This window comes from Lissotriton vulgaris, chromosome 1_1 (genome assembly GCF_964263255.1).
Source record: "Lissotriton vulgaris chromosome 1_1, aLisVul1.2, whole genome shotgun sequence".
Taxonomy (NCBI): Eukaryota; Metazoa; Chordata; class Amphibia; order Caudata; family Salamandridae; genus Lissotriton; species Lissotriton vulgaris.
Window position 1 is genome coordinate 382,461,930 of NC_141685.1, and position 72,089 is coordinate 382,534,018.

At 45.9% G+C, this 72,089-nt stretch overlaps 1 pseudogene; it reads right to left on the reverse strand.

Moving 5' to 3' along the window:
* Window positions 1-19,135: 19,135 nt before the first annotated feature.
* Window positions 19,136-41,051, reverse strand: LOC147747220 (uncharacterized; annotated as a pseudogene).
* Window positions 41,052-72,089: the final 31,038 nt, after the last annotated feature.

Here is a 72,089-nt window from a genome sequence, read left to right on the forward strand (position 1 = left end):
CTTGCTGTAGTATAATCTGGGACTGGGTACGCTTCTGTCCATCTGGTTAGTGCACACACTACTAAAACATACTTATAACCTTTACATCTGTCCATTTGGATATAATCCATCTGGAGGACTTCAAAAGGATGGTCAGGAGGATGAAATCCACCTTGCTCTACGGGAATGCCTTTACCTGGGTTGAACTGACAACAGATCATGCAAGTACGCACTTTCTGTTTTGCTGCTGCTCGTAAATGTTTATTGAACCAAAGGTTTTGAATACTGTCTAACATGACTTTTTCTCCTAAATGTGCAGGACTATGTGCTGTGTTAATGATAACTTGAACCATAGAGTCGGGGAGAAACCATGTGGCTTTTCCCTTCGTCATCCATCCCTGTTCTGTCTGGATCCCTCCTAGTTCAGTCCATTTCTTGATTTCGTCTGGTGTAGCATGTGTCTGTATGTCAATTACATCTAGGGCGGGATCCTTAACTGTCATTCAATGAGTTGGCGTCGGGACTATTGTCTTTGTCAAGTCAGGTGTGTGAGTCTGTGCTGTAAGCTTGGCTGTTCGGTCTGCCAGGTCGTTGCCCTGGGAAATGTTGTCAGTGACTTTAATATGTGCTTTACACTTCATAATGGCTATTGCTGTAGGCAAATGTATTGCTTCTAACAGAGCTAAAATACAGGCTTGGGTCAGAGCAATGAGCTCTGCTGCTTGGGCTGACAGGGTGTCAATATGATGTGTTTCTATGACATCAGTTTCTGTTGTTACTGCATATGCAGCCACTAACTCTCCTGTACTTGTTCTCATACATGAACCATCCACATAAAGTGTCAGGTCTGGATCTGGTAATGCGGTGTCTGTCAAGTCTTGTCTGGGTTTCGTCGTGATGGTAATGACTTCGACACAATCATGTGCCAAAGGGTCTGTCATATTTAATGGCAAAAGTGTAGCTGGATTTAATGTGTTACAGCGTCTGATTTCTATGTGTGGCTGAAACAATGTCAATTCATAACCTGTCAGTCGTGCTATAGTCAAGTGCTGAGTCTGTGTACGGTTTAAAAGAACTTCCACGGAATGTGGAACTTGTACTGTCAATTGGTGTCCTAACACTGGTGCTTGACATAAAGCTTTCCTTAATTCGTCAAAAGCCTGTGTATGTTCCTGAGTCCAAGGGAGGACAGTCGATGACGCTGCCTCCTGTGTTGTCAACTGTAAAAGTGGCTTGGCTAGAAATGCATACTGAGGGATCCATTGTCTGCAATAAGAAGTGACTCACTAAGACATTGTGTTCTGGGCTGTGACATATTTACAATTAACTGGATACGGTCGGGTGTTAGCTGTCTCCCCCATTTGGACAGCAAGTGTACAAGGTACACTCCACTTGCTGTGCACTTTGAAAGGGACAGTCTGTAAAACCTTTAAAAAATTCAAAGCTACGTCCACTTAAACTGAATCAGAAGAGATACTGGCTACCTGGATGAATTGGAACACTGAAAAAAACATTTTTCAGGTCAGTTACTGTAAAGAATGATGCTTCAGAATCAATAGCAGTCAGTAATGAAGAAATGGCTGGGACCACTGGGTATTGTGGTACCACACATCTGTTCAACCACTAGTCTGTAAACTGGTGGTGCATTAGGGTCTGATCGTTTAAGGATAGAAAGGACAGGTGGGTTACATATATTTGAGTCAGTCTTCACCACCCCCCCATGTGCAATGAGTTCGTCAACAATCTTTAATAAGGCCACTATGGCATCAGGTGGTACCTTGTATTGTCATATACGTGGGAGTACTACTCCTGCTTTGAAAGTGACACGGCGTGGTGTTATGTTCATGTGACCTACGTCAGTTGGACCTTGTGCCCATAGGTGCTTTATACCTAGCAAGTTTTCTGGACATGATTTGGTAAGGACCAAGTCTGTGGCACGTGACAGTGGACCAACTCCAAGGGAAACTGGCTTTGACACTTACTCTAACCTCTCTAGGCTGTTTCATTAAAAAGATTGGTAGTCTGACTGCATATACTGCCTCACTACTCCGAGAAGCAGCCCCCACCTCTAGAAAGATGTTCGCGCTCAGAGCTTGAATCTGATCCAAGCATTATCAAGTAGAAGCCGAGCTTCATTGCGATCTAAAATTGAATGACTGCCAAATGTTGATCTCATGGCAGGAGCAATACTCCTGCCAATTATCCTGTTTACACTACTGAGGGAAAAACTATTCATTTGCAAGCATGCCTTATCTGAAGTCAATGAAGCTTTTAGTACTGACTGTGAGGAAGAGCAACTTGACCCCTCCCTTACATAAACATAGAGAAAAAATGCTGCCTGGCTCAGCTGGAGAACAGCCAATAATTGTCCGCGGAAAAGAATCGGAGGATGGCTCCAAGAGGCAGTAGCCCTCCCTTTATATAAACATAATTTACTGGGAACCAGGCCATCTCGATCTCGGACGGACTGTCTCAAGGTTAAAAAAACACATTCCTTGTACGTCATAACATATCTCTTCCCAGGCCAGAGCTTTTCTAACTTTAACTGAAGCAAACCTTTAAAACGTTAATTAATAAAGACATATATTTTTCTGTAACTGAGTGACATGCTAGCATTTTAAAAATAATTCTGTACTGCTACTAGCTGCAAGGGAAACAAAACATTCATGGCATGGAAACACACCATACTTTACTCTTTTTTTTTTTTTTTTTTTTGAAAATAACATGTCGAACTCCTTAATTCTGCATTGCGTAACCAATATTTTCATAAGTAAGTGTGCAAACTTATCTATTCTACCTATTAAGAGGGCCAGGATTCATACTTTTTCAAAAGGCCATGTTTTCTAATTTTAGTGGGGACTGTTCTCTGCACACATCAATTGAAGCAGCCTGTCAAAGTACATAGGTCAGTCTTAAAACTAAATGCAAATTAAACTAATGTAGGGGACACATTGGGAAAAATTATTCTGTAGAAACATTCCTATTTAAAAAACACACTGTTCATTTACACTAATAAAAACGCATTCGATGAAGGGTCTGATTTATATTTTCTTGTCAACCCTAAAAAACATCTAAGCACCCTCTGTGCAAAACCCTTATCTCAATTCGACTGGTCTATTTACAACTTTACCGTCTTCTGAGCTAAACACATTAAATCAAGTATTCCAAGACAAAACCCTTCACAAAAACACTCCTTTACCCTCCATGCAACATTTTACCATTCAATCTGCAAACTGAATACGCCCATTGGATAACATGGCAAATCGCACCCCCGCACAAAACATGCTTTTTCCACCACTTCCACAGCTCGGATCCTTTTCAAACTTTGCATCACAGTAGTCCAAGCTATTCCCTAAATCCTCACCAAAAAGCAACCAAATCCCTCAACTGGAACGGGTACGAATTTCCGCTCAAAAACACGCCCCCCCCCCCAAACACCAAAAAACGCTAAAATTCCTCAACACCTTGTCAAAACAAATACTGCCTTCTCAATCCAAGAAATTAACCCTTATTCAAAACATTTTCTCCAAGCACTTGAAAGAGATCCAGCTCTCTCCTGACTGCCGTAATGATAACATGCTCTGTACAAGCCATATCCACATGGCGCTATTCACAAGCCATATTTACAAGAAAGTCAACAAGTCCAAAAATGACATGCTCTTCACAAGGCATATTTACAAGGCGAAATGCACAAGGAACACAACAAGTCTAAATGAGAATATGCTCCTCACAAGCCATATTTACAAGGAGCTATTTACAAGAAACTACACAAATCTTCCTAGTCTTAGTGAAATCACGAGCATTGAGCCCTTTCCTGGTTCTGGATCGTATATACAGTGGGGAATTGCTTCTTTCTACATACTCTAAAGGGTACAGGTGGTGGCGCTCGTGACCTACGGGGTGTTTCTGAGGGGGTCACTTTAGCTAGTTCTTCTGAGAGGACCAGTAACAACGGCATTTTTCTCTATCAGCCTGTTCTGCCTTGACCTTGTCTAGTTCTCTCTGTTTGATGAATTTCTTTCTCTGTTCTCCTATGTGACTCTTTGCGCCATAACTCAATGGCCTCTTTCTGTGAGGGTCTTGATTTCTTTTTCCATAGAGCTTCTTCTACTCTCATGATGCACTCGGCATCCCATGTTCCTGAAACAGGCCATCTATATTTCTCTTCTAACTCCTTGGTGTAGTCCACCCACAAGTCTAAGTACAGTATGGCATCTAAGCCATGTTTGTGGTACATAAAGTGCCCTGGAGTGTCCCTAGGTGGAACAGGCACTGCTTCTTCTAGAATCCCTTTTCTAGTTCCTATCTGTCTTAATTTACTGAACAGTGGCATCGTAATATTTTTGACTAGACTTTTACTTGAATTTTGAACACAATTATTACATAAACGAACACAGTAACATATATCAAACAGTCACTCATACCACGACATTAATCACAAAAATCCTATACATATATTGACTATACTTGATTTCTATAACGAAAATACTCACTAAAATACTTCTTGATATACTGCTAAACAGTACAGATACACCGCTAAACAGTGCAGATACACTGCTAAAACAGTGCAGACTGGAATTCTTGATGCACTGCTAAACAGTACAGATACACTGCTAAACAGTGCAGACTGGATCTGTGTACCCAAACCCATCTTTACCGGATGCATAGTAACACACCCGTCTAGATACTCCCCCAGCAACGGTACTCACCGGGAAGCACAGAAAACGGAAGGCCTCAGAAACTGGACTGGACTGGACTGAACCCTGGACTGGACTCGACTCGCGACGTAGATACTTCGGAACTTCGGAACTGGTGGGCCTCAAGACACCTCGGACCTTGCACTCTCGGCTGGACTCGGGTTGGGATCCTCCGCACTCCTCACCGCCTCGTCTGGGTGTCGATCGCAGTCTCAGTCACCTCCGTTGGCCTGAGGGAGATACAGGAAATCCTGCGGATGCGCATGAGTGTCCGTCCGGCTGTGGCAGGGAACTAGGCCTGCAACGCACCGCCGGCGAGTAAGGTGGGGGAGGGTCCCATCTGGGGTGCCAATTTATGTGGTAAATAAAATTACCTAGTACTTAATTTCTATGCGGTAAAATTCAATAAAATAGCTCAATCAAAATAAGAGACACAGAGTCCGTGGCATCTGAGTTTTAAGGGGTTTTATTCCATAAAATGGAATTGTATGGTCCGGACCAGGATATCATGTTCCTTTCACCACTGGGGTTCAGGAAGGGACAGAGCAATGCTTTATTAACAAGGTACAATATTTATAGTTCATTCATGCAGAAGGCGTAACAGCTGAGAGAAGCGAGATAGGAAACATGTGCGTAGGAATACGTAATCAGAAGGCGTGCACAAGGGTGTACACTAGAAACGTCACATAGAAGTGTCACAAGTGGGTGGATACATAATGAAATCTTGCAGTGTCAGCAGGAATCTGTAGCAAGGATGCGTGCGCAGCAGCATGACGTGTGACTGACGTAAACTGGAGGGTGCAGGGGACTTGACATTTAGCCTTAGAGGGGAGAGACAGAAGTCTGGTGGGTCAGATCAACTTGTTCCTAAATCATATCTGGTATCTTGTGTTTGGAGTACATGTTGCTGGAAACTAAAGGCTATCGGGACAGAGGTTACTTGTCACTAAGGCTAGGAGATGCATATATTTCTTTAAGTAACTGGAGTTTTCTATGGAAATTGGTACAGTAATACACTTGCATGGAGACGGAAAGACTGGACTGTATCTATTGCAGGCAGGATATGTTTATCCTACTCGTTAGCTAGGAATGTGGATTCACGGAGCAGAACTGATAACATAAAGGCAAAATACCATCTTGGCAGGCAGGCCGGACTGAGCCAGGCCCCGCGCCGCACAGGGAGTAGGATAAAGGTTACGGTGCAGGCAGGCAACCGTGGTCAGAGGCAGAAAACAGAAATGAGCTTGATGGCAGAAATCAGGGCCTAGCTCTGCAGGCTAGGAAAACATGAGAGTGTACCACATAAAGACGGTGGCACGGCATACTTAGGAACTGAATAATCAATCTATTCATGGTGGATCTGAAAGAAGACATGTTAACGGTGGACGCAAATGTATTTGCGTCTTCATAGCTGGCACAGGAGGGAAGTTACATGCACTTTAACTCGTACATGGAGACGTTGGGGTCTACGATAGGGAACATAACTTGACCATAAAATTTATATTTCCTCAACTTTCACGAGCGCAATACCCGTGCTGTTTCTGTGACCAGGAGCTTATTTCTCTTCATCTGCTGAGCTGATCTTTCTCTGACCTTTTATACACACAAGAAGCATGTGCACTCGCATGTAAGCCCTGCCCCAAATCCGCGGATCCGCAAATCCGCAAAATCCGCGGATTTTGCGGATCCACGATCCGCAAATCCGCAAAATCCGCGGATCGTGGATCCGCAAAATCCGCCCATGCTTATTCAAGTGCCTCTTGTGTGTATAAATGGTCAGAGATGGATCAGAGCAGCAGATAAAGAGAAAGATGTTCCTGGTCACAGGAACAACACGAGGATTGCGCTTGTAAAAGTCAAGGATACAAAGGCCTATATCCAGCATCACAGCTGATTTTCGATGGTAGATTTGGGAAGAAGGAACACCTGCCCAGCCTCGACGACGCTCACAATTGTTTTTGGGCTGATAAATGAGTCACTGAATTTGAGCTTCAACTAGTTCCAGCGACCATGTGTGTGTTACTATGCAATCGCCCCGAAGGGCGCAGGGGTCCCTTGAGTGAGCTGTCCATCATAGTGGGTAAATGGCGGGAAGACAGTGCACAGCCACCGCGAGTGTGTGAGCGGGGCGAAACGTGCGGGGCTTCCATGCGAGATCACATGCCTCTTGTGTGTATAAAAGGTCAGAGACAGAGACCGATCAGAGCAGCAGATCAAGAGAAAGAAGCTCCTGGTCACAGGAACAGCACGAGGATTGCGCTCGTGAAAGTCAAGGATACAATGGCCTCTTTCCAGCTGATTTTCGACGGTGGATTTGGGAAGAAGGGCGGCACACCTGCCCAGCCTCGACGAAGCTCATGATTGTTTTTGGGCTGATGAATGAGTCACTGAATTTGAGCTTCAACTAGTTCCAGCGGCCATGTGTGTGTTACTATGCACACCGATGTGCGCAGGGGTCCCTTGAGTGAGCTGTCCATCCATCATCCTGGGCTGTAACTATTTTTGGCCCAGGATGGCGCCGGCAAGCTGCCAGCGCCATCCTAAAATAGTTACTAAATTAGCTTCATCAGGAAACACTAATAGATAAAATAAAGCAGGTGCTCGAAAGCAGGAAGGTCAAGCCCATCCAGTCCGTATGTACAGCAAATTCAGAAGGTGGTGCAGTCACTTGCCACACCCGCCGTCCAGGGGTGTCAGTAGTAGCCAGATTCACAAGAGAAAATGGAAGGTGTACTTGTTGCGAAGTCAATACACAAACGTCAAGATTTGTTCCAGAGTTATTACTTTTTATTCAATAAATCTTTTAAAACTGGCACACAGCCAACGCGTTTTGTTCCCAATTCTTGCCAGAGGGAAACTTCGTCAGGGCTGTGTGCCAGTTTTAAAAGATTTATTGAATAAAAAAAAGTAACTCTGGAACAAATCTTGACATTGGTGTATTGATTTCGCAACAAGTGCACCTTCCATTTCCTCATTTGTACCCGAAATATTGTGAAGTTTTTTTCTAAAGGTTTAGGATCTTTGCGATGACGTTGTGATCTCCGCAGCCAGGTATCGTAAACGGAAAACAAAAGCAGACATTCAATGACCACCAACAAATCCAAAAATAAAATGTAAAATAATCCATTCTGAACATTCCCCTACGCATATTACTACATTCATACTTCTTTCAAAGCATGTTTAAAGTCATATTTTTGTACTAAGATTCTTTAAAAACCATATTTCAAACCAATTTTTGATTTGTGGCGTTGTTCAGGACATTGCAATGACGTTGTTAACCGCGTCGATCCCACCTTTACCATAGAGTAGAAACACATATATGCACACACATTACATTATTCTACACACCAGGGGCCCAAACCCAATCTCGCTCGGAAGGCACTCTCAGAGCCGTCCGCAGCCTTTCCTTCTGACTGACTTGTTCAGAGAGTCCGTCCGATGAATTGCAATGCGCAAATGTATCCAATTTCCGAATGACTCGTACGCTACGATTCCAGGACCATTTTCCTTACGAACAGGCTCCGTAAACGCTGAATGTAGTCTTCCGGAGGCATTTCCAAAGCAGTTTCCGGCCGGCCAAGTACGATGTGTACTTCCTACGCACCGAACCGGTCGCCACCTTCAGCACGTCATGTATTTCAGCTATGATTTGTGCTACAACATGATCAATGCGTACAAGACGAAGCAGTCATGTATCCGATCACGCATTTCATCCCTATATTGTGCACCTAAGGTCGATTCACCAACGACAACCGACGCGTTTGTCACAGATGGTAAGACAGACACCTACCACACACAAAAACATCACTACGCCGTGAAAGGCAACAACCCCATAGGGGGTGGATGCCTAACACTACAAGCATTCTCTACCTATAGGGGGGTGGATGTCTATCACTCCCACCATTGTCCACCCCATAGGGGGTGGATGCCTAACACCACCAGCATTTTCTACCTATAGGGGTGTGGATGCCTAACACTACCAGCATTCTCTACCTGTAGAGAGATGGATGCCTAACACTACCAGCATTCCCTATGTATAGGGGGGGGTGGATGCTTAAAACTACCGGAATTCTCTACCTATAGGGGGTGGATACCTAACACTACCAGCATTCTCTAACTATAGGGGGTGGATGTCTATCACGCCCACCATTCTCCACCTCATGGGGGGTTGATGTCTATCACTCCCACCATTGTCCACCCCATAGGGTGTGGATGCCTAACACTACTAGCATTATCTTCCTTTAAAGGGTGGATATCTATCACTCCCACCAGCATACTCTACCTGTAGGGGGTGGATGCCTAATACTACCTACATTGTCCACCCCATAGGGGGGGTGTATGTCTAGCACTCTCACCATCCTTCACCCCATAGGGAGTGGATGCCTAACACTACCAGCATTCTCTACCTATAGGGGGGTGGATGTCTTTCACTACCAGCATTGTCCACCCCACAGGGAGGTGGATGGCCAACACTCCTACTATTTTCCACCCCATAGGGGGGGGGATGCCTAACACTACCAGCATTCTCTACCTGTAGGGGCGGATGGTTTACACTACCAGTATTCTCTACCTACAGGACGGTAGATGCCTAACTCTACCAGCATTCTCTTCCTGTAGGGGGTGGATGCCTAACACTACCAGAATTCCCTACCTATAGGGGGGTGGAAGTCTATCACTCCCACCATTGTCCACCCCATAGGGGGTGGATGCCTAACACCACCAGCATTTTCTACCTATAGGGGGGTGGATGCCTAACACTACCAGCATTCTCTACCTGTAGATAGATGGATGCCTAACACTACCAGCATTCCCTACATATAGGGGGGTGGATGCCTAAAACTATCAGCATTCTCTACCTATAGGGGGTGGATGCCTAACACTACCAGCATTCTCTAACTATAGGGGTGGATGTCTATCACACCCACCATTCTCCACCCCATGGGGGTTGATGTCTATCACTCCCACCATTGTTCACCCCACAGGGTGTGGATGCCTAACACTACTAGCATAATCTACCTTTAAAGGGTGGATGTCTATCACTCCCACCACTGTCCACCCCATAGCGGGTGGATGCCTAACACTACCAGCATACTCTACCTGTAGGGGATGGATGCCTAACACTACCAGCATTCTCTACCTATAGGGGGGTGGATGCCTAATACTACCTGCATTGTCCACCCCATAGGGGGGTGTATGTCTAGCACTCTCACCATCCTCCACCCCATAGGGAGTGGATGCCTAACAGTACCAGCATTCTCTACCTATAGAGGGGTGGATGTCTTTCACTACTAGCATTGTCCACCCCATAGGGAGGTGGATGGCCAACACTCCTACTATTTTCCACCCCACAGGGGGTGGATGCCTAACATTACCAGCATTCTCTACCTGTAGGGGCGGATGCTTAACACTACCAGTATTCTCTACCTACAGGGCGGTAGATGCCTAACACTACCAGCATTCTCTTCCTGTAGGGGGTGGATGCCTAACACTACCAGAATTCCCTACCTGTAGGGGGGTGGATGTCTATCACTCTTACCATTGTCCACCCCATAGGGGGTGGATGCCTAACACCACCAGCATTTTCTACCTATAGGGGGTGGATGCCTAACACTACCAGCATTCTCTACCTGTAGAGAGATGGATGCCTAACACTACCAGCATTCCCTACATATAGGGGGTTGGATGCCTAAAACTACCAGCATTCTCTACCTATAGGGGGTGGATGCCTAACACTACCAGCATTCTCTAACTATAGGGGTGGATGTCTATCACGCCCACCATTCTCCACCCCATGGGGGTTGATGTCTATCACTCCCACCATGGTCCACCCCACAGGGTGTGAATGCCTAACACTACTAGCATAATCTACCTTTAAAGGGTGGGTGTCTATCACTCCCACCACTGTCCACCCAGTAGCGGGTGGATGCCTAACACTACCAGCATACTCTACCTGTAGGGGATGGATGCGTTACACTACCAGCATTCTCTACCTATAGGGGGGTGGATGCCTAATACTACCAGCATTGTCCACCCCATAGGGTGGTGTATGTCTAGCACTTTCACCATCCTCCACCCCATAGGGAGTGGATGCCTAACACTACAAGCAATTCTCTACCTATAGGGGGGTGGATGTCTATCACTACCAGCATTGTCCACCCCATAGGGAGGTGGATGGTCAACACTCCCACTATTTTCCACCCCATAGGGGGGGGGATGCCTAACACTACCAGCATTCTCTACCTATAGGGCTGGATGCCTAACACTACCAGCATTCTCTTCCTGTAGGGGGTGGATGCCTAACACTACCAGAATTCCCTACCTATAGGGGGTGGATGCTTAACATTACCTGCATTCTCTACCTATAGGGGCGGATGTCTATCACTCCCACCATTCTCCACCCCATTGGGGGTGTTGGGATTTAGAGCGGGCTGCGCCCAGTCCTCTCTCTGTGCACATGCTGACGATTACACCCCTCCCTCTTGACCCATGTGATCGCTTTCAAGGAGCAGAAACTGGGCAGTCAGTGCTTGGTTTAGTTACCGGTCACGTTGTCTTTTCTGGTGACCGAGCTACGTGGGATTATCTGCTGAGTTCGTGTTTTGGGCTGAGAGACTATTTGTTTGCAGAGCGAGGCTTCGCTCTAAAAAGGATATACCTTTCGGAATCTGGATTGAGATTACGGACATTGGAGCGCTAAGTACCTGATTCTGCATTGGAGTTTGTACGCAGCTGCGTGCGGACATTTGCAGAACGCCAGCGCATTCATTTCCGGGTATTGGATCGCACTCGATGTCCTTGTGTGTAATTAAGGTTCATTTACGAACCAGCTGGTAGTTGGCGTTTTCTTTTCTTTTTGTGGCCACTGAATTTTCGGGTTGTGTTGGGAAGCGGGACGTTTTTACTCATATCCAAGACGGAAGGGGTTTTTTATGTCGGAAGACTTTTTCCCCTAATGTGTATAAAGAGACAAGGAAACTCCTATAGAGTGGTGTTAACTCTAGAAGATTTCAATAGAGATCAAGAGGCACGAAGTCTCCGGTACAGCGATACTGAAGCCCTGTGCGGGTAAGAGGAAAGGGGTTGTTGTGTCTCCCAAAACACTGTATGTGCATAGAGAGAGTAAAGCGGGGTGTGGTTTCTCATCTATGTTCTTTCTGTTTATCTCTCCTCTACAGGGTGTGAGTTTCTTTCTGTACCCCTTGAGAGCCTTAAGAGCTGGAGACGCACTGGGTCCTCTGAAGTCTTCCCCTTCCCCGGGTTTTGTTCTTTTTATCCTTCCCTCTCTCCTGGCTCAGGCGGTAGTGTGCAGTGGTATATATATTGCGGACTGCGGTTTGGGTGGGGATAGAGGGCTGGGAATATCGTCGCTCCTGCAGCGTGGTTCCTAGTGGGAGACAATCTGACAGGGGGTAGATGCCTAACGCTACCAGCATTCTCTTCCTGTAGGGGGTGGATACCTAACGCTACCAGAATTCCCTACCAATAGGGGGTGGATGCCTAACATTACCAGCATTCTCTACCTATAGGGGCTGATGTTTACCATTCCGACCATACACCACCCCATAGGGGGTGTATGCCTAACACTACCAGCATTCTCTACCTATAGGAGGGGGGATTCCTAACACTACCAGCATTCTCTACCTATAGGGGGGTGGATTTTCTTTATTTATTTATTTGTAGAGTTTGATCTAGCGCAAACTTGATCCCCAGGGATATCAGAGCGCTTTACAATTTGAGGGAAAGGAAGGTGATAGTTCAGTACATGAGTCAAATACGAATATAAAACAAACAATGAATCAAATAGGGCTCACATAACTGCCCGGTTACACATCCTGGGGTCAGCAAAGAATGGGCTAGTAACTGATAAATAGCGACATAGGAGGAGAGGAAATGAGTCAACAAGATGGGAAGAAGAGAAAAGACAACAAAAAAAGAAAATATACAAGATTAACATCCAACTTTGGAGTATGTCTAATGCATTAGCGCAGACAATCACACATCCTATTAAGGTAAAAACGTATTCATGAGGAATCTTTTTGCTTCCAATTTGAAAGCAACCTTGGAGGAAATTCTACAAATTTCCGGTGGAAGAGAGTTCCAGCTATTCGGTGCAGAGCTGGACAAAGCTTGTTGGCATGTTCTCTTTTTGTGAAAGATCTGAGGTTTCAGGAGGAGAGAGTTAGCACTCCTAGACGGTTTACCCCCTCCCGATAGTTCTAGCTTTTTCTCTAGATAATTGGGGGTTTCGAAGTGGAGGGCTTTGTGAGATAGGCAGGCAATCATTAGCTGAATTCTTGCTTCATAGGGCAGCCAGCATAACACTACCAACATTGTCCCCCCTAAAGGGGGGTGTATGTCCATCACTCCCACCATTCTCTATCCGATAGGGGGTGGATGCCTAATACTACCAGCATTCTCTGCCTATAGGGGGTGGATGTCTTTCACTCCCGCCATTGTCCACCCCATAGGGAGTGGATGCCAAACACTACCAGCTTTCTCTACCTATAGGGGGGTGGATGCCTAACACTACCAGCATTCTCTACCTATAGGGGGGTGGATGCCTAACACTACCAGCATTCTCTACCTACAGGGGGCGGATGCCTAACACTACCAGCATTGTTCACCCCATAGGGGGGTGGATATCTATCACTCCCACCATTTTTTACCCCATAGAGGGTGGATGCCTAACACTACCAGCATACTCTACCTACAGGGGGGTGGATATCTACAACTCTCACCATTGTCTACCTCATAGGGGTGGATGCCTAACACTACCAGCTTTCTCTACCTATAGGGGGGTGGATGCCTAACACTACCAGCATTCTCTACCTATAGGGGGGTGGATGCCTAACACTACCAGCATTCTCTACCTACAGGGGGCGGATGCCTAACACTACCAGCATTGTTCACCCCATAGGGGGGTGGATATCTATCACTCCCACCATTTTTTACCCCATAGAGGGTGGATGCCTAACACTACCAGCATACTCTACCTACATGGGGGGTGGATATCTACAACTCTCACCATTGTCTACCTCATAGGGGTGGATGCCTAACACTACCAGAATTCTCTACCTATAGGGAGATGGATGTCTATCACTCCCAACATTCCCCACCCATAGGGGGCCGATGCCTAACACTACCAGCATTTTCTACCTATAGGGGGTGGATGTCTATAACTACCAGCATTGTCCACCCCATAGGGGGGTGTATGGCTAACACTCCCCCAGTGTTGTCATGCTACATTTGTGTTATGTGTGCAAACTGCCTGTAAAATAGATACATATAAAGTGATATGCTGAACAAACCCTCTATCTCTGTAGTGACAAAAAGGTAAATCTGGTGTAAAAGCCCTCAGCATTGTCAACAATGCAGTGGTTTTGGGTCTATACCCCACATCACTGTAGTGACAAAAAGGTGACTTTGGGGTTCAAGCCCCCAGCATCGTCAACCAAATAGTGTTTTTGGGGTATAACCCCACCATCACTGTAGTGACAAAAAGGGGATTGTGGGGTTCAGGCCCACAGCAATTTCAACCATATAGTGATTTTTGGTTATAACCCCACCATCACTGTAGGGACAAAAAGGTGAATGTGAAGTTCAAGACCCCAAAATTGTCAATCATATAGTGGTTTGGGGGTATAACCCCACCAGCACTGTAGTGACAAAAAGGTGAATGTAGGTCTCACACCTTCAGCATGTTAAATCATGTATTTCTGGGACAAAACACACAAGCAATGTAGTGATAAAGTAGTGGTAAACAGAACTGTTGAGGCAAACATTAATGTTTGTGTTATATACCCTCAGCAATGTGCAGGCAATCAGTGCTTTTGGGAGGGAACACTGCCACCAATATTCAATTGGACAATGTAACATGTGACCATGCAAAATGCATACACACATTTTTGTCACAAGCAGACACAAATACAAAGGATTCAATCTGAAACTACAGTTTTGATGAGATCCAGTACCACACTGTGGCAGCACGGTCAAATGCAAAACATAAGGGATGTGCAGAGTGAAGATGAAGGAGTCCCAGGGCCAGTAGAAAAACAAACTAAACAAAACCTCCACTCAATGCCCTTCAAACACCATCGCAATACATGGGTGAAGATGCACAAAGTCAACTAACCAGCCACACAATTCAGAACAAACAATACATGTGTGTGAGTGTTGAAGTGTTTCTTGACTAGCACAACACACACGATGTGGGTCAGAACGCCACTGAGACATATGAGTGTTGAGTACAATCTGGAAGTATTCCATAAATTGGAATAGTGAATGTGGGCAGTCAGGCATTGTTTCATGAGCAGGTGCACAAGAGTCACATGCAGAACAAGCTTGGTGGAGCAACAAACAATACATCATGAGACTGACTCTCTTCCACAGTACCCTCAGGGCTACAGCCCTGTGGTGACAGCATCCTGTCTGCTGACCCTCTGTGATGCTAAATAAGGATGTGTGCCATACTTTTCAGCACACTTACTCTTGCGCACTGTGTCATGTGCCTTGCAAGAACCACTATCCTCTCACATACCCAACCATTACTCCCAGGGCATGGCCGGTAATGTGAGGCCACATTGTAGGTAGGGCCTTGCCAGGAACCAAGCCATACTTGGCCAGTCTAAATACCACACATATTGATCAGCAACAATGTGCATCTTCTAAACCAACATTGGCAGGTGACATTGCACGGGCACCCATGACAGTGGGGATCACTGGCAGTATGACGAGGAATACATTATTGACCACTCATCATTCTGATCACAATACAAACATGGGTCCATGTACTGTTGTGTATGACCAATGTGGCAATTTCTGTATCAGGAAGGTACACCCAGCACACCACATACTAGGACACACACATTTGATGGTTGAACAAGAGTAGCCAGACACACATATGTATGGGACACAAATTCACAGCATCTGTCCACGACAACACATACTCAAGACCTACAGGGCAATAGGAGTAAACACACTCACAGAAGGATGACATTGTGATGAGTTGGTGTACAATAAGGCACACAGGAGACTGCCCACGATACCACACAAGTCCACAGACACTCAAAATAGAATCATGAGCTTCCCACCACAACAAAAATGAAGTGGTTGTGTCACAGCTGTCAGCGCTACATGTGTAGACAACATTCCCACTTGCTGTGTAGAAAAGTATGACCAACAACAACGTATGAGACAGTCAACATGTGTTGACTATGTGCGTTGCACACAACTCAAGATCAGTCCATTTACAAAGTTAACCTGTTTGCTTGTCTATCACATCAACTCTGCATCTAACTACAAAAGCTGCATTTTTTATGTGCAGATCATCACTAATGTCAAATTGCCAATGCTGAGTATGTACTGCAGAAGACTTGGAAGACACATGGCTCACCAGATAGGGAATATAACAACTGTGTCAGTAGGCTCCAAAGCACAGGCAAACGTGTTAGCTAATCTTCCTGCACTGTTGACAAAGCCCGGGGTGGTGGTGGGATCTGTGTTTCACAAACACAATACACATAGCTAGACACATGGGAAATTTGTACATCCGTTTAGGATGGAGTACATGTGCATGAAGTGATATGCATTGGACACATTTGGAACTTTAACACTGTCTCAGAATAATGAAATCACTCAAGGAGACCTACAAATATGTTGCCATGAGGCTACAGGGAAGGGTAGAATTTGCTGATTGTGAGCAGTCATAGACACATGCGAGTGCCACTCTTGCAAAAACAGATGACAGATTCAAATCTAACTGATGATGCTAACGTAAATGCGACTTGGTGGATTTTAAATGTGTCACATGTGAGTTTGCACACAGGCAGGTCTATGTCTCAACCCAACCAGGATTGTCGTCATAATGACTCCATTCTACTGGTGCACCCACATCTTGGACACTCAAAGTGAAATAGGTCGAAAAAGCACTAGACTAGTCAGCCGACAGAAAGCTTCTCAAACAGGAACATCTACAGGGACTATTGTCTTGGTAGGAAAGGTTGTTTGAAGACAGAGATTCTTGCTAGCATCACACACACCATGTGCTCAAGACATGTCACAGATTAACACACTGCTATCAGGTGATTTCACTACAGTGGAAGGTCAGCTGTGTCAGGCTTGTTCTTGCCATCGGTCTACCATGTCAGAATGGATCCAACAATTGCAAGTCACAGAATACTTTGTTTTCATCAGCCTGTGTGCATGTGTGTGTCCAAAGCCATTTACACATACTCAAACTTCATGTTTACCAAGTTGTACTGATGAGACAGATGACTTGTTGATCATCAATGCGCTATTCTGCATGTCCATCGTAGACGTTTGCACCTTGAAAAACTTGTACAATGTGTACAAATGTCAGCACGACCTATGTGCAAAAGTGTAAGTCAAAGATGCTAGGTTGTTAAAAGCATGTCACACTCATTGTCCAAAATGTAGGGGATCATGACAACCTGCAATTGCAGACAATGAAGACTCTGATACATACTGTAATAGGACACATATACCATGGACCACATGCAGTCCATGATAGGAAAAACTCCCTTATGACCTATATTTCCTTTTTACGATTCAAAATATGAATTCAACAAAGGCTGTATATACAATTGAATCATAACAGAATCCCAAAACATATACAAAAACACATTTTTTTATTCTTAATTTTATTTATTAATTTTCTTTCTTTTATCAAAAGTACTTTTTTCATAATTTTTTTGTCAGATGGACATCCTGAATAAATATTATAAACATGTATACATCACTTTTACAATATAATAACATCTACATAGCTCAACATCAAATAACCCCAGGTAAAGAAACAACAAAAAATAACATTCCATTAAGCTCTCATACACTCATACCTTTTCAACTACATTCATACTACATTCACAACTGCATATCTCTGGAAAGTCGGAGACCTAGATATGGTTACAATCTCCTTGACCACTTAAAGCAACTGCATATTGCAGGATCTAAATAGCATTGGTCAACGCCTTTCAGTGGTTAAAAGGAAGGATGAACACCACCTTCATCAGGACCCGCCAGATAGCAACCAGTGTCTCTACACCCAGGGGATCCTAACACTATTTCTTCAATTTTTAATATGCAATTGTATTAACTGACCCTTTAGTAATGGCTAGTGTAGCCGTTCTCCTCAGTATTAAATTTGATGTGTATTGACCACGATACAGCTGCAGATTTTATCGTTAGTGAGGTAATCCTTATTTATTCGCTCTAATAGGACCGCAATGTCCTATATGTTCATATATAGCCATTTCATTATGGCAGCATCTTGTAAATACGAGCCAGAAGGCGTTACAAAGCTCTCTCCACCCTGGCTTCTTTCGTTTTTGTTAAGCCTCAATTGGTATCACAGTAGTACTATGGTCACATAGAACCGATCTTCTTTGATAAAAGAAAGAAAATGAATAAATAGAACTAAGAATAAAAAAAGTTGTTTTGTATATGTTTTTGGATTCTGTTATGATTTAATTGTATGTACATCCTTTGTTGAATTCATATTTTGAATCGTAAAAAAGAAATATATTTCACAAGGGAGTTTTTCCTACTGTGTTTTGCTGCTTTTTCCCCTCTTCTTCCTGACCTTAAAAAGTTTCCCCTACAGAGGGAGTCCCCCCTTTTTCTGGCATACCACATGCAGTCCATCACAACACTATATCATTGTTTTCCCACAACAAGATTTGAACATAAATTTCATTAGACTTATTAACTATATTCAGCATTTGTGATTAAACTTAAAAAACATGAAGAATAATAAGGCCAACGGCCAGTCCATTTTATATAGTCCTTGAGGGGGTTATGCATATTATTATTCCTCCCTCACTTGCCTCCACTACTACAACTAGGGGACATCTCCCCTTGGAGCGGCATCTTTAGGGGCATGCCAAGCACCACAGTGACAGTACTAGGGTGTACCAGTTTGGTTTGTGGGAGAGATGGGGTCTACTGTTGTGTCGGGATCCACTGCAGTGGACTGGGCTGATTGAGGGGGGGGGGCTCCACTGCAGTGAACAAGTCTGATTGAGGGAGTGAAGGCTCCACTACACTGGACAGGTCTGATTGAGGGGGTGGGGGCTCCACTGCAGTGTCAGGAACAGACATAAGGTGTGGTATTGTGGGAGCGGAAGTGCTTGAGGTAGGGAGGAAAGGCCTTATCATCTTGGCAAGGGTGTAATGGTGTGTGGGGGAAACTGCGATGGGGTCTGATGTGTGATCTTTGGGAGGGGTGGCCTGGGACCGGGAGGAAGTAGATTTTGTGGTAGAAGTGTGGGATGGAGGTGGGGTTTTGGATTTCTTTGTTCTGGGGGATTTACAGGTGGGGGGCTCAATGTTCTTACTCTTAGGGGAGGGTGTGCGTGCATGGGGGGATATCCTCTCTGTTCCGGGGATTTCCTCTTCCCCTTGGGAGTCTGGTCTGTGTATCAGTGGGGAAGAAACCAAGGTCACAGAGGAAGACCCGCTGGGAAGGGCTGGTTGCAGGAGTCAAGCGTAGGGGTTTTGGAGGGAGAGGTAGCTGAGGAATGTGGAGTGGTTGTGGATGGGTGTATGATTTGTTTGGTTCTCTCCCCTGTGTGTGTGATGTCAGTCCCCTGAGTGTGCGTGCATGTTGTTTTACTTTGTTTTGGTAGGTTGTGTGCTGCTTGTGTCTGTTGCTGTGTGTGCATGTCCCTGTGTGAGTGTGCTTGGGTCAGGTAGGGTAGTGGGGACTGTGTATGGGGCAGAGGAAGGAGGGGTAAGGGACTGCTGCAGGAGGGACACAGCTGCCATCAGTGAGGAGGCCATGGACTGATTTGTTCGCTGTATGGCAGATATGCCCTCCATTTATGACACCGATTGACTGGTATGTGCATGGAGGACACTCAGCATGGATGTCTGCTCCTCATGTATCTGTTTTAGCAAATCCACGGCCTCCACACTCAGGGCAGCAGGGCTGACATATGCCGGGGGTGCAGTGCCTGGCCCGAAGGAGGCATGCACCCTAATACGGGAGGGCCCATGTGCACTTGGAATGGGAGCAGCTGTGAGGGTGGAGATGGTGGTGGTGGTGGGGGCAGACTCTGAAGTTGTGGACTATGATATGGGAACACCCACCACCACAAGGGAGTCATCACTGGAGCTTTATTGGTCCTCTGCAGATGTAGATGTTTCTGACCTGCCCTCAGTGTGGCTCCCCTCACCCTCCATGCCACTGGGTTCCTCCTCCTCATCCTCCACAGTGGATCCAGTCTGGCTAGCTGCTTCCCCTTGGTCCGTGGAACTGTCTCCTCCAGTAGCTGTTGATGATGCTGTGAACAAGGATGAGAAAGAGATTCACATCAGTCATCTGCATAGACTTGACACATGAGGTTCATCACAGCACATCACAGAGCAAACATTTGCATAATGTTCACAGCAGTATTTGAATCCTTACACATATGTGGACATGTCCCTTATCAGTCTGCCAGTAAACTATGGTTCTCAAACCCATGATGCCATGTGAAACATGTTAGATGGATTTCAAATAACACTAAATACATGTCCACTAATGAACTATTTGGCGTGTTGTCTGATCTGTAATGCTCCTTAGGGTCATGTGTCATTGCAAACCTGTCTCATTTCCTGCTAGGGAGCATGGAAGTGACACAGCAAATGGGATGAACACATTTATAAGTTTACAAGATGAACATACTTCCATCAACAGTCATCGTGATGGGCACCTATGTCTTGAAGGTCAATGCTCTAATGGTCTGCATGCAGGACAACAGACAATTACAAATACTGCATCCTCACAAACTTTCATGTGGCATACCGTGCCACTGGCCTGTCTGGCTAAACAGTCTGTACTGACTCTTGTTACAGGACCAGTAAATCTCAACTTTAAAGTCAGCACCTTGTCACAATCCTATATTTACTGATTATCGCAACAACTGTAGGGGTCAAGTATACATGTCCCCTATGTGCTAGACATAATTTAAACACGTTTACAAGCTCACATTGTTCTACTTAGACATTGGAGTATTTACTGTTACATTTCTATCTACATGAACTTTTGACAGCTCTCCAGAAGAAAGTAATGCAGCATACACATATATGTTGAAGCCACCATTATGCACAGTCAAGGGATGATACCAACATGTTTGGTTTTGTTCATCTGAGCCACATTCCATACAGTAGATGTATGTCCATGTTTCCTATATTGGCCACCTGTGTATTTCAAAAATTGCCACATGGACACACTGTAACCGTGTCTGACCCATGGATTTTCAATTTACAATGGTGAAAGTGTTGCCTGGCAGAAAGAAATCTGATGTGCCAGTGTCTCAGGTGGCCTGAATTGGCATACATGTCCCTGGTCCACATAATACATGTTATTACACAGAGCACTATGTAGGGGACTATACATTTTGAACACATCAATTTAATTTGTCTGAGGCATCCACATTGGTCTTAACTTCTGCACGGCTGTGTAGCATTGTTTTTACCAACCTGTGTGCACCTACATCACCATTTTGAACATATATGTATGTACTAAAAAGTACAGGTCATATTTCAGTCAATGTGCTGACACATCTCAGACAATTACATCAACCATGATGGTCAACTGAATGCCCTTGTTGTATAAGGTGCTGATCACATGAACCTTAGACTACAGCAAATACAAGGGATCTAAGTGACACATTTCACAGATGGAAAGGGACACACCTGGACATCAGATGCTAATGGGGCATAGTTACATTTTGCTACAGACGTGTTGTCTTACCAGACAGACGACCTGTGAGAGGGTTAGCAGGCTGAGGGAGGCAAAATCTGCTGTCCTTTAAAAAGGACCTTAAAAGTCATCTTTTCCCAAGGGGGGCGTAGGGTGGATACATACTGGTAGTGTTGTTTTGGGTCACAGCACCAGGATACCCTTTGGGTGACAGCCGCGCTTAATAAGTATGCCAATACATACATACATACATACATGCATGCCAAACATAGTTCAGCAACATGGCACATACTCACCCCCCCTTGCTGCTGTCTGGCCTTCAACTGCCAATCCAGGTCAGGGAAGACCACCGCCAGTACCTGGAGTATGTGGGGGTCAGGGTCCAATGTTCCCCCTTTGCGAGGAAGCGACACCTTCAGCTGGACTCTTGCAATCCTCCGTGTCCATCCACGGAGGTCCTGCCACCTCTTCTGGCAGTGGCGGACGCAGAATTTGAAGACCCCCCCAGATCTTAGAGCCTTGACTATGGTCTGCCAAATTTCATCCTTCTGATGGGCGTCGACCTGTAAGGATGACATGGTGACATACCACTACTCCGCATGCTACATGTTTATTCATCACACACTTAGACATATAGGTCATGGTCAGAATGGCAGATAATGTTTAACCGCTAGATAGGTATCATCATGGGCAATTGTCCTGTGTGCAAGTCTCCCTTAAAAACAAGGGAGCAGTGCAGAAAAATCAATCCCACTATACACACTTCTAAATCACTGTACCTGTCCAGAACATAATCTACACACTGTAAGACTTACATTAACGATGTTTGCATGATTGCCCTTGGGGAACACAATGCTAGTAGTGCCAGGTTTTACACATGCCCAATTCAAAAGGCAGTGTAATCAACAGTCACCTGCTCCTCTGGTTTTCCATACAGCTTGCCATACTGGGAAAAGAGGCTGTCCAGTTCTCCTCCTCTGTGAAAGCTGGTGCCCTCTGGAGACAGCAGCAGCGGAATGTAGAAATGTTGTAAAGTAGGATGTAGTACAGGCAAGTGAAGTCTCTTGGGAACAGACAGACTTATATCTATTCAGCAGAGGCGGAATCTGTTCCATGCGTCCAAAGCTATAGGTTCGGGTCGTTCGCATTATCTAAATTTGTCTAATCCATAACATTGAACACATCGGACACACATACCATGACGTTCAAATTATATGCATCATAACACTTTCGAGTTTGATATATTGGTGTTGTAAGCTAAGCTATTCGGATTGCACGCTATTCGTACATGAAGGGAAACAAGCGTCTGTCACCATGAAGACCAACAGTTAATATGTGCGCCCGGCTCGGTTCAGATGTGGAGAACGCATCCATTGAATACTCACCCGCCACGTTCACAATGACAACCAACAGCCAATGTGTGCATCTGGCTCGGTTCGGATGCGGAGCACGTGTCCTTTGAATACTCACCAGCGATGTTCACCATGATGACCAACAGCTAATGTGTGCGTCCGGCTCAGTTAAGAAGCGGAGAAACTGTCCTTTGAATGCTCACCCACGATGTTCACCATGATGACCAACAGCCAAAGGATGCGTCCAGCTCGGTTAGGATGCTGCACACGTGTCCATTCAATACTCACCTGCGTCGTTCACCATTACAGTGAACAGCCAAAGGATGCGTCCGGCTCGGATAGGATGCGGATGATGCATACATTCAATACTCACCCTCATTGTTCACCATTACAGTAAACAGCCAAAGGATGCGAACAACCTTTTTCGGGTGAGGCTCAGGCACCCTATACTAATCAATCAGCATGGCAGACAGTATAGCAAAGCTTTATTTATTTTTTAAATCTGTTTTTATTATTTTTTAAAGAGTTTACATGTGCCTGAAAGACAACATCCATCATATCATTACAGCCACATTTAAAACCTTCTAACAGTATCCCTCAGATCTCAAGTATGAGTTTGGAATGCCCTACCGTACATACTGGTGACATTATAACCTCAGTTCCATATTGAACCTCAACAGGTGGGTCATGTCAGAGAAGATAAAGTCCACTATGCATTCTTAGTGTGATTCTGGTGGTACCATATACAAACTGTTACAGGTCATACATCTCATGTGCAAACACAACAAGTGATGGACAGAATGTGGATCAATGTCACACACTCACCCCAGTCCAAGGATCTGGGCCTAAATCCATCGTTATTTTGCACTCCACACCACCCTGGGTTAGACAATGGCGATATGCAAATCAGCTCTGACCCTGGGCCTCATGGGAACAGTCCAGTCCGAACTACAAAAGCCATGTCCTTCCCAGAACGGAATCAAGCATCTGAGGACCGGACCGGTTTCGAGGTAACACCTCTCATCAGCCCGGCTAGCTTGACTCCAGTGGTGTGGAGTGCCTGGGACCCACGTCTGGGCATCCCCAGCGCACTTATGGCGGAAATTGCAAACACAACAAGTGATGGCCAGAATGTGGATCAATGTCTCACACTCACCCCAGTCCAAGAATCTGGGCCTAAATCCATCGTTATTTTGCACTCCACACCACCCTGGGTTAGACAATGGCGATATGCAAATCAGCTCTGACCCTGAGCCTCATGGGAACAGTCCAGTCCGAACTACAAAAGCCATGTCCTTCCCAGAACGGAATCAAGCATCCGAGGACCGGACCGGTTTCGAGGTAACACCTCTCATCAGCCCGGCTAGCTTGACTCCAGTGGTGTGGAGTGCCTGGGACCCACGTCTGGGCATCCCCAGCGCACTTATGGCGGAAATTGCAAACACAACAAGTGATGGACAGAATGTGGATCAATGTCACACACTCACCCCAGTCCAAGGATCTGGGCCTAAATCCATTGTTATTTTGCACTCCACACCACCCTGGGTTAGACAATGGCGATATGCAAATCAGCTCTGACCCTGAGCCTCATGGGAACAGTCCAGTCCGAACTACAAAAGCCATGTTCTTCCCAGAACGAAATCAAGCATCCGAGGACCGGACCGGTTTCGAGGTAACACCTCTCATCAGCCCGGCCAGCTTGACTCCAGTGGTGTGGAGTGCCTGGGACCCACGTCTGGGCATCCTGGAGTTCTGGACTTTTTGGTTCCGTCCAGAGGTGTCAGGGAACAACACCCGAAGACCCCGGAGTTCCACCTGTCTTGGTGCACAAATAAACAGAAACACGGGCTTCTCGATGGTGGCGTCAAAGACCAAAGGTTTATTACTGCAGGGACACAGAAGTCACAAAAACTACGCATGGGCAGTGTCTAGGAGCCTGTTCCATTTGTACAAAGAGGGTTGCTCCTTATATACTAAAAATTGGGCTTCAGGCAAATTCTTCACATGTTAGTACATTCCCAAACCTTTGGGTCCTAAACAATAAATATTTGGCGTTGCACAGGAATCGTCGACAATATCTGATGACAAAACATTACGAATGAGAGGTTCCCACTTTTCCATCATAATCTCATGTCAACTTTTCATTCAAGACCCGGACCGCCTCATCGTAAATTTCGTTACCTCCCCCTAATAAAGGCCCAGAAGGAAAGGAGCAGAGCCAGGTGCAGAAGATAGAGAAGTAGGATAAGAGATGTTTGTGGGTCGTAAATGGGCAAGGCTACCAGCTTCGGCCGCCTAATCATGATCAGGCCAACGACCACAAGAACCAGTATAGCAGGACTGGCCTCGGGCAGAGGAGGCAGCCTTTGTCGAGTCATGCAGCTACAGCGTGTTCTGTTCTAAGGTGCACGTGTCACTAAAGAGGTGAATCACCGGCTAAGGCTACGTGTCCTTAATCGAAATGAAGTGATCAGGGGCTATTGCCTATGTGAGGGCAAGAAACACAAAATGGCTGTCATGATCTAAGATGGATGCCATGGGTAGATCAGAAATGCGTTCCCTACAGGAGTACTCTTGCTAGTAGCGTAGCGAAAACACCAGGATATGCTAAATGGATCATTTGCGGTTCGCTGATACCAATATTATGTATTTCCGACAATATTGAAAACACGGGTTCAAATCGTCACGGAACCTCAGACCCTCCTTTTGCCCTTACATAGGCAATTACTCAGTCTATGTCAGAGTCTAATTCTATGCTCATCAGGTCAATGACATGTTGTTGTATCATCATCCTTTCTCGCGCCTTTTCTCCAAACGCAGGTGGTTTCCTAAAACAGGTTGCAGCACAAAGACTACACAGAGCAGGACCACACTGGATAATCAGGCAGCATGAGAATAGGAATGCTAAGATGACACCAATGACCATCAGAACCTTCCATCCCCACGCTGATATCAGAGTCCAAAACCACTCCATGAAGGACCAGTTTCCCCTGTCTACGTGTATAGAGTCGGAAATCTTGTGTAGCTTAGAGATCGCCTCATAGACTGTTGGAGCATTATTGGGAATAAAGACACAGCAGCTCGATTGGATCATCCTGCATACCCCACCTCGATCTGCAAGTATTACGTCTAGAACCATACGGTTCTGCAACGTCATGAGTCTATCCGCCTGAAGCTCAGCTGTCAAATTGCTAAGGGCACCAGCAGTTTCGGTAATAGTAGATTCAACTACCCGTGTTAGCTGACGTATGTTTCTACTATTGGCCATAGGCCCCCAGAACGGAAGGAAGCCTTTGAAGAAGTCTCCAGCTTCCTGACCAGCGGTGTCTTCCTTGCTGAGAACACCTCTTGCTACTCTGGTCTTGTGATAATCAGATGAAGCAGTGTATGTTGGAGGCAATAATCGAGCAATATAACATGATCCTGAAAAGTCAGCAGGCAACCATGTATACGCTCTGTCTTGACAGATGAAGTAGGTACCCCTAGCAGTAAGGAGGGCAGGGGAAGAGTTAGACGGAAACACGTAAGTCTCTACGCACTCACTCCTCCCTAGCTGAGCTCTCGGATTTCTCCCATTACCTTGCAAACAGACTTGACCTCGGTGAGGTACGACCCAGATTGGAGTGGAGCTTTTCCGTTTGCTTTCTCCCAAACTAAGGCGATACTCTGATGAATTCCAACTCAAATATACTCGCAATTCGTCTCTAGGGTAAGATGGAGTATTATTGACGTCTTTGATCATGTCAATAATTCCCTGGACTAAAGCTTTGTTGGCAGAGTTATATTTAGTGGAACGTGGTGGACGCGGAGGATAGGTTTCAAGGGCATAAGCAAAGATGGTTTGAAAGGCCTGAAATGATCCATTATAGCTAAAAGGCAAAACCAGGTAGGGAATACCTTTATCCATAGTGTGGGGTATCAAGCCACACACCCAGCAGTCTGTAGTGTTAACTACTAGTTGGTGTTGGTGCAAGAGCTGTACAAAAGTGTTATTGATGAATTCTGAGCGTCGAGCTTGCTCATGTTCAGGAAACGAGTGAAAAGAGTGCATAGAGGAAACAGTAGAAATAGCAGGATCAAGGGGAGGTACTGTAGTTACTGGCACAAAGATTAAATTTATACCAAAGACGATTCCACCCACCAACGTTACTAAAACAATTAAAAATGTAATAGCACATTGCATCAGAAAACATTTACTATGAAGGATTCTGTAAAGTCTGTTTCTGCGAACATAAATCATATTTTCTCGTTGCAGCGCAGGAAGCTCCATCTTCTACAATCCGCTCGCGACCACTGATGATGTGTACGTAGATGAAAATGCCTCTATCAGCCCTGGGAGTTCCCAGAACCAACAGAAAGATCGACCTTGTGTCTGACCCCCGCAAATTCAACTAGGCACACAGCCACGACCCTACGGCTACCCAGACGGCAAGGCAATTAAAAAAACAATAAAACAATAGCAAACTTCCTGGCTGAAGGCAAAAGTTCAAAATTTCAAATATCACAATGGGCAGTTTCCTGCTTTATTTGTCCATATAACGAGATCGTAAGTTGTATCTTAGTTTCGCAGGAACCGTTTGATCAGGAAACAGTGTGTTTTCAATAGAGTTTGCAATGTTCAAGTTCGCAGATGGCAAAGTTTCTTCTGATGCAGAGGACAAGTGTTCAGGAGTCAAAGAAGTAGTTTCAGGAGGGGAGTCAGTTATCAATTCTGCATCGCTGAAAGGGATAAACTTGGGTGTTTGCTCGAATTTAGAGGCACCAATTCCCTTCTTCACCCAGTTGTCGTAAGGAAGTGGCAGGGGCACACGTTTGACATGAGTTGCATGTATCCAGTGCTTGCGTCCAGCCACACGAACAGCAGTTCTCGTTGCAAGCAGCACCTGGAAGGGGCCGACAAACTTGGGTTGAAGGTTCTTTGTCCTCGTAAAATTTCGTACCACAACGTGGTCGCCGGGTTTCAGCTGATGACCTGGACTCTCCGGAGGCTTTGGCAATGCATCGAAAACCTGTTGGTGAATAAGACTCAATTTAGCAGTCAAGTCGTAAAGGTAATCAATCAACATTGGGTATTCTAGAGAACAAAACTCCTTTGGCCTTGGCACTCCCCAAACATTCGCAGGACGGCCAAAGACAATCTCGTATGGACTAAGCCCTACTCTAGAATGCACAGTCGCTCTCGTCGATAACAAAGCCAAGGGTATTGCGTCTGGCCAGGATAAACCCGTGGATGCCTGTATTTTAGCAAGTTTTAGTTTGAGGGTGCCATTGTAACCCTCAACTAAACCCGCAGACTGGGGATGGTTTGCACTGTGAAACTTTTGCTTAATACCTAAACCGGCACACACACTCTGCATAACTTTCCCTATAAACTCACTTCCGCTATCTGACCATACAATCCGTGGCATTCCATATCTAGGGAAATATTCTTTGAGAAGAATTTTGGCAGTTGATAGGGCAGTATTGTCCTTCAGTGGATATGCTTCGATCCATCTGGAGAAAGCACAAACTACCACCAGGACGTATTTTAGATTATTACAACGGTCCATGTGTATGAAATCTAGCTGAATTACCTCAAAGGGGCAAGTGGGTGGAGCGAAATGACCAGCAGGAGTAGGAGTTCCCTTGCCAGGATTATGCATCAGGCATACCATACAATTTTTCACCACTCTCTCTGCACATTTGCTAATCCCATCATTCTTCCAAACTGGGGCCAACATTTTACAGATTCCTTTAGAACTTATGTGCGCTACTCCATGCGCCATTGTCACCACTGCAAGCACATACGCATCAGGCAACATCCAACGCTGTTGTTCCGACAAGTCAATCCAACACCCACTCGAATCCAACTTGCCCGTACTTTCTTTCCATGCACGTTTTTCCTCCTCAGTTGCCTCTTTCTGAATCTCTTTCACACTTTCCACTGTATCCTCACACATTCCAGACTCGGAAATCCATCTTGCAGATGTTGCAACATACATTCTACTCATCATATTTCTAGCTGTCTGTTTAGCAGTCTCATCAGCAAAAGCATTCCCACGACCAACATCATCCGTGATTGCTTTATGCGCACTGCATTTTACAATCGCAACTTCAGTCGGCAAGGTTAGAGATTCCAACAAGTCGTTAACTAACTGACCATGTTGAATCTTAGTCCCATGGGACGTAATGAAACCTCTTTCTTTCCACAAACAGCCAAAACTATGGGCCACGCCAAACGCGTACTGACTATCTGTGAACACATTCACTCTCTTTCCCTTAGCTAGAACACACGCTCTTGTTAGAGCGATTAACTCTGCAGCTTGGGCAGAATTCTGACTCACTCTTGCAGTCTCCACAATCGTACTCAAAGTCGTTACTGCATAAGCAGCAGTCACATCACCATTCTCCAATTTAAAGCATGACCCATCAATATACAACGTGCCATCTGGATCTGACAATGGGGTGTCTTTTAAATCAATTCGTCCTTTTGTCTCCTCCTCGGTTCTGAAACAGCAATCATGGGGTTCGGAATCACTCGACTCTTCATTAGTCGGCAACAGTGTTGCTGGATTCAATACATTGCATCTTTTTTATTTGAATATGACTCGCCAGCAATGTCAGCTCGTAGCCAGATAATCTAGCACTAGTAAGGTGTTGCGTCTTGGTTCTGTTCATGAGTGTATCCACAGCATGAGGAACCATGACCACTAGCATATTATTCATCACCAAACCAGCAGATTGTCGAATGGAAGCCGCAGCTGCCGCTGTAGCTCTCAAACAACTAGGTAACGCTCTAGCTACTGGATCTAATGTTGATGAAAAGTACGCACAAGGGCGTTATTTATCACCAAATTTCTGTGTCAGAACACTCAACGCGCAACCTTCTCTTTCGTGAACATAGAGCGTGAATGGCTTGCTGTAATCGGGTGTACCCAATACAGGAGCTGAACAAAGTGCATTTCGTAACTCAGAAAAACTCTCCTGACATTCAGCAGACCATGGCACCGGACTCGGAACATTTTTCCCAGTCAAAGCTACCAACGGTTTTGCTAAAAGAGAAAAATTTGGGATCCACTGCCTACAGTAAGAGGTAATACCTAGAAAGGCACGTACTTCTCTCTGTGTGCGAGGAACACTCATCTGCGTAATTGCTTTTATTCTCTCTGGGGTTAACTTCCTTCCCTCCTTTGACAAGAGATGACCTAGGTAGGTCACTTCTTGGCAGCAATATTGCATTTTCGAAGGTGACACCTTGTGATTCAAATTAGACAAATGATGCAATAACGAAATCGTAGCTGCTTTGCAAGTTTCCTTGTCATCGGCAGCCACTAGAAGGTCATCTACATACTGCACTAGAGCAGAACCTGGAGGAAGTACAAAGGAATCTAACTGACTTTTTAATGCCTGACTGTAAATGGATGGGCTCTCACAATAGCCTTGTGGAGCGCGTTTAAATCTGAAGCTTCGACCTCCTAGACAGAAGCCGAAAATATCTCTGCTTTCCTCGGCTATTGGAATGCTGAAAAAGGCATTTTTCAAGTCAATGACTGAAAACCATGTAGCTGTAGCAGGAATCAATGTTAACAAGGCAGTAATGTCTGGAACCACAGGAAACTGCGGAACCACAATCTTATTAACTTCTCTGAGATCAATGACAAACCTATATACTGGAGGCTTTGTAGGATCAGTTCGTTTCAAAATCGGTAATAGAGGACTATTACAGACATTTCCTCTAGTTTCTTCAACCACACCTTTCTTAATCAAATCCTGCACAATCAATAAAAGTGAACGTTCACCTTCATTAGAGATCTTGTATTGAGGAATTTGTGGAAATTTTACATTTGCTTTCAAAGTGACTACATATGGTGGTATTTCTAAAAGGCCTACATCATTAGGACCAGTCGCCCAGAGAGTATCAGGGAGTGAACGCAGCTCTGGCGGGACTGCATCCATTGATAAGTACATCGGAGAGGTGATTCTTTTACCCAACGTAAGCTGTACTCCTTCCGGAGAACAGTACAATGTCGCATATAGGCGTTTTAACAAGTCTAAACCAAGCAGATTTTCATTACAACCTGTCGTCAAAATCAGGGGTGCTTTTAATTGACACGGTCCAACAGAAATAGCCAAAGGACCAGATACCGGGTTGTAAACGGGGGCGCCTGAAAAACCTACAGAAACATTTGTTAAGCCGGACAAAGGTGCGCCAGGGAGTTTCGCATGCATGATCGAACTTTTTGCGGCACCAGTATCCAACAGAAACGGCTCGACTACACCTGATGTTGCTACTGCGACATAAGGCCTACTCTGATCCACTGGAACTGATACTACTCCCTCTCTCTGTCCATGGCTGTCCTAGTACTCATTTTGTTGAAATCCCTCATCATTTTCACAATAGTCTTCAACATGATACTGTTGAGATCTATTTTGTTGGGCAGACTGTCCATTTCGTTGATCAAAGTGATTGGAAGGGCGATCATTTGTCTGTGGAGGCATAGTACCTCGTCCTCGACCTCTAGAATTCTGCACAAAACCACCACGACCTCTTTGAGCTGCTGCTGCGTTATTTTGCGCTAGGACTGGACACTCATTTTTATAATGACCTTCTTTCTTACAATATGCACACTGATTCCACTGGTATTGTGGCCTAGGTGAACTATAATCTGTCCTTTGATACGATCCTTGCTGTGTATTAGTCTGATTTATACGAGGCGGATATGCCTGTTGCAAAAGAACTTTAGTCTTTAAGTCTTTCGTCTTTTTATCTGATTTCTCTTTCTCTTCTTTATCCCTATTTTCATAATACTGTGCAGTTGCAAGTATTTGCGCAGTTGTAGACACAGCCCACGCACTCTTGGAATCTTTTAATTTATTGCACAGCTCAGGTAACAAATTGTGTACAAATTTATCGACAAATAATCTCTGTCCTCCTTCTGTGCTCATATCTTGACCACTATGATCTACAAAAGTCTCTTCGAACCTCGTGAAAAAGTCGGAGACACTTTCGTCTTTCTTTTGCCTGCATGCGGACAACTTGTCCCAGTTAACACGCAATGCTGGCATCAGAGTCTTCATTAAATCGATTATTCTACCTGGAAGATTAGCAATTAGAAGTTCGGGTTTGGAACCACCTATTTGCTGACCATCCGCTGCAATGATAGCTGCCCAATCACCACCTAGGGCAACTGGATGATTCTCTTTACGTATCTTAGCCCAAATTGGTTGCGGAACTACATTGCCAAATAACATGTCAATGTCCGCCAGATTCATTACACAGGCCTCAACTGTTTGCGCTAATTCCTTATAGTACCCAGCAGGATTCTTACGCGGGTCTGGCAAGGCCTGCTTCACTGCTAACACTTCAGCTCGCTTCCACGGAATGTGTATCCACACTCTTTGGAATTGCGCCGGAGCGGCTGGAATACCATTAATGGCATCAGCTTGCACAGCTTCGCGCCAAATTGGAGGAACCTCCCTCATTGGATATTGGCGATTCTGCTTCGTACTAACTTTCTCTAAATCTCTCGGTGAACGAAGTGATGGATCATTCCTATAACTTAAAATCAGTTCCATCGCTTCTTTTATATTTTGACCTACTATCATTCCTGCAGCAAACTCTTTCTGAACATTAATTAGGTCTTCCAAATTCAATTCAGAGTCATCTTCTTCTAGTCCCTCACGTAAAAGAGAGCACATCTCGTCAAAGACATATCGTTGCGTTGGTTCATTCCACTGCATAAATGTATCTAGTACATCTCTCGTACTATATCTCCTACTTTTCGAAATCCATCTGAGAGCCGTGGAATCTAATATTCCCCGTTCCTCAGTACTTGGGAGTTGACTACGTCTTTGTACGGAGTCAGAAGTAGGAGTCTTGATTAAAGATTTATAGAAAGGAGACAGAATGTTAGAGACAGAATCAGTGATTCTTCGACGAACAGAAAGCGGAGTCAACATACTGGCAGATGCAGAGAACACAGTAGCAGTTGGAACAGATAGCGGGACAGTAGGAGTATCGAAGAGAATAGCTTGTGAAACAGTAGGTGTAAGCGATACAGGTATGGGCAAAGAAGTCGGCAACCCAGGAAGAGGAGGTGCCGTAGGAACATTCACATTGACCACAGGAGGTACAGGAGCTTGATTCTGAGGGGCAGGGGCAGGAATACCAAGTTGTCCAGCAACCGGCAATTGAACATTTGGTACAGGTGGAGCCGTAGTACCCTGTGCATACGGTGGTGGTGACCGTAACAAGTAAGACAACAGAGGATCATTTTCGGGATCCTCTACTATCTTAGTCGTACTCGATGGCAAGGCAGGATAGCACTTATCTATTGCTAAGTTACGCTCTCTAGTAGCTATCTCCATTGCCTTCTCAGACTCGTTATCTTGCAGCTGCTTAGCCGCTTGTTCTAAAGTTAACTCTTGCTCTTTCTGTTCTTTTTTCAACCTTTTAATCTCTCTCTGTTTAGATTCCTTTCGTCAGTATCGGAAAGAATCAAACATTGCCGGCCGGGCTTTCTTCGTAAACAATTTCACTTCTAATTTGTCAAGGATTTCGGGTTCAAAACTACCATGTAGTGGCCAACTAAGGACACCATCCTTTTCAGTGTATCGGACCCATACCTCATTATAAGATATAGGACCCACACCATGCTTACAGTAAAGATCATATAGAGGAGTCCCAATCGGAGGAACCAGACATGAGTCCTCCAATCGTGAATCACTGTTGCAACCAAAACACGCCAACATACAATTTTTCCGACTTACCATTTTGTAATCCGGAACACAGAACAAGCAATACAAACAGGGATGTGCACTCGAACCAAGAACTTAGGCCTACCAAAAGCGAACAAATGTATCGATACCCAAAACTAAACCAAATAGATTATCGCAACCAGAACAACCAGTGATAACCTTACGAAACCAAACCAAACCAAGAACCAAAAAGGATTTTAACAACCCTCACAAACTAACCAGCTAGCAATCACTAAATACTTAACTGAGGCACTGAAGACGTCACCAAGGAGAAACCCGTCACGTTTCGCCGTACTAAGGACTGCACCTCGGGTCCAAGACAGGGCGACGGTCAAGGCAACGGACCACTGCAGCCGTCCGAACGGGAACCCTCGTGGAAGAGAACGTCGGGCCACTTTTGCGATATGCCGGGATCGATGAAGTGGGGCGCCTCCCTCAGGAATCTTCACACGCAGCTTCTCGAACTCTTCAGGCTTTTGGACCGGTACCGAATGACGTCGCCCCACGTTGGGCGCCAATTGGAGTTCTGGACTTTTTGGTTCCGTCCAGAGGTGTCAGGGAACAACACCCGAAGACCCCGGAGTTCCACCTGTCTTGGTGCACAAATAAACAGAAACACGGGCTTCTCGATGGTGGCGTCAAAGACCAAAGGTTTATTACTGCAGGGACACAGAAGTCACAGAAACTACGCATGGGCAGTGTCTAGGAGCCTGTTCCATTTGTACAAAGAGGGTTGCTCCTTATATACTAAAAATTGGGCTTCAGGCAAATTCTTCACATGTTAGTACATTCCCAAACCTTTGGGTCCTAAACAATAAATATTTGGCGTTGCACAGGAATCGTCGACAATATCTGATGACAAAACATTACGAATGAGAGGTTCCCACTTTTCCATCATAATCTCATGTCAACTTTTCATTCAAGACCCGGACCGCCTCATCGTAAATTTCGTTACCTCCCCCTAATAAAGGCCCAGAAGGAAAGGAGCAGAGCCAGGTGCAGAAGATAGAGAAGTAGGATAAGAGATGTTTGTGGGTCGTAAATGGGCAAGGCTACCAGCTTCGGCCGCCTAATCATGATCAGGCCAACGACCACAAGAACCAGTATAGCAGGACTGGCCTCGGGCCTCGGAGGCAGCCTTTGTCGAGTCATGCAGCTACAGCGTGTTCTGTTCTAAGGTGCACGTGTCACTAAAGAGGTGAATCACCGGCTAAGGCTACGTGTCCTTAATCGAAATGAAGTGATCAGGGGCTATTGCGTATGTGAGGGCAAGAAACACAAAATGGCTGCCATGATCTAAGATGGATGCCATGGGTAGATCAGAAATGCGTTCCCTACAGGAGTACTCTTGCTCGTAGCGTAGCGAAAACACCAGGATATGCTAAATGGATCATTTGCGGTTCGCTGATACCAATATTATGTATTTCCGACAATATTGAAAACACGGGTTCAAATCGTCACGGAACCTCAATCCCCAGCGCACTTATGGTGGAAATTGCAAACACAACAAGTGATGGACAGAATGTGGATCAATGTCACACACTCACCCCAGTCCAAGGATCTGGGCCTAAATCCATTGTTATTTTGCACTCCACACCACCCTGGGTTAGACAATGGCGATATGCAAATCAGCTCTGACCCTGAGCCTCATGGGAACAGTCCAGTCCGAACTACAAAAGCCATGTCCTTCCCAGAACGGAATCAAGCATCCGAGGACCGGACCGCTTTCGAGGTAACACCTTTCATCAGCCCGGCTAGCTTGACTCCAGTGGTGTGGAGTGCCTGGGACCCACGTCTGGGCATCCCCAGCGCACTTATGGCGGAAATTGCAAACACAACAAGTGATGGACAGAATGTGGATCAATGTCACACACTCACCCCAGTCCAAGGATCTGGGCCTAAATTCATCGTTATTTTGCACTCCACACCACCCTGGGTTAGACAATGGCGATATGCAAATCAGCTCTGACCCTGAGCCTCATGGGAACAGTCCAGTCCGAACTACAAAAGCCATGCCCTTCCCAGAACGGAATCAAGCATCAGAGGACCGGACCGGTTTCGAGGTAACACCTCTCATCAGCCCGGCTAGCTTGACACCAGTGGTGTGGAGTGCCTGGGACCCACGTCTGGGCATCCCCACCGCACTTATGGCGGAAATTGCAAACACAACAAGTGATGGACAGAATGTGGATCAATGTCACACACTCACCCCAGTCCAAGGATCTGGGCCTAAATCCATCGTTATTTTGCACTCCACACCACCCTGGGTTAGACAATGGCGATATGCAAATCAGCTCTGACCCTGACCCTCATGGGAACAGTCCAGTCCGAACTACAAAAGCCATGTCCTTCCCAGAACGGAATCAAGCATCCGAGGACCGGACCGGTTTTGAGGTAACACCTCTCATCAGCCCGGCTAGCTTAACTCCAGTGGTGTGGAGTGCCTGGGACCCACGTCTGGGCATCCCCAGCGCACTTATGGCGGAAATTGCAAACACAACAAGTGATGGACAGAATGTGGATCAATGTCACACACTCACCCCAGTCCAAGGATCTGGGCCTAAATCCATCGTTATTTTGCACTCCACACCACCCTGGGTTAGACAATGGCGATATGCAAATCAGCTCTGACCCTGAGCCTCATGGGAACAGTCCAGTCTGAACTACAAAAGCCATGTCCTTCCCAGAACGGAATCAAGCATCCGAGGACCGGACCGGTTTCGAGGTAACACCTCTCATCAGCTCGGCTAGCTTGACTCCAGTGGTGTGGAGTGCCTGGGACCCACGTCTGGGCATCCCCAGCGCACTTATGGCGGAAATTGCAAACACAACAAGTGATGGACAGAATGTGGATCAATGTCACACACTCACCCCAGTCCAAGGATCTGGGCCTAAATCCATCGTTATTTTGCACTCCACACCACCCTGGGTTAGACAATGGCGATATGCAAATCAGCTCTGACCCTGAGCCTCATGGGAACAGTCCAGTCCGAACTACAAAAGCCATGTCCTTCCCAGAACGGAATCAAGCATCCGAGGACCGGACCGGTTTCGAGGTAACACCTTTCATCAGCCCGGCTAGCTTGACTCCAGTGGTGTGGAGTGCCTGGGACCCACGTCTGGGCATCCCCAGCGCACTTATGGCGGAAATTGCAAACACAACAAGTGATGGACAGAATGTGGATCAATGTCACACACTCACCCCAGTCCAAGGATCTGGGCCTAAATCCATCGTTATTTTGCACTCCACACCACCCTGGGTTAGACAATGGCGATATGCAAATCAGCTCTGACCCTGACCCTCATGGGAACAGTCCAGTCCGAACTACAAAAGCCATGTCCTTCCCATAACGGAATCAAGCATCCGAGGACCGGACCCGTTTCGAGTAACACCTCTCATCAGCCCGGCTAGCTTGACTCCAGTGGTGTGGAGTGCCTGGGACCCACGTCTGGGCATCCCCAGCGCACTTATGGCGGAAATTGCAAACACAACAAGTGATGGACAGAATGTAGATCAATGTCACACACTCACCCCAGTCCAAGGATCTGGGCCTAAATCCATCGTTATTTTGCACTCCACACCACCCTGGGTTAGACAATGGCGATATGCAAATCAGCTCTGACCCTGAGCCTCATGGGAACAGTCCAGTCCGAACTACAAAAGCCATGTCCTTCCCAGAACGGAATCAAGCATCCGAGGACCGGACCGGTTTCGAGGTAACACCTCTCATCAGCCCGTCTAGCTTGACTCCAGTGGTGTGGAGTGCCTGGGACCCACGTCTGGGCATCCCCAGCGCACTTATGGCGGAAATTGCAAACACAACAAGTGATGGACAGAATGTGGATCAATGTCACACACTCATCCCAGTCCAAGGATCTGGGCCTAAATCCATCGTTATTTTGCACTCCACACCACCCTGGGTTAGACAATGGCGATATGCAAATCAGCTCTGACCCTGAGCCTCATGGGAACAGTCCAGTCCGAACTGCAAAAGCCATGTCCTTCCCAGAACGGAATCAAGCATCCGAGGACCGGACCGGTTTCGAGGTAACACCTCTCATCAGCCCGGCTAGCTTGACTCCAGTGGTGTGGAGTGCCTGGGACCCACGTCTGGGCATCCCCAGCGCACTTATGGCGGAAATTGCAAACACAACAAGTGATGGACAGAATGTGGATCAACGTCACACACTCACCCCAGTCCAAGGATCTGGGCCTAAATCCATCGTTATTTTGCACTCCACACCACCCTGGGTTAGACAATGGCGATATGCAAATCAGCTCTGACCCTGAGCCTCATGGGAACAGTCCAGTCCGAACTACAGAGTCAAGATAGCTGGGCTGATGAGAGGTGTTACCTCGAAACCGGTCCGGTCCTCGGATGCTTGATTCCGTTCTGGGAAGGACATGGCTTTTGTAGTTCGGACTGGACTGTTCCCATGGGGCGCAGGGTCAGAGCTGATTTGCATATCGCCATTGTCTAACCCAGGGTGGTGTGGAGTGCAAAAAAACGATGGATTTGGGCCCAGATCTTTTGACTGGGGTGAATGTGTGACATTGATCCACATTCGGTCCATCACCTGTTTTGTTTGCAATACCGCCATAAGTGCGCTGGGGATGCTCAGACGTGGGTCCCAGGCACTCCACACCACTGGAGTCAAGCTAGCCGGGCTGATGAGAGGTGTTACCTCGAAACCGGTCCGGTCCTCGGATGCTTGATTCCGTTCTGGGAAGGACATGGCTTTTGTAGTTCGGACTGGACTGTTCCCATGGGGCACAGGGTCAGAGCTGATTTGCATATCGCCATTGTCTAACCCAGGGTGGTGTGGAGTGCAAAAAAACGATGGATTTGGGCCCAGATCTTTTGACTGGGGTGAATGTGTGACATTGATCCACATTCGGTCCATCACCTGTTTTGTTTGCAATACCGCCATAAGTGCGCTGGGGATGCTCAGACGTGGGTCCCAGGCACTCCACACCACTGGAGTCAAGCTAGCCGGGTTGATGAGAGGTGTTACCTTGAAACCGGTCCGGTCCTCTGATGCTTGATTCCGTTCTGGGAAGGACATGGCTTTTGTAGTTCGGACTGGACTGTTCCCATGGGGCACAGGGTCAGAGCTGATTTGCATATCGCCATTGTCTAACCCAGGGTGGTGTGGAGTGCAAAAAAACGATGGATTTGGGCCCAGATCTTTTGACTGGGGTGAATGTGTGACATTGATCCACATTCGGTCCATCACCTGTTTTGTTTGCAATACATCTCATGTGAGCGCACAGATCTTATAGAGAAAAAAAACAGTAACTCACAAACCAACTACAGCAGCTGAGTCTGACTTCTGATTGTATGCTCCTCACTTAGTCCCCTTTACCTCCCTGCCTTTTTACTTTCTCCCGTTCCCCCCGTCCCTCACGTCCTGTCCCGCAGCCCTCCACGGAACTGCATCACCATCCTCTGCACACATTGGCGTCCCTCCAAATTGATGGTTGGCATAAATGTACCTGCGTGGTGGGATAAGGGTGCACTTGACAGATCCCCGGTCTCATAGTGTGGGAAGGTCTCTCTTGTCATCCGGTCGATGCTCGAGGCTGTCTCCCTCTGTGTGTATTAGGTCTTGAAGCAAACCTCTCGCAGACCCAGCGTTTCCTCCCAAATGATGGCAATTCCCTCTGCTTTGGCCCACACTAGGAGTAAAGACCTCCATGCTCTTATATGTGGAGGGGTTTGCGCCTTCCATCTCTTCGTTATGATCGTTTGACAACCACCAGCCCCAAGTCAAGGAAACAAAAAGTGACTTTTGTGGCCGGGGTCATGCGAAATTGATGTAACAAGTAAGTAGGCCATTCAAAGGGTATTTTGTGGCCTGTGAAAGAGTACAGCACCTCACCGACAGCCCACCAATAGGTATATAGTGTATGGCAGCCCCATAGCATGTGCACCAGTCCGGCCCCTACCTCCGCAAAGTGGGGACAGGTTGAATCCACGCGGTGAAAGTACCTATTGATCTTCTCGGGTGTGAGGTATGGCCTGTGAACTATGAATAATTGAATTTGGCGGAACCGCATGTTTCTTGGGATGCGTTTGAGACTCTTCAATACATTTTTCCCACTTCTTCCAGCTGCCGCTCAAAGTCCTCCTCCCACCTGCATCAGAGTGAGTCTAGTTTTATCGCTGAATGTGTGCGAAGGAATGCCGCAAACCATCGGATTATGTGTCCGTCGGATTAAGTGTCGGCCGCGTCCCATAATGTGAAGGTACTGTATGGTGTGCTGTTGACTCAGCTCTTCTTTCATGTCCCCCCAGCAAGAAGCTAGTGTAGTGATCAGTGATAAGTGTCTTAAAAATTGTCCCGGCGGAGGCCCCTGTTCTTCGGTTAGGGATTCATATGGTATGAGCATGCTGATACAGATCTCCCTGGGTCTGTATGTCGGCTTCGTGCCACTCCATAAGCTCCAGGGATGTGAGCACCCCAGGCCCGCTGGGGGAGCCCGCTAGTGGTATGGCTGGCGCGTAGGGGACTAGTCCTCTTGTAATGTATAGGCAGCAGCGGAAGCATTTGTCAGCCACTTCTAGAAGAAGGGGAGCCGGCGTTAGCATCTTAGCAGCCGGGTGCAAAAACCTAGTGATACAGTCCAAAGAGAGGGGGGAGCTGTGGTCGCCGTATCATCTTGACATCTGTCCGCGAGCAATCGGACTATCCACTGCAATTGTGCAGCCAAGTAGTAGTGTTCGAAGCAGGGTGCAGCTAGGCCCCCCTGGTCCGTGGGCAAATATAACTTTGCCAGCTCTATCCTATGACGCGCGTTACCCCAGAGGAAGTCTCTAAGAAGTGTAGCAAGTTTGTTAAAGAAGGCCGCTGTGACATACAGTGGTAGGTTAGCATAGTGATACAGGAGACGTGAAAGAATCACCATCTTAGATAACGTTACTCTGCCCGTGATTGTTAGCAGTTTCTGTACATAGGGTTGCAAAAAATATTCAATGAACTTGCTAGTATTCTCAAAAAGCCCCCCAATTGCTGATATTATTGGCCTTCCTGGGGGACAATGTTAATTTTTGTGGATTTTGGGGATGAGATAGAGATGTGGTGTCACTGGGTAATTGTTTGGCGATCAGCCCCGCAGTCCTCCAAGTGTATAAGCTCTGATGTTATCTCTCTTGTATATTTACTACATAAGTTGCACTAATTCTGACATAACAGTCCCTGTCAGATAGCTGCATTAGAGCTTCCTTGTTATACATCTCCTGCGGCCACAGTACCACATTCCCTCCCTTGTCCGACATTCGTATCATGATGTCTTTTCTCTTCTTGATTTTTTCCATTACTTTGTCATATTCGACTCTCTCGTTGTTTCTTGTTTTCTAAAAATGTTTTGCTGCTCTCCAGGGACAATTGTTACGGATCCTTTATCACTTTGTCTGAAAAAATGTCTAGATTGTCTTTCGGCATTAACGGACACAAAGTAGATCTTGGTCTGAATGGGGTTTTTGAGGGTTCGTGGATGTTAATACCAGCATGTTGTGCTGCCATATCTGCGTTCCAATTGTGTCCCTCAATTACTCCATTCTCATCCAGTTCCGCCATCTCTTGGATAAAGTCCATATCAGCCACTGTCCAACTGCCTCAGACAATATCAGGGGTTTGATCTTTATCCCGATTCATATTTTTCCTTTGGGAGTTAATAAAATGCGTGCGCAATTTTAACTTCCTTATGAACTGGTGTAGGTCTATACGAGTTTGTGTATAGTCAAAGTTTGTTCTTTTACAAAATGATAGACCTAATGTGAGTGTTTCTTCTACTTTTGATGTAAGAGCCATATCTGAGAGATTAATTATTGTGTTGTTATATTCTACGTTATCATTCATCGTCTCCTGTTCGCTCTGTAAGTTTGTTTTTTTGTTGTTGTTTGTTTGCCCCATCTTCTGTTCTTGCGTCTTCTGCACCTTGGTTTTTGTTTTTCTTGTTGTATTCCTGGCATGGTTGCCATGACCTGAGACTTCTCAGGCGGTCCTCCCGTAAAAAAACAAATTCCTCTACTGGAGTTGGAACACTTTGTACTGGTCCAAGGGTGTTACTGGTGCCTGGATCTGATTCTGCTCCAGAGCTTACTTCCGATTCACTGGGCACGGAATCCTCTTGTGCATTGCTCATGGATATGGGCAGTTTTGGTCGTCTAATACTATCAAACTTGCGAGCGAAAGTGTAGATTCTTCCCTTCAGATAATCGTTTCGATCTCTTTGAAATTTGAGCGCCTTGCGTTCCTTTATAGTTTGTTCATATTTTGACACTCTAGTTTTTATATCCACCATGGCTTTATTAATTTCATCTTGATCTTCATAGCTTTCAAGTTCTTTGCTCACTGTTTCTAATTGCGCTAGGATTTTTTTCCGATCTGTGGCAGCATATTTCACAAGTATCTGCAACATGTTTCTGGATGGCTGGGCATTGTTATCCACCCATTGCTGCATCATGGCTGTGTCCGGGTTCTCGTAGGTCGGTACCACCAGTACTCTAAGTCCTCGTGGGACCCTGCCCACTTCCAGATACCTGCGCAAAGATGTACATTCCCACCATTTGGAAATCTCTTGCTTTCTGAATCTGTCAAACTCCCTTAATAGTGACTTGACAGTTGTCCCATGTAATGGTTGATCTCCAGCTCGCCCTGATGTTGTAGGGCTTTTATTGCTGTTTGTATCACTAAAAATGTCCAAAGCCGCCTCTTCGCGCTCTCATACCCACTCCTCAGCCATCGTTTTTGATTGGAATAATAAAATCCTCTTTGAAACCCACTGCCGTTCTCAGCTCAAAGCTCGATGGACTACCTCTCCTATAAGCCAGCTTCTTTGGACTCAAAGTAACACTTATGACGGCACACGTGGGCTTACCTTGAAACTCGGATACCCTCCGGCACACTCGAGCATCAGGGAAGCCCGCGCTCTAGCAGTCAATCTGTGTCAACGTCGTCCGTAGTTCTTGGCTTGAGGGGCTCTCCGTTTTCCTCAGTCTCAAAGAATATCCACTCGTATTGCCAGGCAGCGGAGAGCACCAGAATGAGGAGGGTCAACGTAAGGGACTTCGGCACGCCCCTGTATGTATCATCCAATCCTTAGTCTCTTGGTACGAAAAAAGGCGCTGACACCGTGGATTTCTTGACAAAGAGAAGTTGTTTTATTCTTACAACGACATGGCTCGACGCGTTTCGGCGGGGAACCCGCCTTGTTCACAACAACTCCACACTAGGTGCTATGTGAATATATACAAGGTTTTGGAGCTTGTTAGTGACGTGCATTGGTTGCCATGGTGAGCCTCCTCCTTGAGACCGTCATGGAAAAGGTATGTTAAATTCATCATAACATCCATTTTCTAACATTCAGTCTTACTTTCAAATTATGTACATTTAAAAAAAAACTATTTATGTGACCCATACGTGCGTGGTTCATTACACAATTTGAAAACATTGTGTGAAAGATCTTATGTAAACACATACTTTTCAGATGACGCTATTGTTTTTTTTTTTTTTTAATTTTTGAAAACCTTTATTTTCAAGTCAGTGCACACAGCTATTTAGCCATACATCCCGGAGGCTAGGCAGCATATCATCGATCAGAAGGCTAGTGTACAAGAAGCATGTTACCAAAGCGTACCAAGGTTTTAATTTTCTGTTTTTGTAGGAAATTAACTAAGACAAGAAAGAGAAAGCACCAAACTAGTGCTAAGAAGCAAGGCAATTGAAACATTTGTGCAACAGAGCCCGGACATGGGAAAGGCTAGGCCAGATGACGCTATTGTTAATGTGTTTTCTACAGTCTGCCTGTTCTCTTCTGGGGAGGCAACGAGTGGTAAACCATAATCGCAACTCATAAAATATGTGCACCAAACGAAATTGTGAAAAACGTGAGAAACAAAGCAGTACTGAATTACATTTTAAGCTTTACATGGCAAAGATGGATCATTTGCCATAGACCATTTTAACTTCATTACACATCGGGTGTGCGGCCCCAGTGGGCTTTGAACCGACTATGGACTACTGTCATCCTATCATTTCTATCAAGTGATACGTTGTCCCATCTATTAGCTCTCTATGCCTGATGTTGTATCTCCGAGTACTGTAGCTAATATATTTTATATATGTGAATTCATAATAATGTAAATTGACCTATAAGCTCCAAAAGGTGATGTTCTGAAATGTAAAAAATAAGATAAAATCAAGTTATTAGTGCTGTAATTCTTATTTGAGCACCTTTGTTACGAAGTTTCCAGAGGAGTGGGATTGACAGCATCAAGAGGAGCGAAAAAATTGCTAATATTGCAAATATAGGACCTTGTCTTGTGTTGTGTTACAAGTGTACACTCAGGGCTTCATCTGAATTTAAGCCATTAGGGGTCTTGGTTTCGAGCATGATGATATATCTCGACTCCAACCTTCGGAGTTGCCCCCTCTTATGTTTTTCAACACTGTCGATGACATAGTATTGCAGGTCTTCTATTCTTCCTCCATGAAAAGCATTGATGTGGCGTGCCACAGGGTAGCTTTGATCATCATTGGCAATTGCTCTCAAGTGCGGCAAAATCCTTACATGCACTGGATGCAATGTGCTGCCAACATAACGCTTTTTACCTGTACATTGTAAAACATAGATGGCATTATCTGCTTTACAATCGAAATTCTATCTTATTTCTAATGGTGTGTTCCTAAGAGGAAGCTGCACTTTGCTGGTGTTTATGCCATATTTACAAGCTTTGCACTTAGTGCACTTAAAGAATCCCTTTTTACTTTGTAGCCAGTTGGTATTGCTAACTTGGCTCGGATGGTTAGATACCAATTCCTGCTTCATCGACTTGGCCCTTCTGTATGTTATCTGCGGCAATTTGGCACATGATGTTCCTATTGTGGGGTCACTACGTACTACGGGCCAGTGCCTGTACAAAATTCTCCGTACTTGTGTATGATAGGCATTGTACCCTGTAATGATCTGTGGTGTCTCGATTTGTTTGATAGAAGTTGTTGGTGTAGTGTCTTTGAATAGAAGACTATTTCTCCTCTTGATCATGCTCTTAGTCTCTGCAATTTCAAGAGTATTCTCAGGGTAACCTCTAGCGCACAATCTTTTGAATAGCTGTTGTTTAGATGTCTCAAAACTATCTTGTGTACTACAATTGCGCTTCATTCTGAGGAACTCGGTATAGGGGATGCTGGAAATCAGGCTTGGAGGGTGAAAACTCCCGGCATGCAGAATAGTATTGCCGGAAGTGGGTTTTCGATGTGTCCTCGTTTGAATTTTGTCATTGGAAACAAATAGTTCCAAGTCTAAGAACACAATCGAGGTTTTGCTGGTAGTACATGTGCACTTCCAATTCAAAGTATTTTCATTTAGTTTTTCAGCAAATTTCACTGCACTCGCCTCACTGCCCTTCCATAGCAAAAAAATGTTGTCTATGTAAAGACTGTATTGCACCACATTTGTTGACATCTGTGTGCTGAAATCTGCCATGAGTACTTGCTCCTCCCATCAGCCCATATGCAAATTAGCATAACCGGGGGCGAAGCAAGTACCAATGGCAGTCCCCTGTATTTGCCTATAGAGAAGTTTATTGAACATGAATGTATTATTTTCGAGGCACCACTCCATCATTTATAGTAACATGTTAGTGTGCTGATGTAGTTCAATGACCCTGGTACCTAAATAGTATTTGATGGCATGTAAACCATCACTGTGTCGAATGCTGGTTTACAAACTTTGCACATCCAATGTTACAAAGACAAAATCTGATTTCCAGTTGACATCATACATTTTTGCTAAAAAGTCTCCACTGTCCTTGATATAAGAACTGTTGGTGAATGAGTGGATGAGTGGATGTGTATGTAGATTTTTGAATTACTGAATAGGTTCTTCTAACTGGTATAGGTATCTCCATTGTTTTGAACATTTTAGTTTCTATTTTTCAATCTGTTTATCAAAGGTTATATTAGGGTGAGAGGAGGTCTGCCACTCTTTCACAAGGATGATGTCATCAGTGATGTCATTTGAGATGTCATCAGTGATGTCATGAGTGATGTCACTGACCATGTCATGAGTGATGTAATATGTGACGTTATCAGCAGTGGATTGCGGGCGCGCGAGTTATAGTTAGCTGACCTAACTATAACGGGGGAATTTCAATGGTTTTGTATGAGTGAAATGTCCAGCTAACTATAACATGTGTGAAACCTATGTTTTTTTCAGTGAATTTCTAAGGTTTTTTAAATGCTAATTCCTAACTATAATGTGGCTAAAACCTATGTTTTTTTTCAATTAATATATATATATATATATATATATATATATATATATATATATATATATATATATTCAAAGTCCACAAAGCACCCACGTGCAGCACGCACTCCCAGCCAGCTCGTTCCAGGTAAGGGAAGGAGACGGGTACAACCTGCGTCAGCAGAGCCTGACGCGTTTCGGGCAACCGCCCTTCATCTGAGGCTTCTCTGCTTCGAAAAAGACCGCCAACACTAGGATTGCAGATAGTGGTCCCATATTTATTGCATCATCACCTGCATGTTGCATTCCTTCATAGCAAAGTATTCTGGGATCTGCAGTCCTTGTACAATGAAACCCAAGTGGGCTGCTAGCGATCATTTTCAGTAAATGTCACAAATCACGGGTGTCTCGCACAAGAACTTCCCTGTTCAAATCATGAGCTTGGCTGCTCCATTCCGCCGATACTCATACCAGCAGAGGAGCCGCTTAGTATGTGGTGGTGCGTGCCCCGTCGGGTCGACCGTTTAACATTCAAAGTCCACAAAGCACCCACGTGCAGCACGCACTCCCAGCCAGCTCGTTCCAGGTAAAGGAAGGAGACGGGTACAACCTGCGTCAGCAGAGCCTGACGCGTTTCGGGCAACCGCCCTTCATCTGAGGCTTCTCTGCTTCGAAAAAGACCGCCAACACTAGGATTGCAGATAGTGGTCCCATATTTATTGCATCATCACCTGCATGTTGCATTCCTTCATAGCAAAGTGTTCTGGGATCTGCAGTCCTTGTACAATGAAACCCAAGTGGGCTGCTAGCGATCATTTTCAGTAAATGTCACAAATCACGGGTGTCTCGCACAAGTTCTTCCCTGTTCAAATCATGAGCTTGGCTGCTCCATTCCGCCGATACTCATACCAGCAGAGGAGCCGCTTAGTATGTGGTGGTGCGTGCCCCGGTCGGGTCGACCGTTTAACATTCAAAGTCCACAAAGCACCCACGTGCAGCACGCACTCCCAGCCAGCTCGTTCCAGGTAAGGGAAGGAGACGGGTACAACCTGCGTCAGCAGAGCCTGACGCGTTTCGGGCAACCGCCCTTCATCTGAGGCTTCTCTGCTTCGAAAAAGACCGCCAACACTAGGATTGCAGATAGTGGTCCCATATTTATTGCATCATCACCTGCATGTTGCATTCCTTCATAGCAAAGTATTCTGGGATCTGCAGTCCTTGTACAATGAAACCCAAGTGGGCTGCTAGCGATCATTTTCAGTAAATGTCACAAATCACGGGTGTCTCGCACAAGTTCTTCCCTGTTCAAATCATGAGCTTGGCTGCTCCATTCCGCCGATACTCATACCAGCAGAGGAGCCGCTTAGTATGTGATGGTGCGTGCCCCGGTCGGGTCGACCGTTTAACATTCAAAGTCCACAAAGCACCCACGTGCAGCACGCACTCCCAGCCAGCTCGTTCCAGGTAAGGGAAGGAGACGGGTACAACCTGCGTCAGCAGAGCCTGACGCGTTTCGGGCAACCGCCCTTCATCTGAGGCTTCTCTGCTTCGAAAAAGACCGCCAACACTAGGATTGCAGATAGTGGTCCCATATTTATTGCATCATCACCTGCATGTTGCATTCCTTCATAGCAAAGTATTCTGGGATCTGCAGTCCTTGTACAATGAAACCCAAGTGGGCTGCTAGCGATCATTTTCAGTAAATGTCACAAATCAAGGGTGTCTCGCACAAGTTCTTCCCTGTTCAAATCATGAGCTTGGCTGCTCCATTCCGCCGATACTCATACCAGCAGAGGAGCCGCTTAGTATGTGGTGGTGCGTGCCCCGGTCGGGTCGACCGTTTAACATTCAAAGTCCACAAAGCACCCACGTGCAGCACGCACTCCCAGCCAGCTCGTTCCAGGTAAGGGAAGGAGACGGGTACAACCTGCGTCAGCAGAGCCTGACGCGTTTCGGGCAACCGCCCTTCATCTGAGGCTTCTCTGCTTCGAAAAAGACCGCCAACACTAGGATTGCAGATAGTGGTCCCATATTTATTGCATCATCACCTGCATGTTGCATTCCTTCATAGCAAAGTATTCTGGGATCTGCAGTCCTTGTACAATGAAACCCAAGTGGGCTGCTAGCGATCATTTTCAGTAAATGTCACAAATCACGGGTGTCTCGCACAAGTTCTTCCCTGTTCAAATCATGAGCTTGGCTGCTCCATTCCGCCGATACTCATACCAGCAGAGGAGCCGCTTAGTATGTGGTGGTGCGTGCCCCGGTCGGGTCGACCGTTTAACATTCAAAGTCCACAAAGCACCCACGTGCAGCACGCACTCCCAGCCAGCTCGTTCCAGGTAAGGGAAGGAGACGGGTACAACCTGCGTCAGCAGAGCCTGACGCGTTTCGGGCAACCGCCCTTCATCTGAGGCTTCTCTGCTTCGAAAAAGACCGCCAACACTAGGATTGCAGATAGTGGTCCCATATTTATTGCATCATCACCTGCATGTTGCATTCCTTCATAGCAAAGTATTCTGGGATCTGCAGTCCTTGTACAATGAAACCCAAGTGGGCTGCTAGCGATCATTTTCAGTAAATGTCACAAATCACGGGTGTCTCGCACAAGTTCTTCCCTGTTCAAATCATGAGCTTGGCTGCTCCATTCCGCCGATACTCATACCAGCAGAGGAGCCGCTTAGTATGTGGTGGTGCGTGCCCCGGTCGGGTCGACCGTTTAACATTCAAAGTCCACAAAGCACCCACGTGCAGCACGCACTCCCAGCCAGCTCGTTCCAGGTAAGGGAAGGAGACGGGTACAACCTGCGTCAGCAGAGCCTGACGCGTTTCGGGCAACCGCCCTTCATCTGAGGCTTCTCTGCTTCGAAAAAGACCGCCAACACTAGGATTGCAGATAGTGGTCCCATATTTATTGCATCATCACCTGCATGTTGCATTCCTTCATAGCAAAGTATTCTGGGATCTGCAGTCCTTGTACAATGAAACCCAAGTGGGCTGCTAGCGATCATTTTCAGTAAATGTCACAAATCACGGGTGTCTCGCACAAGTTCTTCCCTGTTCAAATCATGAGCTTGGCTGCTCCATTCCGCCGATACTCATACCAGCAGAGGAGCCGCTTAGTATGTGGTGGTGCGTGCCCCGGTCGGGTCGACCGTTTAACATTCAAAGTCCACAAAGCACCCACGTGCAGCACGCACTCCCAGCCAGCTCGTTCCAGGTAAGGGAAGGAGACGGGTACAACCTGCGTCAGCAGAGCCTGACGCGTTTCGGGCAACCGCCCTTCATCTGAGGCTTCTCTGCTTCGAAAAAGACCGCCAACACTAGGATTGCAGATAGTGGTCCCATATTTATTGCATCATCACCTGCATGTTGCATTCCTTCATAGCAAAGTATTCTGGGATCTGCAGTCCTTGTACAATGAAACCCAAGTGGGCTGCTAGCGATCATTTTCAGTAAATGTCACAAATCACGGGTGTCTCGCACAAGTTCTTCCCTGTTCAAATCATGAGCTTGGCTGCTCCATTCCGCCGATACTCATACCAGCAGAGGAGCCGCTTAGTATGTGGTGGTGCGGGCCCCGGTCGGGTCGACCGTTTAACATTCAAAGTCCACAAAGCACCCACGTGCAGCACGCACTCCCAGCCAGCTCGTTCCAGGTAAGGGAAGGAGACGGGTACAACCTGCGTCAGCAGAGCCTGACGCGTTTCGGGCAACCGCCCTTCATCTGAGGCTTCTCTGCTTCGAAAAAGACCGCCAACACTAGGATTGCAGATAGTGGTCCCATATTTATTGCATCATCACCTGCATGTTGCATTCCTTCATAGCAAAGTATTCTGGGATCTGCAGTCCTTGTACAATGAAACCCAAGTGGGCTGCTAGCGATCATTTTCAGTAAATGTCACAAATCACGGGTGTCTCGCACAAGTTCTTCCCTGTTCAAATCATGAGCTTGGCTGCTCCATTCCGCCGATACTCATACCAGCAGAGGAGCCGCTTAGTATGTGGTGGTGCGTGCCCCGGTCGGGTCGACCGTTTAACATTCAAAGTCCACAAAGCACCCACGTGCAGCACGCACTCCCAGCCAGCTCGTTCCAGGTAAGGGAAGGAGACGGGTACAACCTGCGTCAGCAGAGCCTGACGCGTTTCGGGCAACCGCCCTTCATCTGAGGCTTCTCTGCTTCGAAAAAGACCGCCAACACTAGGATTGCAGATAGTGGTCCCATATTTATTGCATCATCACCTGCATGTTGCATTCCTTCATAGCAAAGTATTCTGGGATCTGCAGTCCTTGTACAATGAAACCCAAGTGGGCTGCTAGCGATCATTTTCAGTAAATGTCACAAATCACGGGTGTCTCGCACAAGTTCTTCCCTGTTCAAATCATGAGCTTGGCTGCTCCATTCCGCCGATACTCATACCAGCAGAGGAGCCGCTTAGTATGTGGTGGTGCGTGCCCCGGTCGGGTCGACCGTTTAACATTCAAAGTCCACAAAGCACCCACGTGCAGCACGCACTCCCAGCCAGCTCGTTCCAGGTAAGGGAAGGAGACGGGTACAACCTGCGTCAGCAGAGCCTGACGCGTTTCGGGCAACCGCCCTTCATCTGAGGCTTCTCTGCTTCGAAAAAGACCGCCAACACTAGGATTGCAGATAGTGGTCCCATATTTATTGCATCATCACCTGCATGTTGCATTCCTTCATAGCAAAGTATTCTGGGATCTGCAGTCCTTGTACAATGAAACCCAAGTGGGCTGCTAGCGATCATTTTCAGTAAATGTCACAAATCACGGGTGTCTCGCACAAGTTCTTCCCTGTTCAAATCATGAGCTTGGCTGCTCCATTCCGCCGATACTCATACCAGCAGAGGAGCCGCTTAGTATGTGGTGGTGCGTGCCCCGGTCGGGTCGACCGTTTAACATTCAAAGTCCACAAAGCACCCACGTGCAGCACGCACTCCCAGCCAGCTCGTTCCAGGTAAGGGAAGGAGACGGGTACAACCTGCGTCAGCAGAGCCTGACGCGTTTCGGGCAACCGCCCTTCATCTGAGGCTTCTCTGCTTCGAAAAAGACTGCCAACACTAGGATTGCAGATAGTGGTCCCATATTTATTGCATCATCACCTGCATGTTGCATTCCTTCATAGCAAAGTATTCTGGGATCTGCAGTCCTTGTACAATGAAACCCAAGTGGGCTGCTAGCGATCATTTTCAGTAAATGTCACAAATCACGGGTGTCTCGCACAAGTTCTTCCCTGTTCAAATCATGAGCTTGGCTGCTCCATTCTGCCGATACTCATACCAGCAGAGGAGCCGCTTAGTATGTGGTGGTGCGTGCCCCGGTCGGGTCGACCGTTTAACATTCAAAGTCCACAAAGCACCCACGTGCAGCACGCACTCCCAGCCAGCTCGTTCCAGGTAAGGGAAGGAGACGGGTACAACCTGCGTCAGCAGAGCCTGACGCGTTTCGGGCAACCGCCCTTCATCTGAGGCTTCTCTGCTTCGAAAAAGACCGCCAACACTAGGATTGCAGATAGTGGTCCCATATTTATTGCATCATCACCTGCATGTTGCATTCCTTCATAGCAAAGTATTCTGGGATCTGCAGTCCTTGTACAATGAGACCCAAGTGGGCTGCTAGCGATCATTTTCAGTAAATGTCACAAATCACGGGTGTCTCGCACAAGTTCTTCCCTGTTCAAATCATGAGCTTGGCTGCTCCATTCCGCCGATACTCATACCAGCAGAGGAGCCGCTTAGTATGTGGTGGTGCGTGCCCCGGTCGGGTCGACCGTTTAACATTCAAAGTCCACAAAGCACCCACGTGCAGCACGCACTCCCAGCCAGCTCGTTCCAGGTAAGGGAAGGAGACGGGTACAACCTGCGTCAGCAGAGCCTGACGCGTTTCGGGCAACCGCCCTTCATCTGAGGCTTCTCTGCTTCGAAAAAGACCGCCAACACTAGGATTGCAGATAGTGGTCCCATATTTATTGCATCATCACCTGCATGTTGCATTCCTTCATAGCAAAGTATTCTGGGATCTGCAGTCCTTGTACAATGAAACCCAAGTGGGCTGCTAGCGATCATTTTCAGTAAATGTCACAAATCACGGGTGTCTCGCACAAGTTCTTCCCTGTTCAAATCATGAGCTTGGCTGCTCCATTCCGCCGATACTCATACCAGCAGAGGAGCCGCTTAGTATGTGGTGGTGCGTGCCCCGGTCGGGTCGACCGTTTAACATTCAAAGTCCACAAAGCACCCACGTGCAGCACGCACTCCCAGCCAGCTCGTTCCAGGTAAGGGAAGGAGACGGGTACAACCTGCGTCAGCAGAGCCTGACGCGTTTCGGGCAACCGCCCTTCATCTGAGGCTTCTCTGCTTCGAAAAAGACCGCCAACACTAGGATTGCAGATAGTGGTCCCATATTTATTGCATCATCACCTGCATGTTGCATTCCTTCATAGCAAAGTATTCTGGGATCTGCAGTCCTTGTACAATGAAACCCAAGTGGGCTGCTAGCGATCATTTTCAGTCAATGTCACAAATCACGGGTGTCTCGCACAAGTTCTTCCCTGTTCAAATCATGAGCTTGGCTGCTCCATTCCGCCGATACTCATACCAGCAGAGGAGCCGCTTAGTATGTGGTGGTGCGTGCCCCGGTCGGGTCGACCGTTTAACATTCAAAGTCCACAAAGCACCCACGTGCAGCACGCACTCCCAGCCAGCTCGTTCCAGGTAAGGGAAGGAGACGGGTACAACCTGCGTCAGCAGAGCCTGACGCGTTTCGGGCAACCGCCCTTCATCTGAGGCTTCTCTGCTTCGAAAAAGACCGCCAACACTAGGATTGCAGATAGTGGTCCCATATTTATTGCATCATCACCTGCATGTTGCATTCCTTCATAGCAAAGTATTCTGGGATCTGCAGTCCTTGTACAATGAAACCCAAGTGGGCTGCTAGCGATCATTTTCAGTAAATGTCACAAATCACGGGTGTCTCGCACAAGTTCTTCCCTGTTCAAATCATGAGCTTGGCTGCTCCATTCCGCCGATACTCATACCAGCAGAGGAGCCGCTTAGTATGTGGTGGTGCGTGCCCCGGTCGGGTCGACCGTTTAACATTCAAAGTCCACAAAGCACCCACGTGCAGCACGCACTCCCAGCCAGCTCGTTCCAGGTAAGGGAAGGAGACGGGTACAACCTGCGTCAGCAGAGCCTGACGCGTTTCGGGCAACCGCCCTTCATCTGAGGCTTCTCTGCTTCGAAAAAGACCGCCAACACTAGGATTGCAGATAGTGGTCCCATATTTATTGCATCATCACCTGCATGTTGCATTCCTTCATAGCAAAGTATTCTGGGATCTGCAGTCCTTGTACAATGAAACCCAAGTGGGCTGCTAGCGATCATTTTCAGTAAATGTCACAAATCACGGGTGTCTCGCACAAGTTCTTCCCTGTTCAAATCATGAGCTTGGCTGCTCCATTCTGCCGATACTCATACCAGCAGAGGAGTCGCTTAGTATGTGGTGGTGCGTACCCCGGTCGGGTCGACCGTTTAACATTCAAAGTCCACAGAGCACCCACGTGCAGCACGCACTCCCAGCCAGCTCGTTCCAGGTAAGGGAAGGAGACGGGTACAACCTGCGTCAGCAGAGCCTGACGCGTTTCGGGCAACCGCCCTTCATCTGAGGCTTCTCTGCTTCGAAAAAGACCGCCAACACTAGGATTGCAGATAGTGGTCCCATATTTATTGCATCATCACCTGCATGTTGCATTCCTTCATAGCAATTTATGGTTATTCAAATGAATAGCCTGTTTCAATGGCACAGTTGCGCATATAATGTCTGAAATTATAAATGGACGTAAAGTTCTTCGTCCCCATTCAGGCCTGCAGGCTATTTATTTGAATAACCATAAATTGGAGGATTGGCAAACGCTTCAAATATGAGATCAAACTTTTCTTAAATGTGATACAAATGCTGTGAAGTTTGTTCGTGCAATAGTGGCTGTGACATTAAGTGGGGAAGTAGGGCACTCAGCCCTTTATTTCCAATAGCTATTATAGCGTACAGTTACACACTCAGATCTGGAATCAGGTAAATTGATTCACGATCTTACCGCTCGTGTCAGCACGATAGCGAATCAAAAGCGATGTTTTTCCTTAAACAATGGTAACGCTTTTAGTGTGATAACATAAAATACACCCCGCTAATGTATACGGTCCACAGAGCGTGACCAAATTCATGCATAACATTTGGGACGACTACAAGTCCCAGCATGCACTAGATAACATAAGTGACATGCATCGGTATATAAAGTAAAACTGATGAGGGACTAACTCACCTTTACTACCGTGACCAGGAACTACGGTTCGAAACGCGTAGGAGTGTGGCACGTTTTGAATAAACAACTGCAAAGTCCAAGAAGTGTGCAGCGTATTCATTCATTTGTACTGAATATCCTCGAGACACTGTCCAGGTCTCCACGCTGGCACCAACTGAAAAGCGCTCCCGCTGCGACAGGACAACTTGTTTACTTATATATATATATATATATATATATATATATATATATATATATATATATATATATATATATATATATATATATATATATATATATATATATATATATATATATATATATAGAGATATATATAGAGATATAGATATATATAGTTAGGATTAATTCCTATGGGATTTCTGAAAATTCTATGTCTAATAACTTTGGCGTTTGTGGACGGAATCGGCTGAAATTTTCAGGAAAATGGCACATTTTGTTTCTGAGCAGCCCCTGAAAATTTGGTGGGGTTTCGTCAAGGGGGGGGCTGAGAAAAAAGGGGGGTCCCAAAACGCGTTTTTCCCATGTTAATTTCCATAGGGCGGTTGGCCTCACTTTTAGCCCGAACGGCTGAATGGATTTGCACGAAACTTGGCAAAATTGTAGGGACTGGTAGCCCGATGTGCCTTTGCTGGGTCTCAATATATGTGCTTCAGTGGATTTTGAGAAATTAACGTTTAAATCAAGATATATATCTGTAACAGCGCTCCGGGCAGCGATCCGGTCCGCTTACTTTTCGCGTTTCGGAACTTTGCGCGCAGAAAGCTGATTGGCTCTCCGGTGTCTGTCAACATTCTAAACAGTCCGGAGCGGCCGCCATCTTGTCTCTCGGTAGGATCGAGAGAGAAGAAGAGGTGAAAAACGAAAGGGGAATTTAATGAAAGGGGGCAAGGTATCCCCCTCTTGACCCCCTAGGAATGTTGTTGGGGTTATTAAAGGGTCCCGTGGGGAAAAGGAAAAAAAAATGATTTTTCACGGTAGAAGCGCTTCACGGGCCGCGAACTGGGCCGCAAACTGGTAGCGAAACGGGAATTCGCCATTTTGTGCTTCGTTAATTAAATTACTAGGTATAAGGGGGTGCGGGAGACGTATCCTAATCCCCTATGTTTCCTGAGGGTGGCTGAGGAGGCTGATATATGTTGATACATCTCTTCCAGCGGCTGCGCCATCTTGCCTTTTTTCCAATGCCACAATTTTGTCGTGCACGGCAGCCATTTTAGATGCCAGGCTGGTCCCAGGCTATCACCTACCCCTGCGGATGTAGTTTATGGCACCAGCTGTAGAGAATTCAGACATGCCAACCCTCCTGATTCAGGCGTGTGACTACTGATTTCAGTGCTAGTCTCCCGCCTCCCTATTTCTGCAAGCAAAAACCCGGGGGCATATTACGAACAACTAGCGATAATTTTTGTCTCTAACTTGTTTAGAGACAAAAATTATCGCCGCACATCGGCGATTTTTATCGCAGATAAACCTTGCTATTATCGCAGAAAAGTCAGCGATATTCATGTATTATCGAGCAAATGCTCTTAGCCATGTTATCCACCTCCCATTGGATAACATGGCTAAGAACTGCTCAGGGCAGGTGTTAGATTTTGGAGATATTCGCGCTTAGCGCGAATATCTCCAAAAGTTGGTAATAGAAGATAGCGATGTTAGGGACTGTTTCCAGTCGCTAACATCTTGGTACGCCACTTTGCATGTCATTAGTGATAAGTATCACTGACATGCAAAGCGGGGCCCAAGATGGTCGCTATCTCCTTTTAGCTGTCACTAACTGGTGTTAGCGACAGCTTGGTAATAGGGAGATAATTTTATCTCCGCTTTCATGGCTTTTAAAGCCAAAAAAGCGGAGATAAACCCCCTTGATAATATGCCCCACGATTCCTTGGGGGTTTCAGCTGACAGGGCTTGGTATTGTGTTACATGGTAATTTTTCCAGGAAACGTCAGTGGGTCGATGCAGGGGTTCTAGAAGAGGTGATAAACCATTTAAGCCTCATGAACAAGCGCATGGTCTTTTAAAGATTTGTGAAGTACTCGGGGCGGCGGTGTGTGTGTGCCCTCTTTTAGGAGCGGGCGGGGGGGCACTGCCAGCAACTTGCCAGGTCAGGTAGTGTTCAACACGTGCATCACCCTTTCTCTGCCTGCTATTGCGCTCCATGCTTCGGAAAGGTAAGAAAAAGAACGTGCATTTGAGTTTGAAATGTCCGATCCTGCAGCAGCACACTTCCAAAGCCCACACATGACAATAACCCGATTCAAGGCCCCATTCACCCGTTTTAAAAAAAATAGATAACACTCCAACAAAGTAAGATTATAAAACTTTATTAACTATTAACTATAACGAACGGAACAAAAACTAAAAACATTTAAACATTTTTCAACACAAAAAGCAACAATGGTTAGAAGCTGTCTTTTGTGCGAATAGTCCCAAGGCAGCACAACGTGCAGAGTTCTGGACGGCACCCAGGTGATGTCGCCTGGGTGCCGCACTGGTTTTGGGATCCTACAATGCAGCACAGAAAAACAGCGTGGGGCGTCCCGGGTGGTGCGGGGGGAGGCCTCGTCAGTAGCGGTCTGTTGTGCGAATAGTCCCAAGGCAGCAGAACGCGTTGAGATGTTGATGGGACTGTGTCCAGTGTCACATGGCTGACACAACATGTACGACAGGCACCCAGGTGATGTCCAGTAAACTGCCGCACTGGTTTTGGTATCCTACAATGCTGCTCCGAAAATTGGCGTGCGGCGGCCCAGGGGTGGGGGAGGCGGCGTGAACGGGCCTCCCCAGGTGGCGGCCATCTAGCTGAGTTGCGCCCGCTCTTGCGGCTACAGCGTCTCGCTCACCATGTTGTTGAGTTGCTCCCACTCTTGCAGTGCAGCGATAGGCGGCTGCCACATGGCTCTTAAAATGGCGGACGGCTCCTCGGTTTTGGGCCTGGTCCACTGAAATGGCCCTGGGACACCTTGGAACTCGGACGCTTGCCTGCTAGGGCTTGGGCTCCATTCTCAAAAAGCGTCCCCTCAGCCGTGAAGATTCTACAAAAGTCTTGGGGGCCCCCGACTCCCGCAGGCTTCCGGTGGGGAGCGGCTGCCATGATTGCTCGCGGAATGACCACGACGGAGCCACGAGATGGTGGTGCTCTCATGCTGACGCCAGCTTCAGTCTGAATGATTCAGAAACAAGGTGGGGCTTTCATCGTTTGGGAAAAAAAAATGTTCTAAACCAATGAAAAGTGTTATTTTTAGGTCATATGACCAAGCCTTCCATCTTTAGGAAACCAAAAGTAAAATGAACCAATGAAAAGTTTTATAAACAAGTCACATGACCTGTTATGCGGCATAGGGCTACAAAAAGCGTAGAAAATCCGTTGGCACGTGAGGCGGCGTCAGTAGCGGACCCATGTGCGAATAGGCCGAAGGCAGCACAACGCGCCGAGATTCGGATGGCACCGAGGTGGTGTCCAGCAAATTGCCGCACTGGTGTGGCCATCCTACAATGCTGCGCCGAAAGACGGCGTGTCCAGCTGAGTTGCGGTCACTGTTGCGGTACAGTGACTCGAACGCGCCGAGATCCGGATGGCACCGAGGTGGTGTCCAGCAAATTGCAGCACTGGTGTGGCCATCCTACAATGCTGCGCCGAAAGACGGCGTGTCCAGCTGAGTTGCGGTCACTGTTGCGGTACAGTGACTCGAACGCGCCGAGATCCGAATGGCACCGAGGTGGTGTCCAGCAAATTGCCGCACTGGTGTGGCCATCCTACAATGCTGCGCCGAAAGATGGCGTGTCCAGCTGAGTTGCGGTCACTCTTGCGGTACAGTGAGTCGAACGCGCCGAGATCTGGATGGCCCCGATGTTGTGTCCAGCAAGTTGCCGCACTGGTGTGGCCATCCTACAATGCTGCGCCGAAAGTCGGCGTGGGGTGCCCCGTTGGCTTATGAGGTGATGTCAGTAGTGGACTGATGTGTGAATAGGTCGGAACCAGCACAAGGCGCCAAGATCCGAATGGCAAGTCCTGGATGTTGAGTGCCTCAGTTGAGAGTTCTGAGCAGTGCTTGTAAGACTGTCTGAAGCTTATTTGCACCTGCTGCAGCTTCACTATTGCCCTGGTGTGGCCAAAGGTGGCACATGACATAGGCGGCCGGCTCCCGAGGTGCGGCGGAACTTTTTTCCTTTTCCTTTCTGCTTCTTTTCCTACAATCCGTTTCATCTGAAGACACAACCAGGTCCCTGAATGTGTGCAGTGGGACGCTATTGATTGAATGAAAATGGCGGCTTGACACAAAGCTGACTCAAGCGTTACTGTTGATGCTATACAGACAAAAATTGGTTTTCAGTTTGTACATTCTTCAGGTTTTTTTTTTCCATCCAAGTCTGATTGAGAGTTTGTAGAAAAATGGCTTCAGATTTTCCACATACTACTCTTCAACATTCTTCCTAAATGTAACAATGTGAAACTCACTAGGAGAATGGCTGTTTCTGTTTCCTTTCAAAATGCTGCCAACACTATTTTCTGAATGGAAGACACCATCTTGTAGCATAAAGGGCCGAAAGGGGTTCTGGTCTGGCCGATGGTTGGTGGAGACATTTTGACTATAACTTGGACCTGCCCGGCCTCGCCCAAAATGGCGCCGGTATAAATGGGACTCGTAACTCCTTGCCCGCAAATGTATATCTAGAAAATGTTATTGTAAGTGGCTGTATCGTATTTTAATTACAAAATGTACGTCCACCGATTCCGCAACTGTTAGACACCTTTGTTCTTGCAACCTAATGGCCCGCTCGTTACGTTCTTCTACAGTGTAAATGTCTCCTCATCATATACGATTTCAGTTTGCTCCGTGGCCGGCCCACGTGGTTTAGGCCCGTATTTGTATACTGACATTTTCACAATAAAGGTTTTTAAAACAAAACACGGTAGTAGTATTTACATTGGTAAAGTTTTTACTTTTAGTCACTGTTTTCGAATCAGTAAAGGCAAGTGAAATAAAGCAGTCCAATTACATGACGGATAAAAGGTATAATATGTAGGAACGCAGTAAAGATAAATGCTTAAGGGCAGTTGTGTTTTTCATGTCTGCAATATAAAGTGATCAATAAGAATCTGATAATCAGGCGTATCGGCGACTAAGATAGTAGGCCGAATCTCTTTTACTCAACGGCTCCGTTATGGAAGGAAGAAACGCCCTTTTTCTCGAAAAAGGAATATATTTTACTTACAAGACAGTTGTAAATTTTCCGGGAAAGTACATTAGCCTGGAATATTATAACATATGTTTGAAAAAAAAATATTGTTCGAAAACAATAAAAAGCGTAATTTTTAGGTCATATGACCAAGCTTTTCATCATTAAATTAACAAAAGTAAAATGAACCAATGAAAAGTTTTATTAACAAGTCACATGTCCTGTTATGCTTACGTTACGCGCTGCGCGCCGCGCCGCGGATCACTTCCGGGTGCGGTAACGCGGCGTGTCATATAACGCATTACGCGACAACGTAGGTCAAGAATATAGTCAAAATGTCTCCACCAACCAGCGTTCGGAACACAACTCCTTTCAGCAGTCCAAAAAGTTCTGTTAAATGACAACAGAGGGGACAGGCAACAAGAACCATCAGTCAAAGAGGGGAGGGCAAGTTCTTCTCTTCCGGGTCATGTTGGGGCGCTACCGGAACTGATCGAATTGGTAGTCTACAGTGTTTCTGGATGTTTCAGACTAAAGCTGGCGTCAGCATGAGACCACTACCATCTCGTAGCTCCGTCGTGGCCATTCCACGAGCAATCATGGCAGCCGCTCCCCACCAGAAGCCTGCGGGAGTCGGAGGCCCCCAAGACTTTTGTAGAATCTTCACGGCTGAGGGGACGCTTTTCGAGAATGGGACCCAAGCCCTATCAGGGAAGCGTCCGAGTTCAAAGGTGTCCCAGGGCCATTTTAGTGGACCAGGCCCAAAACCGAAGAGCCGGCCGCCATTTTGAGAGTCCTGTGGCAGCCGCCTATCGCTGCACCGCAAGAGTGGGCGCAATTCAGCTGGATGGTGGGCAAGACGCTGTAGCCGCAAGAGTGGGCGCAACTCAGCTGGATGGGACAAGGTTCAGAATTGAAGAGTCATCAAAAGGCAAAAAGTTCCGCCGGATCCCGGGAGCCGGCGGCCTATGTCGGGGGCAATCTCAGGCTACACCAGTGCTATAAGACTTGGGGAGGGTGTCGGAGCCAAGCGTCTTCTCCGAGTCCATGGCCATCACACCGCCCCTCAGGGGCCTCCGTCAAGCTGTTTAGGAAGGTAACATATTACATTGTTTTCTAATGCAGTCAGGTCCACAAACGACTCTCACTTACTTTGAGAATAGTGAAGCTGCAGTAGGTGGAAATAAGCTTCAGACAGTGTTACAAGCGCTGCTCAGAACTCTTAACTATGGCACCCAACATCCAGAACTTATGCTATTTGAGAATGGCAGTGACATCGAAGCATCTCAGGGACCAAAACCATTAACGTACTTTCACGTATGAAAATCTTACTTGGGGAGGGGGCAGGAGCGAAGCGCCCCCTCCCAGTCAGCGCCACCACACCGTATGTTGAAAATTTGAAGCCATCGTTCTACAAAGTCAACCAAACTTGGATTAAAAATCTAGAAAAATGTACAAACTGAAAACCAGTTTTGGTCTGCATAGCATCAGTAGCAACGCTTGAGTCAGCTTTGTGTCAAGCCGCAAATTTGATTCAACAAAGCACAGACATTCAAAAAGGCTCAAATTCAGAACTCTAAACTATGGCACCCAACATCCAGGAGCTTGCCATCCGGATCTTGGAGCCTTGTGCTGCTTTCGATCTATTCACACATCGGTCCACTACTGACATCATCTTATAAACCAACGTTATGTAAATAGTTTTTTAATAAAATGTTTTACCCTGTTTCTTTGCTGGTGTGTTGTCTATATTTTTAATATTTGCATACGGTTTGTCGTTATTTTGTGCGGGATGGGTGATGGAGCCGAGCTGTCTTGCAGCCCTCATGGTGTGGAGCTCAGTTTATCTCACTATTTTCGTATTTCTCATGAAGGGTTGTTCCTAATATTTATATTTTAGCGAGGTCAAAAAGAGATCCAATTAGTGGCCTACTGATTTTGCTCGATTACTTTTATTTTTTTTACACGATTTTTCACTATCTGCAAAGACTAAACAGAGTATTGCGACTTTGTGCTTGTTTGTAAATAGAGAATGATCCAAAGAGAACCAATTCTAAAACAGTAAATGCTTGGACAACAATCAATCAAATGGAGAGACAAGCAGCCACGACGGATTACAACGGGGGTAAAGGCCTGCGTTAACTACCCTTCAGTATCTGCAAAGAGAGAGTACTACTAAGACAAAAGAGGGGAGGGCGGGGGGGGGTGCAGCGTTCAAAGCACATCAGCGTGCATAAATACGAAAATGTTTTTATTTATCACGTACTTGACATTTTAAAGCTTTTCATATTTGCTATTAAAAAACCAATGAAATTCACAGAAAAAACCATAGGTTATAGTGGATATATAGTTAGGAATTTGCATTTACAAAACCTTGAAAATTCAATGAAAAAACCATTGGTTTTAGGCCATATATAGTTAGGGATTTGCATTTACAAAACCTTATTTTACTCGCATAAAACCATTGAAATTCCATATATAGTTATAAGCGCTAACTATATATCGCGCACCCGCAATCCACTGCTGATGATGTCACATATTACATCATTCATGACATGGTTAGTGACATCACTGATGACATCACTGATGACATCTCAAATGACATCACTGATGACATCACTGAAAACATCTCATTTGACATGACTGATAACATCACTGATGATATCATTCATGTGATAATACGATGAACCTCTTCAGACTCTAATATAACCTTAGATACAATCAGTGTAAACAGACACTCACAGACTGTCACTCATCCATGGAGTTACTCACACACCTAGTCAGTCATGCAAAGAATCAATCACACCTCCATTTCCTCAAATATACAGTTATACAAACTTTACTTATTCAAACATATACTAACACATATTTACTCTCTTATACAATCCCTGATACAAGTTCACAATGATCCATACAGCCACTCACACATTCACTGGCTCTTATGCACAGTTATTTATATATGTCAACTCTCACATGTACTGTGTTTTACATATGTACTTACTTTGACATGTAGCACTGAGATATCCATTCACTCACCAATACACTCATGCACACAGTCAACCGCCCATACAGCTGTTTGCACATGCACTTTTGAAACCATACATCTAGTGAATCAACTGCTCACACATCTATGCACAGAGTCACACACCTCCCAGCCACCCACACACACACTCAGTATCCCATACAAATACTTGGGCAACCAATCAATAACCCATATAGTTACTCATATAGCTACTTATCAACACATGCAACAGTTTACAGAACAACAGACATAATGATGCACAAATTAAGACAGTTTAGTCACTAACCCATGCACTCAGTGAGACACATTTAATCACTCACTCATACAGTCAGTCATGCACCTACTAAATCTTTCATCCAGACACTTATATATCCACTCATTCTTCAATATGTAAGAGATATTTTAACTTTACAGAAACATACAGTCACTGGATGATGTCATCAGTGATGTCATCAGTGATGTCATTTGAGATGTCATCAGTGATGTCATCAGTGATGTCACTAACCATGTCATGAATGATGTAATATGTGACATCATCAGCAGTGGATTGCGGGTGCGCGATATATAGTTAGCGCTTATAACTATATATGGAATTTCAATGGTTTTATGCGAGTAAAATAAGGTTTTGTAAATGCAAATCCCTAACTATATATGGCCTAAAACCAATGGTTTTTTCATTGAATTTTCAAGGTTTTGTAAATGCAAATTCCTAACTATATATCCACTATAACCTATGGTTTTTTCTGTGAATATATATATATATAGATATAGATATATATATATCTATATATATACAATTTTTTTCAAGGTACATAGATGTAGAATAAAGTATAGTAACATTGTACTCACCTATCAATACTTACCTTGTTGATATATTGCTCCTTGAGATAATCGTCATGGTATTCCTGTAGCGTGATTTTCTGGAGTCGATATTGAGATGCAACACGTCTCAGTTTTATTATGTATTTAGAGTCTAATATTCTTATTTGTCTCTTTTTTGTTTATAAAGTCATTTTAGTCATGCAACCTTCATTTTTGCAAGAAATGTTTAACTTTTGCTTACCTCAAATCTTTGTATTTATTGCTCTCGTGTTCTACCAGCCTCTTCTTTAGTTCACATGTTGAACTTCCGGCATATTTTAGGTGACACAAGGGTTCTATCACATATAAACACATACACATGATGTTTCCCTTAATCTGTTCTTGTTTTCAACCATAAAATATGTGACCCTTAACATTCCAGCCATTTGTATAAGTTTTACAGTCCTGCAATGATTTACATTTTAGATATCTTGGTTTTGCTCCCTGTTGATCGCCTATATTGAAGGCACCTGGTATTATCTTCCAGTATGTTTATAAAACCTTTAATTTGCTTCTTTTATTACCTTTGTGTCATTCTCTTTATTTAGCACCCTCTTTTTATATTTTGTGACCGTGAATTATGTTCTGTTTCTTCGCATTGCCCTCTCTACCCTGTTTTATTCTATTTTCTCAGGCTATCGTCTTACCTCAAATCTCCTTTTGCTTGCTCTCCAGGGCTTGGTGAATTCACTTTTCATGGTATAGTTCCTTTTAAATCTCAAAAAAACTCCATATTGAATACTCCATTTCAAAAATGTATTCTGTAAGCCTCTATAAAGATATTGGTATACACAAATACAGCTCATACTGTCTCAATCTCCTTTGTGACTTGCATATTATAAATATTTTTGTTCAGGTTTTCAAATCATTCATTAAAAGTTGCTTCTGTACCATCCCAAATGATATGTAGGACATCAAGGAACCTTAACCACATAATAAACCTTTAAAGGTAGTACTCATTCTCCTCCCCAGATGCTATTCCCTTTTCCCACCAGCTGAATGTTGAGTTTGCATAGAAGGGGGTGGAGATGGAGAGTTTGCTCGTGGTACCACAATGTTCTTTGTACACTTTTTGGATTGATCAAAAATATATTTTGATTCAAGCACATCTTCACCATTCCAAGCAGCATGTTAGTATCTCCAACGTTTGGAATACTTCTTTGTTCTGAAAAATATTTGAAAGCTCTTAATCCCACTTGATGTTCTAGGTATGTGTATAATGATGTCATATGTTTGTTTTTCATGTAACATGGTGTGTTTTGTAGGTGAGTTAGCACATCACTGATGTCTATTGAGTAGGCGTTCAAGGTTTTCACTACTAGTCTAAAATATTCATCTACACGAATACCGACCCATGCAACACTATCATTGGTCTCACAGGAGGTTTTGTAAATGATTATTGATTTTGGAAATTAATTTCGTAAATCGGGATATTTTATGTGAAATTTCTGAGAATTTCAATTCATCCTCATCTACTAATCCCTTGTTCCCTCCACTGGTATAAATTCTCATCAAACCATTTCTTAATCCTTAATATGGGATTTTCCTTCAATCATCATGATTTAAGTTATAAATTGCTCAGTTGTCTCAACACTTCCTTCACATATATGTATTTACATTATTGTGAGGGTTAAGGTCAAAACATAATTCTATTTTTAGGTCTCGCGACCTATCGATGTGCGCAAGCGCATCGAGCGGAGCGAGAATTCAAGTGGCGAAAACATCGTCAAACTAAGGGCTTTCAGCCCCGTGGTTTTCATGAAGTTCACGTGAACAAGCACGCACATTCAGGGCCAGCCCAGCACATCAAAGGGCTTCTCTTCCCCTAATTATTCATGGCCGGCCGCAGGCCGGCCGTACTCTCAGTTTCCCAAGCCCGCCCCCATCCTCCACGCATCTCCTTTCACCATGCCTGCACTCTATACAGCCCAGCACATCAAAGGGCTTCTCCTCCCCTAATTATTCATGGCCGGCCGCAGGCCGGCCGTACTCTCAGTTTCCCTTGCCTTGCATGCAGTGAGAGGAAACAACCCCCCAAGACCCACAGCTCAAAATTGTTTAAGAGCTATACATAATATCATGGTTTCAAAACTAAAATTTCACAAACTGTATATTACCTTGCCCTGTACTTTAAATATTCAGGTTCAAAATAGTGTTTGACTTCGGATTTCTTCCTTGGGTTTACCCCGGTTACCTGCATATTCTTACTTTTTGTTCCTATTCCTCTTTTCTGCCGCAACATGTATTTTAGTACAGTCTATTTTTTTACTAGGGTTCTGACATTACAGTATTTTAATGTGACACCAAATGCTTCTATAGATTCATTATAGTTCTCGCCTCAGAGAGCCACACCTCCTCCTTTGATGTATTAGTTTCATAACTGTGCATTGCATTCCAAGCCTCGTTTTGAGCCACTTCTTGAAAGCGCATTCTTGCTTTGGACAGTGATGGTCGCTCGCTCGGTCTTTCACAATACTGGGGCACGGACTCCAGAAGACGCACATCAAATGATCTAGCTTACTGTGGGTAATCTACCCATCTTGGCCTCTTCTTTCAGACACTGCTACTCCGGAGTGAGTAATAACAATGTTGGTGTATGCCTGGTACGCTTTCCTTTTCACTCGTCATTCATTTGTGATGGAATACATTTGAATTATTTTTCTCCTGCCATTACAGACTTAAATTCCAGAGCAAGAAACAGAAGGTTTTCACCCAAAACTTTTGGGCGTGCATGCGCACTTGTTCATATAGGACTTTGAATGGTTATATCCATCCCTTGTGTAGAAGGGGCTTTCAGGTACACTCCTTTGGATCTTTACATTAATTACACAACATCGACTACCATTTTTGACTAAATCGACTCCATTAACTAGTACCGATATCCCCTCCATTTTCGATATCCTGAGCACTAGCGCCGCCAGTGACCATGAAGGATGCTTTTCCTGGACACCGGAATGAGCCATGGCAAACAGTCTGAGGAAGACTCACGCCGCACTGTACAGGAGGTATCGGTAATTAAACCATGGACTGCTGAAAAGGGCCTGTAATTCTGACCGCAGCAGCATAGGCCCCTCCCCAGCTCTGAGAACTTAATCACTCGAACGGATGGTGGCCGCTGAAGAAAGCAGCTTCATGAAAAGGAAGATAAAATCAGGCCATAATGCACTGAATTGAAAAAGATCAAACTACGCAACTACTTAAAAAAAATGAGGACGATCAAATGTAGGGTGCTAGTAAAATCCGAATCACAGCCTTAAACGTGACTTTTAGTCTGCTCTCCCAATGATTTCCACTGTTTAACTTCGTCATGGGGGGGGTGTTTAATATCGCCACATCAAAGGCATCAATCACCCTCCCACAGGCTTCCCCAGCGCTGCCCCGCCCCCTGCTTCACGGCCAGGACATCTGCTCCCAGCAGCAGCATTTCTCCTGCGCCAGGCCACATCAAAGGCTCTGTGCCACTTTCACCCACACAGCACCACTATCACCCACGCAACACCACACTCACCCCCGCAACGCCACTCACCCAAGCAACACCACTCACACACGCAACGCAACTCATCCACGCAACGCAACTCATCCACTCAACCCCACTCATCCACGCAACGCCACTCATCCACGCAACGCCACTCATCCATGCAACCCCACTCATCCACGCAACGCCACTCATCCACGCAACGCCACTCATCCACGCAACGCCACTCACACATGGAACGCCACTCACCCACACAACACCACTCACACATGCAACGCCACTCATCCACGCAATGCCACTCATCCACGCAACCTCACTCATCCACGCAACGCCACTCATCCACGTAACGCCACTCATCCACGCAACGCCACTCATCCACGCAACGCCACTCATCCACGCAACCCCACTCATCCACGCAACGCCACTCATCCATGCAACGCCACTCATCCACGCAACGCCACTCACACATGCAATGCCACTCACCCACGCAACACCACTCACACATGCAACGCCACTCATCCACGCAACGCCACTCATCCACGCAACCCCACTCATCCACGCAACGCCACTCATCCATGCAACGCCACTCATCCATGCAACGCCACTCACACATGCAACGCCACTCACCCACGCAGCGCCACTCACCCACGCAACACCATTCACACATGCAACGCCACTCATCCACGCAACGCCACTCATCCACGCAAAGCCACTCATCCACGCAACGCCACTCATCCACGCAATGCCACTCACACATGCAACGCCACTCACACATGCAACGCACCTCACCCACGCAACCCCACTCACACATGCAACGCCACTCACACATGCAACGCCACTCACACATGCAACGCCACTCACACATGCAACGCCACTCACACATGCAACTCCACTCACACATGCAACACCACTCACACATGCAACGCCACTCACACATGCAACTCCACTCACACATGCAACGTCACTCACACATGCAACGCCACTCACACATGCAACGCCACTCACACATGCAACGCCACTCACACATGCAACGCCACTCACACATGCAACGCCACTCACACATGCAACACCACTCACACATGCAACACCACTCACACATGCAACGCCACTCACACATGCAACGCCACTCACCCACGCAACGCCACTCATCCACACAACGCCACTCATCCACGCAATGCCACTCATCCATGCAACGCCACTCACCCACACAACACCACTCACACATGCAACACCACTCACCCACGCAACGCCACTCACTCACTCACGCAGAGCCACTCACACCCACGCAGTGCCACTTTCACCCACACAGCACCACTTTCAGACACGCAACACCACTCACACCCACGCAAGCCCACTATCACCCACGCAACGCCACTCACACCCACGCAGTGCCACTTTCACCCACAATGTGCAGTGCACAATAGGTCTCGCAGTAGGAAAGTTGGAGCTATTGGTTTTGTAAATGACAAAGCCCTTTATGTTTTTAAAATGAAAACAAAAATAAAAGGCATTGTTATTTGCAATTGTAATAGCTCCAACTTTCCTACTGCAAGACCTATTGGCAACGCCAGTGCTTGTTTAAATAGGAGTAATTACCAACATTTACCTGTGATGTACTATCTCACGCAAAGTAGTGTCTCCCTGTGTAACCTGTGTAACTTTAGGAAACTTACCTATGATATATTGACTGACCCCAATGTAGTGCCTGTGATATAATGACTCCTGATGGAACACCCTAATGACATTATGTATGCATAATGCTAACCAGATGGAAAACATATACATTAAAGTTTTAGTGGTGCTGTGATTAGTGTCCATTTGATAGGCGCAATAAGTTGATTTCTTAATTGTGAAGCTATCGGTTAAAAACAAGAGCTGTAGTAATCGTCATATATGATCATTCTATGCTATCACAATGTATCATCTACATTTTGTCCCTCCTCTCCTATTTTGACAGGGCCTTCATATACTCTGCACAGAAAACCTTTACTTTTGTTGATGGCGCTATTCTAACACAAAACATATTAAATATGAATTAAAAACAGGCTTCTTTATGCTTAAGCCCAGAAGAAACAAATTATACTTGAGACAGCACAGAAAATTATAGTGATGCATGCAAACTAGTCCCATAAAGTACTTAAAAACACCAACGTTATTTCACAGGCTGACAGAGACACAAAACGGTAAAGAAAGAAAATCGCCACTTTCTAAAAGTAAAAAGAAAAAAGAACCAACATATGGCAATGCTGACTGACAACACAATGATTTCAATGTGTGATTACACAACTTAGTTATTGTGATCACCCTTTAATTTGTCATTGTAAATAACACATTATGATACCGTTTTGTGTTCAACTGTCAATGACAGAGGAGCAACTTCTTAGTGTAACAAATACAATTTCATATATTACATATCCCACATCAAATAAACATCAACTCATTGAGTCAACAATGAATTAATATGCACAGCATGAAAACACATGAGAAAAACATGGAACATTCAATGCATCAGTTCTGAATTTGAAAGGAACCAAAGGGGCAAACGGTGGAGTGCCCTTACTGAGCCCCTACGTTATTGGCTTATATTCAAGTATTGCCAACTTAACCTTTCCTTTAGTTTAAGGCCTCACACAGCTATCTAACTATTCAATGTAATTTCACCCACAGTTCCCTGTAAGCCTGTATTCCTCTTTAACATAGACACACTCCCTAGATGTCAAGCTGCTGACTCGTTTCGAACCCTGCTTTGACTTGTGGTTCTGTTCAGGACCAAGGACTATAGATAAGTCAACAAAAAAAAATACATATATGGAGCCAAGTATAAGAAATCTGATTAAGTGAGGTCCTTCAAATAGCATCTAACTTATTGACTCACATGAGTTTTAGTGGTGTACTGTGCCAGAAGAATTCTTCTTGCCTGTGTTTTTATGTCTCGCGACCTGTGGTGCACTGAGTAGCAGTGCTCACACAAGTCCCGTGAGCTATAGTAATCAAAAAACGGGGATTGTGAGCTGCCCTAGGAATCGCACATGCTCGTGCATGTGCGTTTCCTTTTCAGCTCCCCCATTGGCCTTTGCATGCGTCTTATTGTAAAAGACTGTACGCAATTGGCCCAAAGCATGTGCATAGCGCCTCCCATGGCCTATTGGTGTCTATTACGCGCACCAAACGCGTAATGGACACCAATAGGCCGTGGGAGGAGCTATGATTGTACCCACACAGGCGTGACGTGCGCGCCACTTGTTTTATTTGGCAGCGCGTGGCCACATGCCTTTATTTTCTTCTGAACTTGCCCCTTTCATATGTATTGTTTATTTGTTGTATTATTTTATTTCGCTGCCCGGCCGCGCGGTCAAAACTTGTTCTTCTGTACTTGGAACGCACGCCTTGTTTACATTTAGGGTGTGGCTGTTGTCTCCGCCTATGTCTAGGCTTTACCACGAGCATGTTTCTCATGAGTGCCTCACTCACTGTTCAGCTATGTGCAGCAGCAGCTGTCAGTCGATTGCCTGACCAGCCCATGGCACCCCCACTGATTATCACAACTCACAGCGGCAGCTGCGTAAGTGACACGAGAAAGGGCACTCAAGATGGAAACTTGTGCTTCGGTTTACAGGTCAAACTCTCAGAACTACAGCAAGATCAAACTCTGAGAACTGCAGGCTGCTCAGGCACCCAGAACTGCAACTACATTCTAATATTGGAAGTGCCATCATTTTTATAATTGGGCCATTAGAAACGCTTGCTCGTCTGTTTCTTTCCAGCCTTTCTGTCTTTACCTGGCTCCTGCTTCTCCGCTACCCTTCTTTATCTCCACTTGCCTTTCTGCTTTTCCTGTTGCCCTTCTGTTTCTCCCCCTGCCTTCCTGTCCTTCTGGTGCTTCTGTCTCTACCTCACCCTTCTGTTTCTCCCCTTGCTCTTCTGTTTCTCCCCTTGTCCTTCTGTTTCTCTCCCTGCCTGAACAGAAGCACACTTCAACAAGATGCTCCGGAATCTACATCAGGGGCGGCCTTAGGCATGTGCAAGCTGTGCACCTGCACATGGCCACCAAACCCCAGGGGCCACCACGCCAATATATATCCTTAATATAATAATCCTCTGAGGATGGATACATATTTGCGTGGTGGCCCCTGGCAGGGATTTGGCGGCCTCCGGCTCTGTTCCACTTCCAAATACCCTTACCCCCCCTCTCCACTGGCCTCTGCGCTCTGCCCCACCCAGACTCCCTCTTCCGGGGCCCCCTACCTACGCTCCCTGCCCAGGGCCGCCATGAACCTAGAGCAGCCCCTCTCTAGATGCACTTGGCTGTTCAGCAACACTCTCAGATCGGCTCGCAGCGAGGAATCAATTAAGTTGTCCCCATGGGACCCGCAGCACAGGTTAGAATAAAACAGCTTCTACATTAATTAGGACACCAACAAGACAAGTCATTTATCGGCCTGAGTTTCTGAAAACACATTTGACCCACTGCAAAAAAAGGGGAAAAAGCAGCGTTATTTTAACACTGGAGAAGCATGTTTCTTTTAGTTTCCGATAAGGGCGAAAGTAAAGGTTAAAAACCCGTTACTACCCAATTTGTTGAAAAGTGCGCTATCTTTAGGCATACACACTTTGAAGGTGAGTGCGGGTCTTTTAAGGCTTCCAGCAAAGTTTCATGTGTATATCAGGGCGGCATTTTCCCTTTTGAGGCATAATAATATGTTAACTAGGCGCTATCCTTAAAAAAAAAATAACAAACTTTGAAGGCTTTGCTAACAAGGATACATCTTTTTTAAATACGAACCAACAATTCCAATGAAATCTCAAACCATTCAATGGTTCGATTTGAGTTTGTCAAAAGTCCAGTGGACTAGCTGGATTTAACAGAAAACGATGCTGCCAAAATAGCTCAGCCGGTGAAACGCTCACCCCTGACAACTGCTAAGATCTTCAGGGCAAAGTGTTTCGAATCTCAGAGTAAGCCAGCCCAACTTTCTGTCATTTTGACGTCAATAAAATGGAGTACAATTACATTGGGCTATCCAACATGTTATTTATAGCGCTATGAAACGGCAGACATCTGTGTGAAGGGAACAAACTTATCACATTTTATTAGGCACTGAACCGCTCCTTAGTATCTTAATGCTTGTTAGCAGAGGAGACCCTGCCTCCCACTGCAGCTGAAGCATCAGCTCTACCATTTAACCCCTTCCTGGGACGGTGAACTGTTAGCACTTAGCAGACAAAAGCATGGCATGTCGTGCCCAATGATTTACCCTCCCGCCCCCCTCCAGCCCTCTGTCACCGGAGTTCTCGAATGAAAAGAAATTCCCATTTGAAATGGGTGAAAACTTACAACACGGGGGACAGTGGAAGACAACAAAGGTAAGATTTTAGGGTCGAGGGAGCGCCCCCCCTCGGATGGTGTTGCGCCCCCCTGGGTGGGCACACCCCACAGTTTGAAGAACTCTGCAGGATTCAGTTTTATACAGCACATCACACAGGGGTT